The sequence below is a fragment of the Sarcophilus harrisii genome, chromosome 3, assembly GCF_902635505.1.
Source record: "Sarcophilus harrisii chromosome 3, mSarHar1.11, whole genome shotgun sequence".
Classification (NCBI taxonomy): Eukaryota; Metazoa; Chordata; class Mammalia; order Dasyuromorphia; family Dasyuridae; genus Sarcophilus; species Sarcophilus harrisii.
Genome location: NC_045428.1, coordinates 214,737,262 through 214,809,350, shown reverse-complemented (window position 1 = coordinate 214,809,350; position 72,089 = coordinate 214,737,262). Strand labels below are relative to the sequence as shown.

General features: G+C 33.5%; 1 protein-coding gene across 5 annotated transcripts; it reads left to right on the top strand.

The window, feature by feature from the left end:
* Nucleotides 1–22,154: 22,154 nt before the first annotated feature.
* Nucleotides 22,155–71,642, top strand: GYG2 (glycogenin 2). Of its 5 annotated transcripts, none has more exons than XM_023500358.2 (11): nucleotides 22,155–22,455; nucleotides 22,846–23,071; nucleotides 40,109–40,250; nucleotides 43,878–44,052; nucleotides 45,502–45,664; nucleotides 46,618–46,744; nucleotides 51,075–51,297; nucleotides 54,423–54,566; nucleotides 67,745–67,852; nucleotides 68,178–68,285; nucleotides 70,647–71,642. In XM_023500358.2, exons 2-11 carry the CDS (start codon nucleotides 23,062–23,064, stop codon nucleotides 70,806–70,808), a joined length of 1,362 nt encoding a protein of 453 aa, XP_023356126.1. In that variant the 5' UTR covers nucleotides 22,155–22,455; nucleotides 22,846–23,061; the 3' UTR covers nucleotides 70,809–71,642. The 5 variants fall into 5 exon arrangements, with proteins under 5 accessions (XP_023356126.1, XP_031814903.1, XP_023356128.1 ...); XM_031959043.1 differs by having other exon boundaries at nucleotides 22,155–22,559; nucleotides 68,181–68,285; XM_023500360.2 differs by having other exon boundaries at nucleotides 22,155–22,559.
* The last annotated feature ends 447 nt before the right edge of the window (nucleotides 71,643–72,089 follow it).

The following is a 72,089-nucleotide window of genomic DNA, read 5'->3' as shown; positions in this document are numbered from 1 at the left end:
GTGCTCCTTCCCATCCTTAGACGGCCACCAAGACTGCAACCTGGATCTGAGTATGGGCTATGCAATAGTCTTGCCCCCTGTGCTAGCAAAGGGATTTCAGTAATCTTCTGGTCAGTTATTGAAGCCCCTTACAATCTGTGGCAATGAGATCTCTGGAAGCAGCCATTGTTCCTGCTGATTTATAATTCCCAAGGTCCACTGCTGCTTTGCAGTTTCCTGGTCTGTACTGGCTTGGATGCACTGGATTTTACTCTACTCTCACCTTTCCTGCAGACCTTCTAGGTTGTCTTGGGCTAGAAAATTGTTTTATCCTGTGTTTTTGTGAGTTCTGGCATTTTTGTTTTGAGAAGACATTTGGGAGAGCTCAGGAGAATCCCTGTCTTTTCTCTGCCATGGAAACCTTCCTTGAGATGGAATCAAGTTGAGTTGTTATTGTTTCAGTCTGACTCTTTATGACCCCATTTAAGTTTTTCTTGGCAAAGTACTGGAGTGGTTTGCTATTTCCTTCCCTAGCTCATTTTATGGATAAAGAAACTGAAATAAGCAGGGTTATGTGACTTGCCTAGGATCACTAGGTAGCAAGCGTCTGAGACTAAATTTGAACTCAGGCTTGCCATGCTATCCATAGGGTCACCTAGCTGCCTCAGTAATTAAACTGAGACTCTTGTCTTTACTTATACAACCCCACAAGCCACATGCATTTCATCTCAATTTTTAAGTATTTGTTTTTTCTAAAACTCACAGCACACAGGTTTTATACATTTTCTACACACATCCTAATTGTTCTCCTGCTTCTCCCCTCTCCAATTCATTCTCCATGAAACTGAGGGTGAGTTTCCTTAAAGGCAAGTCTAACAATGTTGCTCCCCATCTCAATAAACTCTAGGAGTTTGTTATTGATCTAAGGAGCAAATATTATTTCATTTTATAGCATCATGTTAAAATTACATTTTCCCCTAAATTTTGTAATTTTAGTAAAATAATACATGTATGTAATTTATAAGTAGATACTTTGTTGTTGCTCAGTCATATCATATCATATTCAGCTTTTCATGACTCCATTTGAGGTTCTCTTGGTGAAGATAATGAAGTGGTTTGCCATTTCCTTTTTCAGCTCATTTTTCAGATGAGGAAATGGAGGCAAACAGAGTTTAATGCTTGGCAAAGGTTACACAGCTAGTAAGAATATGAACCTGGATTTGAAGTAAGGAAGATGAACCTTTCTGACTTTTTACAGGTTTCCTATTCATTACATTACTAGTTGCCCAATAAGTAAATATATACACATCCATTTTTTAAACTGATAAGAGTTGTACAATTTTTTAAAAATGCCCACTGTTATAGATAACATTTCCCTAGCATCATGTTAGTTCTTGACATGGTAATGAGGCACCCCATCAGCTCTATTCTTTTTCCACCAATGATCATTTTATTGCTGTCATTTCTTCTACTTAAGGTCCTTCAGCAGCCAGTTTTTTTTCCATAATTAAAGATACCATCTTCTCTCCTATCTTATTTCCCCTAAATACCCAAACAACCTTTTCTTGGTATTTTAAAATGTAACATATGTGGTTTTAGTATAACAAAGGTAGAAATCAAATCAAGCCATATGTTAAGTGTTTACTATGCATCCAGCAATAAGCCAAGAATTTGGAATACAAAGAAAAGTAAATGGAGTCTCTGTCCTTAAGACTCACATTGTAAAAAGAAGAAAATTAGACATTTTAACACTGAATTTTGCCCTTCCCCCAAGCATTCTCTTCTGACTGAATCTTTTTGTCTAGATTGTGAGACCCATTTGAAATCCTTTGAAATCTGAACATCTTGAAAAGATAATCTAAGAGGTTTTTCATGAATCTGTGAAAGTTTAACCAAGTCAGTCTCCTATTCAAATTCCAATGATTCCATGATCCTCCGACATTTTTTTTTTTTTTTTTTTTTTTTGCTGAGGCAATTGGGGTTAAGTGACTTGCCCAAGGTCACACAGCTAGGAAGTGTTAAATATCTGAGGCTACATTTGAACTCAGGTCCTCCTGACTTCCAGGCTGGTGCTCTATTCTCCAATTGACTTTTAAAAGCCATACAACCTGCCTCCAACCTATAGCCTTATTATGCATTCTAAATTGACTTACATCTCGCCATAGGACTTTGATGACTCTGGAAGAAAGAGTGAGGCTGATGAGTTTGAGAAGTTTGCCATCATTTATATCCAACTTATGTACAAATGAAGATATGAGAAGTTTGCCATCACTTATATCCAATTTATGTACAAATGAAGATATAACCCAAGTCATTGGTCTTCTTCAAGAACAAAGGACAAGGGATAGCTAGATGCCACAGTGGATAGAGCACTTGAACCTGGAGTCAGGAGGACCTAAGTTCAAATCCAGCCTCAGACACTTCACAATTGAACCTAAGCAAGTCACTTAACCCCAATTACTTCCCTCAACCCCATCCCCAAAATGACAAACAAATGTTGGAGAAAAAGTGAGAAAACTGGGACACTCGTGAATTGTTGGTGGAGTTGTGAGGTAATCTAACCATTCTGGAAAATAATTTGGAACTATGCCCAAAGGGCAATCAAATTGCATATCTTTCAAAAAGCTATAATAAAAAAAATCTGGCCCCAGACCCAACTCTTCCTAGATGTGTGAACCTGGGCAAGTCACTTTACCCCAATTGCTTCAGGGGGAAAAAAAGATTGAATATGGAAAGTGAGAAAGAGGCAAGTCAAAGATAACATTTAATTGTAAGATTAAGAGATGGAAAAATGATGTTATTGAGTTTTATTTTAATAGTGAAGGTCATATATGTACAAAAATATTTATAACAGCCTTTTTTGTAATGGCAAACAACTGGAAACTGAGTGGATAGCCATCAGTTGGGGAATGGCTGAATAAGCCATGGTATATGAATGTTATGGAATTTTACAGTCTTCCAGAGAGGACTGTTGGGACTGAATGTGGATCACAACATAGTATTTTCACTTTTTTTGTTTGTTTGCTTTGTTTTCTTTCTCATTGTTTTTCTTCCTTTTTGTTTTTTAACATTATAAATATGAAAATATATAGAGAAGAACAGTACATGTTTAACACATATAGGCTTACTTGCTGAGTAGGAGAAGGGATGAGAGTAAGGTAGGGAGAAAAATTTGGAACACAAGGTTTTGCAAGGATTAAAGTTGAAAATTATTTTTGTATGTGTTTTGAAATTAAAAGGCTATTATTTTTAAAATAGTGAAGATTGGACGCAAGGCAGAAGTTTCGGGGGAAAGATACTCCATTTTATTTTGGAAATGTTTTGTTAAATTTGTCCATGGGGACCTATTTTGATATGTTTTTGAGGCAATTAGAGATGCAAGATTGAAGGTCATCAAAGAGATCATGACAGAAAAGTTAGATTTGAGAATCATCAGTATGTGATGATTCTCATAAATTTTATTATTATCCATAACATAGTTACATCCATGACATCTGATGAGATCATCAAATGAAGTAGCAGGGAGGGAATATAAAAGAGAAAATTCAGGAGAGAATTCTAAGTTATTTCTTTTTAATTTCATAAACAATCTTCTTTTATCTTATTATTTGTATGTGGAAGTATTTGTGAGCTTTGGTGTTTGTTAAATTCATGATGAAAAAAGATTTAAAGTTATGGGTTGCTATGAAGGACATTAAATATTTCGATCTACTTTGATCTGTCTCCATATAAAAAGCTATAACTGCTTCAAATAATAGCAACTTTAGGAGACAATGAAAAATGCATCCGAGTAGTAAAAGTAAAATATTGCATCTGCTGTACTTGCTGATTATATGATCCCACTAAAAAAAACAAATAAAAGTTTTAACTTTTGCAACCAAAAAAAAAACAAAAAACTGCATACCTTCAAGCCAGCAATACTGCTACTAGATCTTCATCCCAAAGACATTATAAAAAAGGGGGAAAAACCTATATGTACAAAAACTTTTATAGCATTTTTTTTTTTGTGGTGACGAAGAATTGGAAATTGAAGGAATGGTCATCAACTGAGGGATGGCTGAATGAATGTAATGGAATAATATTGTGCAATAAGGAATGATGAAAAAGTGGATTTCAGAAAAATCTAAAAAAACTTATGTGAATTGATATGACAGCAATATTGTGTGGTGATTAATGATGATTAACTTAGGTCTTCTCAGCAATATAATAATCCAAGATAATTCCAAAAGATTCATGATATAAAATGTAACCCACATCCAGATAAAGAATTATAGAGTCTAAATGTAGATTGAACTATATCATTTTCATTTTGTATATGTATCTGTTTCCCTTTTGTTCTGATGCTTCTTTTACAACATGATTAATGTGGAAATATGTTTACATGATTGTATGTATATAAACTATTTTAGATTGCATGCAATCTTTGGAAAGGGAGATCAGAGGGAGGGGGGAAATTTGAAAGTTAAGACCTTATAAAAATGAATCTTGGAAACTATTTTTACTATAATTGGAAAAAAATTTAAATATTATTTACCAAAACCAAAACCAAAATGAAACAGAAAGCCCTAAGCTTCTCTATGTAGTTTTTCCTGAATATCTTGAGCTAATAGTGCTTCCACCTACCAAATTATTGTTTTTTATTTATTTGGTACATATATATGTCTTACCTAATAAAATGTAAACTACCTGTGGGAAGGGATTTTCCTATTTTTGTCTTTCTATAACCAGTATTTATTGTTTATAAAACACTGTTTTACATTGAGGAAGGTGCAGAATTTAAGTGAATCATGGCCCCTACTTTCATGAATCTTATAGTCTAATAAAAGGTAAGAAACAGATCATTCAAATACATAATATCATTATGTATAAAAACATTAAAGTCAACATAAAATGACTTGAGTCCTTGGAGAGAAGAGGAAGAGATCTAGGAAAATATCCTGTATTAGATAGCATTTGAAATGGGTTTGAAAGTGTCAGAATGGCTATAGATGGGAAAATAAAGTCAATAAAGGTAGGGATGATATCCAGAAGGAAGAGATAGTCAACACTGTCGAATGCTTGTGGTCAAAAGGCTTATGGATTTGGTGAGTTGGGATTCATTATTGACATCTGAGAAAGTTACATGTTTGATAGCATACTCTAGCTACAAAACTGGCATGTGATAAGGAAGGAGTGGCAGCAAAAGGGAATGAAATTTGGAATAAAAATTTGTCAGAGAAGATGGTGAAAGAAATGGTATGATAATTGGAGGTGGTACTAGAGCGAGGAAGGCAATAACATATAAATTATTATTATTCCAGAATATTTATTTAGTCCAAGATATATATTAATCTGCAAAGTTGATATTATCAAGCTGGAAGGGAAAATTAAAACCCTGTTTTCATATCCCATGATATATACAGATACATATATGTATATGTATACATATATAATTTTACACCCATAACAATCCTGGTAAGCAGGTACTATTATCCTCATGTTACAGATGAGTAAATTGAGGCATAGGTTAAAGTGACTTACATATATATATATAATACATGCATATATATTTATATCTCATGACATATATATATATTTAGACACATTGAAGTGGAAGAGATCTAGCCCATCCAAAAGATACTTTCATAAGGAAAGTGTCACAAACCAATGATACATTTCTTATGTATTTCAACCTTAATTCTTTGTGAGTCAGCTCAGGATTATTTAAGTCAACACTGACAGCCTGGAAACTCCATTAACCAACATTTCTTTGAATTTAAGTTATAAATTGAAGCTGCTCAAACAATTCACTGGGCAATGATTTTGTACTTGCCTTCTCTGGAATCCTATCACTTTACTGGTTTTCAGGACTCATTTTTATTATTTTTAATAAAAATCAGAAATTATGGCTGCTTTTGAGCCATCATAACATATTCTAACATTTAAGTTAATGTTGCCTTAAGTACCAGTATCATCACTAATACTTCACATTGTTTAATGTAATTTTTTTTTTTTTTTTAGTGTATCATCACAGAAGTTTCAATAATTCACTAAGATAAAGAACAATTTAACATCAGGAAATTAATTAGCATCATTAATCATATAAACAACAGAGATAACAGAAATCACATGATTCTTTTAATAAATACAAAAATACTTTTGTTCAAATTCAGTAATAATTTAATATTAAAAAAACAACTAATGAGCTTAGTCATGGAAAGGTCATCCTTTAATATGCCAAAATCATATATTAAAAACCAAGAATTAGCTTTGTTTACAATGGAGAGACAATAAAAGTTTTCACATTAAATACAGTAAATAAATAAAAATTCTCTTTAAAAGGCAGTGTATTATAGTGGAAAGAATACTGGCTTTAGAATCATAGCAGCTGGGTACATACTCTTCCTCTTATATTTAACTTAATTTTGGGTAACAATAATAGCATTTACATGGCATTTTAATATTTAAAAAGCACTTTATAAATATTATAAAAAAATTTTACCCTCCTAACAAACGACATAATGATGTTCTTAGATAGCCTCAGAAAATCAGAGGAGAAACTAATTGAAATAAGTTACAATAAGTTTTCATAATACAAAAAACAAGGAAAAATGATGATTTAAATTAATTACAAAATGTATAAAATGGCAGGGAATTAACCTGTATATGTATATGATTTATATAAATATGATTTTATAAAAGCTTTCCAGAATTAAGATATTAACAACTAAAGCACAGATTCATAATATAAAGCATATATATATATATATATATATATATATATATATATATATATCAGTTGTAATCATACATAGAAATTTTTAAAACACAAATAATTGGAAAGCTATTCTACTCCTTGTGTCAGATTATGCCAATATAAATTTAAAAAAAATATTTCTGAAGTTAATATATTCATTAGCAATATAGCAATAAAATTACTAAAAAGATACTTTTAAGAAGTAGATAAAAAAAAATCATTTGAAACAAATGTACTAGAATTTCAAGGAAAATAATTGGGAAAAGTACAAATGACAGATTTATAAAATCAGATCTCAAACAACATTATAAAGATGTAGTCATTGAAACTACATGTAAAACTAAGTTTCTCATTCTATCCATTGAGGCAACTAGTTGGATATACAAGCTGAATATAAAGGATCACAATGCACATATACATTCAAGCACACATGCACAGGTACACAAATGCACACATTACTAGGAGAAAACAAAATCATAGGTTATGGTTAAATGGCGATTTCTTAATTAAACAATGAATAGAGGAGATAATAAAGATAAAATGAACAATCTCAAATACATAAAATTAAAAATACTTTGTTCAAGCAAAATCAATTAAAATAATCAGAAGAATGTATTGCATGAATAATTTCAGAGAAGCCTGGAGAGACTAACATGAACTGATGTTGTGTGAAGTGAGCAGAATCAAGAGAATACTGTACACAACAACAAAATTATATGATGATCAATTGTGAAGGGCTTGGCTCTTTTCAGTGGTGAGGTGATTCAAGCCCATTACAGTGGACCTGTCATGGAAAGAGCCATCTGCACCCAGAGAGAGGATTGTGGGGATTGAATGTGGATCATAACATAGTATTTTCACTTTTGTTGTTGTTCGCTTGCTTGCTTTTTTTTGTTTGTTTGTTTGTTTTGTTTTTTGTTTTTTGGGGGGGCAGCATGATAAATGTGGAAATATGTTTGGAAGAATGGCACATGTTTAAACTTAAAAAAAGAGAAAAGTGCATTGCACTAAATGTTACTGATAAAAATTTGGTAAATAAAACATACAAAGATTTGACATATATACATATATAGGACCAAGAGCTACTTTGTAAATATCAGATAAGTGGTAAAAGAATGAGAATTTTCTTTCTGCATAAAAACATATGCCAGATCACTAATAATAAGAGAAATGCAAATTATAAAAACTCTAAACTTTCACTTACTCCTCTCAAATTGGTAAAATTTTAAAAGTTAAGAATGTCATATGGAAGGTTTGAGGGCAGTCTGGAATATTGATGCATTATTGATGGAGCTATGAAGCTAATCAACTTGATTCTTAATATTAAATTATGCAAAAATAAAAATTACCAAATGTTTATATTCTTTTTTAAATTTTTTATTATTTTTATTACAGTGTTTTATTTTTAAAACATATACATGGATAATTTTTAAACATTTACCCTTGCAAAATCTTGTGTTCCAAAATTTTCCCTTCCTTCCCTCTACCCTCTCCCCTAGATGGCAGGTAATTCAATATATGTTAAACATGTTAAAAAAATATATCCTAAATCCAATATTTGTATACATATTTATACAATTATTATGCTGCACAAGAAAAATCAGATCAAAAAGGGAAAAAAGAGAAAGAAAACAAAATGCAAGCAAACAACAAAAAGAGTGAAAATGCTGTGTTGTAATCCACACTCAGTTCCCATAGTTCTCTCTCTGGGTTTAGATGGCTCTCTTCATCACAATATCATTAGAACTGGTCTGAATCATCTCATTGTTGAGAAGAGACACTTTCATCAGAATTAATCAGCATATATTATTGTTGTTGCAGTGTACAATGATCTCCTGGTTCTGCTTATTTCACTTAGCATCAGTTTATGTCAATCTCTCCAGGCCTCTCTGAAATCATCCTGCTGATTTTTTCTTGTAGAACAATAATATTCTATAACATTCAAATACCATAACTTATCCAACTATTCTCTAACTGAAAGGCATCCACTCACTTTTAAGTTTATTGCCACTACAAAAAGGGCTGCCACAAACATTTTTGCACATGTGGGATCCTTTCTCTCCTTTATGATCTCTTTGGGATATAAACCCAATAGTAACACTGCTGAATCAAAGGGTATGACAATTTGATAGCCCTTTGGGCATAGTTCCATATTGTTCTCCAGAATGATTGGATCAGTTCACAGTTCCACCAACAATGTATTCATGTCCTAGTTTTCCCACCCATCCCCTCCAACATTCATCATTATCTTTTCAGGTCATCTAAGCCAATCTGAGAGATATGTAGTGGTACCTTAGAGTTGTCCTAATTTGCATTGTTCTGATCAGTAGTGATTTAGAGACCTTTTCATATGACTTGAAATAGTTTCAATTCTGAAAATTGTCGGTTCATATTCTTTGACTATTTATCATTTGGAGAATGGCTTGAATTCTTAAAAATTTGAGTCAATTCTCTCTATATTAGAAATGAGGCCTCTATCAGAACCTTTGAAAGTAAAATTTCTCCCCCTCCCCCCATTTATTGCTTCCCTTCTAATCTTGTCTGCATTAGTTTTGTTTGTATAAAAACTTATTAACTTAATATAATGAAAATTATCTATTTGGTATTCAATAATCAAACATTTATGCTTTTTACTCTGACAATCCCACTAATGTGCACTTGCCAAAGAAAGTTAAAGACAGAAACACAAGTTCAGTATAAACAAATTAGGTATAATAATGCTTTTCATGGAAAGTCACTCTCCAATGATAATTGAAATAAATACGATCTGTAAACATAATGGAATATTATTATTCAATTAGAAATGAAAAATATGAAGAGTTAAGAGAAATGGGGAAATTTTGTATAAACTGATGCAGAAAGCAGAATCAAAAGAATAATAATGCATACATGTAATGGGCTGAGGTTTGAGCTGATGCACTGAGGTCCCAAGTACATGAGGCTAGATAGTAATTGGGCTATACTCTATTAATATACATGATTGGATTAAGAATGGTCCCTGCCCACTCTCCTTGCAAGTCCTGATGTGTTGTATAGGAAATGACGATTTTGGTGGGTGGAGGCAGAGAGGGAAGAAGACAAGCTGGGAGAGATTGGGCTGAGTTCGAGACTCCGAGCTGCTGCTTGTGTGGCTGCTGGTCGAGCTAGCTTCTTGACTCAGCTGCACACATTGATATCGCCGATTCTCTTCCACCTCCGATCCTTCTTCACTGAGAATAAAGACTGACAATTTTCCCCTAACCTGAATTCCTGTCTCGTGCTGATCTTAAAATACACGATCATAACATTTGGCGCCCAACGGTGGGAACCAAGGACTGAAGAAGTCTCCGGTGACCAGGAACTTGGGTGAGTATTGTTAATAGACAAATAAGGAACTTATTTTCTTAAAACTAAACCAGTAATCTTTTTTTTTTTTTTTTTTGTCTAAAATGGGACAAAGGCTAGCTAAAGACTCTCCATCCCGCCCCAACCCCACCCAAGAGTGAGCTATGGAAAGCATGATTAAGCTGACAGAAATACATGGGTTACTTATAACTTGGGAACAGATAGCGAGATTTGTGGGTATATTAAACTGCATCTCCCTTGGATCGTAGAGGAGGAGCAGATCTCTCGAGATAACTGGTCCCGGTTGGACAAGAGATGTTCATACATTTCAGAGAATATGGTCCTCATTCAATTCCATGGAGGCATTTTATTTATACAATGTATTTCAGTTAGCACTAAGAATCCCTAGAAGAAAGAAAAAGCCCTTGACTCCTTCCACTCCTCAAATTAGCCATGATATTAAGGAGGAAGACAATGAAGAGATTAATGACCATATCCCCACAGGGCATGGAGACTTAAGTGAGCAAGGGTGATGACCTTTCCCTCAGGGAGGCGCTTCAGCCCCACCCCAGGAGCAAGTGATTGACTCTCCTCCACCAACTCCACCCTCGGGGATGGAGGAGGAGGGGCAGTGGGGGGCAGTGAGGGGACCAACCTTGAGCAGGCTTCAAGAGGGCTTAATGAAGGCCAAAGAAAGAGGTGTGGACATCTGGGAGCTACAACCACTTATGTTTCCTGTAATTTCCCAGTCTAATGCCTCAGGTCAACAAAGTCAAGATACGCTCCTTTTAATGTAGAAATCATTAAAGATCTTAAAAGGCCTGCACTAATTATGGGGCTACATCAGCTTATGTTAAGATGCTGTTACAGAATTTGGCTTTCAAGTCTTGACTCTGATGACTGAAATCTATAGCAAGGGTATGCCTAGAACCTGGACAAAATTACATGTGGCTTTCTGAATATAGTGAGCTCTGTAGGATACAAGCCCAACAAAATAGTCAAAATGTGTTCATGCTTGCGATCACCTATGACCTACTACAAGGTATAGGTCCATATGCAGACGTCACAGCACAGGTTAATTATTCAGTAGCAGCATATGAGCAAATTGTTCTAATGCTATCAAAGCGTGGGATTCGATTCACAATAAAAATGATAAAGGTGAGGCCTTCATTAAAAATAATGCAAGGGCCAGATGAGCCCTTTGGACTGACTTTGTGGGACGTTTGCAGACTGCTATCACAAGAACTAATGGGGAAAATCCAACAACAGATGTTTTAATAAGGCAACTTGCTAAGGAAAATGCTAATGAGGTGTGCAGAAGGATTATACTAGGACTGCCCAAGGATGCTCCTTTAGAGGAGTTCATAAGACGCTATGCCACAGTGGGCAAATGCCTTTTATAGCCAGACTATGATGCAGACTTCCCAAGATCCCAACATGGTAGACAGGGTCCCTTCCAGCAAAGGGACTTCTAGAGAGAAACGTCCAATGCTTTCAGTGTGGTAAAGTAGGGCATCTGAAAGCTCAATGTTGGTATAGAGGCAGAGGAGAAAGCAGGGTGGGAGAACAAGACCCAGTATCCCATGTCCAAAAATGCAACAGAGGCTTCCATTGGGCCTCAGAATGTAGAACAGGTTCAGGGAAATGGGATGAGGGGCCCAGCCCCAGGGCACCAGGAAAAACACTTGGGGCATGATGGCAGCCAATGGTGACCCAGAGAGTGCCTAGACGGCCAATACCCCAATAGACCAATCAGCCAAGAAGCCATATGATGGCAGAAAGGGATTACACAATCAACCAGCCAGGAAGCAACCTGATGGGAGAAAGGGATTACAATTAGGGAGAATAGAGTTGTATGCAGCTGAGACAACTGAGATACCCCTTGGAGAGGTGAAATCTGTTCCTCTCAGCCTATGGATCCCTTGCCTCCAGGCACAGTGAAGCTTGACCATTTTACCTCCTGAGAGTACGTACAAACATGTCCATCCACATACTGATGTGGGAAACTGGGGAATGTGTAGATAATATCCCAGTCCACCAATACAGGCAGACAATTGTACTTATCACCCAGGAGAAATAGTAGCATCAGGTTTACCTCATACAGAATCCTAATAAGCAGCCTGGTGATAGTCACCCAGATTCTGATTCCAGATCACAAAATCAGCAGTTTACTGGACAGCAGTGAAAAACTGACCGACCTATGCTCACAATCTATATAAATGGCCTTCCATTGGAAGGATTGGTAGACACTGGTGCAGATCGGACGGTCATTAGAGTGTGCCAGCTGGCCCAGTCACTGGCCAAAAGATTAAAAGCAGACACTTACATGTCGCATGGGAGGATCAATAGCAGCTGAAGTTAGTGCTGCCCCTATGAGATGGACTTTTGAAGGCAAAACAGGAGTTTTCTACCCTTTTATAGTTGAAAAATCCCCATCAATCTGTGGGGAAGAGACGTTTTACAGCAATTAGGATTAAAAATGAGTACTCTGGTTTTTTAAGCAGGGCTGCTGCTGAAGGCCTCCAACACTTTCACCTGTTCCTATCCAATGGAAAACTGATACACCAGTGTGGATAGAGCAGTGGCCCTTAAGTAAAGATAAAATTCAGGCCTTATTAGATATAGTACAGGAACAGCTTGACCAAAGACACTTAAAACCTTCTCTAAGTCCTTGGAATTCCCCAGTGTTTGTTGTGAAAAAGAAATCTGGAAAATGGAGGATGTTAACGGATTTAAGAAAAGTGAATGAACAGATGGAAACTATGGGAACTCTTCAGCCTGGACTTCCATCTCCTACTCAGTTGCCTAGAGAAACTCTCAGGAATCATTGGATTCTCTGAGACATAGGACTTGAAAACCCTCAGGAATCATTGGATTCTCTGAGACATAGGACTTGAAAACCCTCAGGAATCATTGGATTCTCTGAGACATAGATTTGAAAACTCTCAGGAATCATTGGATTCTCTGAGAAATGATAAGACTGTTACAACACTTCAAAATCTGCTGGAATCATTGGATTCCCTAACACATAAAAGACTTTTTCAGGACTTCAAAAACTCAGGGGATCATTGATTCCCTGACATGTGAAACAATGGACAATAGATTGGTTTTGGACTATCTCTTGGCTGCTGAAGAAGGTGTATGTGTGACTGTTGTTTACATACCCACCTTCTAGGACTTCTGGTGATCTTTTCCAACACCATGTTGATTTATATTGTTTGCTATTCTGCTACTTGTGTGTACAATTCATGTTTGTTACACCACATCGAGCCTGACACTGACTGAGGGGAGGGTCATCCCTAATAGCCTCATGCTATTGCTATGTGCTTGTGTAATACCTCCCATGCTGATGGGTTTGTGCATAATAAGACCCTTCAGCCCAGAAACCTGCTAGCAACCCCCATTTCCCTTTGGTGCTTTTCATCTCCCTTCCTGAGATGTCAGGTAGGGGCGTGATCATCTCCTTTTTAGTGCTTTCACTGCCTTTTCTGAGAAGTCAGGGAGGCTGTGATCACCTCCTTTCGGTGCTTTCACCTCCTTCCCTGAGAAGTTGGAGGCTGTGATCACCTCCCTTGGGGCTCTGACCTCCCTGAGGAGTCAGGGATGGCATGACCACCGTGTTCTAAAATTAAAAAAGCGGAAATGTAATGGGCTGAGGTTTGAGCTGATGCACTGAGGTCCCAAGTACATGAGGCTAGATAGTAATTGGGCTATACTCTATTAATATACATGATTGGATTAAGAATGGTCCCTGCCCACTCTCCTTCAAGTCCTGATGTGTTGTATAGGAAATGACGATTTTGGTGGGTGGAGGCAGAGAGGGAAGAAGACAAGCTGGGAGAGATTGGGCTGAGTTCGAGACTCCGAGTGCTGCTTGTGTGGCTGCTGGTCGAGCTAGCTTCTTGACTCAGCTGCACACATTGCTATCGCCGATTCTCTTCCACCTCCGATCCTTCTTCACTGAGAATAAAGACTGACAATTTTCCCCTAACCTGAATTCCTGTCTCGTGCTGATCTTAAAATACACGATCATAACATTTTGGCGCCCAACGGTGGGAACCAAGGACTGAAGAAGTCTCCGGTGACCAGGAACTTGGGTGAGTATTGTTAATAGACAAATAAGGAACTTATTTTCTTAAAAACTAAACCAGTAATTTTTTTTTTTTTTTTTGGCTAAAATGGGACCAAGGCTAGCTAAAACACAATTGTAACAATGTGTTAAAGGTGTTAAAAAGATGGATTTATTCTGCTTTCTATAGGAAGCCAAAAATAAGAAAAATCCTTCCTACAGTCACATTAAAATACTAAACTGTTCTGTCTAATGTGGAAGAGTTTTAGGATAATCATATTCCTGTTACTTTTTTGGTTTCAATCCAAGTCTCAACTACCTGACTGAAGCACAATTTTAGACTGATACTTTTGGAGCATCCAGTTCCACATCTAAGTTCGGAATACTCTCTTATTTCTAGCTGTTTTCACATCTGTCATTCTGTCTCATTTCCTAATCCTTACCTTCTGTTCTTTAGCTGGTTAAAGGAATACTAGTCAAAACATTAAGTTTTCTTCTATGAATAGAAAATGATGCATGGATGAAAAATAGTATGACAATTTCCCAAGTTTCTCTCAATCCTGAAATTGACATTGTTATTATATGTATTAGAGCACTTGTAGGACATTTGACTACAGCTAGGCTGATGTTGATGGAGACTAACTTATCCATGCTTGCCCAGTCCTCAATTGATACTCAGAAAGTTCTTTTCAGAGCTGGGACAATTGGATAGGACCCCTCCCACACACAGTCTTCAAAGAGTTGAAGAGAATTTCTTTGTTTTTTTGATGGCAAGTTTTTTCTATCAATAACAGGAATTAATGGAAGCTAACTAGCAGATGGCTAGGAAAATATTCGTACTACAAAGTTACAAGTTGAATTTTTGAATATGACATTGTTTTAAAATCTTAAAGAAGTTCTAATCAAACTTCACAAATCTTTACAGACTTCACAAACTTCTTACAGAGAATTAGTACAAGTCTGTGTTTAGAAATAATGAACCTAGAAATAATGAATAAGAACATACAAACTCTGGGGAAATATGTCTAAATTAACATATGCAACATCATTTTCAATTCATTTAAGCAAACATTTATTAAACACCTACTGTGTACAGAGCACTTGAGTAAATGTAGAAATTGTTATATATAATTTAGAAAAGATTTTTTCCTTTGAGAGAAATGACTATTAATAACCAATTATCTGGAAAGATCCAAAGTTCCCTTTTTTCTGTTATTCTCATTTCAAAACTTCAGTTTGTGAAGGTTAAGCTTCTTCTTCTAACTAATCCATCCAACCTTACAAAGAATCTCGAAGTCTAAAAAGAATTTTACTCATTCAAGCTTGGGTGAAGATAGATCCTTTTATCTAGACTGCCCAAGGCTGGGGATTTTCTGGGTTTCAGGGATTCTTACCTCTATTGTTATCTAGCCTTTATCACTGAATGGATGTTCTTCAGTCAAAATGAGATTTGCTAGAGATCTTAAGCTTAAAAAAGTCAAGGTTTTCCACAATATCCAGGGTAATAGTTGTACTGGCCACTGGACCCAGATGGATCTGGAGGAGAAAGTGAACCAAGTGATCTTACACAGTTCTTCCTCACTTAAATCCAATTCACTTGCATGTCATGGCATAACTTTCCTGATGTCATGATCCTCTTTAAGGACATCGGACAAAATAATAACAATAGGGTAGAAGGATAGGCTCTCTGTTCAAGACTGACATGATGTCACTCTTGGCCCCTCCTGGGAGTGAGCTCTCTTCTCTTTGTAAAGTGTACCTCTCATTAATTGTTAATCAGAGTTGATTGCCTTCTGCTAGATCACTTCCCATTCAAGGGCACATAAACCTTAGGAAGTGACCATGCTTTCTTTTTGACTATTGAGAAGATAAAGAAAGATCAGTTAATCATTTGCTGGCTATGACTGGTAAAACTGATTACAATTTGCCCCCAAATTTTATCTCTTGAAGTTATTTATTTGGTTATATCTCATAAAGCTTCTAGTATAATAGAGCTAGATCCTGATTAGCACAATGAATTCCATATAGTGGTGGAATTATTAACATTTTTAATTTGTACTATATATTTCCACTAGACTGAAACCAATGATCATATTTTACATCTAATTACAATTTTTAAAAGTGCAAATTTAGATAATATGGCCACTTAGCTGGATTCATTATTTGCTCTAATCTGGACATATCTCTATCCCAATATCTTTAGAACAGAAGTGTGAGAAAAGGCATAATGGAAGAATACGGGATAAGAAATCAAGACATCTGATTTTCTTGGTTTTGCTAGTCTTGCTTTAGATTCTATCTATGTGCTTGGACAAGTCCCTTAACTTCTCAAAATCTCATTTTCCTCTGTCTGTAAAACTAGGAGGATTTAAGATTCTCACTTAACTCCCTTTGAGTTCTTCAATTCTACAGTTCTATAAAATGATATCAATACCTATACATCATTTGTTAATGACTTCACTGAAATATGTGAGGGAGGCAGAACCTTAATACAATAGTTACTGATAAGTTTTAGTACTTGGTATAGTTCAATAAAATCCTAAGTTATTTTATATAGTCTTCTTGACATCTGTCTCTTCTCACTTGAGATGTAGTAGCTGTACTCAGTAATAAGTCTTGTTTTAAAATATTCAATTTTATTAGAATTTCATTTTTTTCTTAGAAGCCTGAAGAACAATTTAAATTTACAATAAAATGGCTTTCTGAAAGTGTCTTTATTGTTATAATTGTCATTAATCAGTTAGTTTTAGGGAAACTGGAGAAAGGGCCTGTCTAGAGCTTTTAGATTTCAAGTTATTCTTTTCATACCTAAATTTAATAGGGGACAATATGAAAGTGAGGGAATATAATAAGTACTTCATCCTTCAGCTTAATTAATCCTTTGTTGGGGAGCCTTCTGTCACATACTTTGTATTCTAAGAAGTGAAAGACAAGTAAGGAGTCTGGAATTTGATATGTTATTTGGCCTCTGTAAGAATGCCCATTTCAGAGTTGTATGTGGCAAGAAGCTCAGAAACTTTTGCCCTGCTTGCAAAAGGAAAATATAATAAATAGGGAAAAGAGAAGTCTGCCTTAAGTAAGGAAAACCTTTCTTTTTATCTCTCTTTTTAAAAAGCCCTTTAGGTCCCCTCTTTAAATGTTTTCAAAATATTCCACTATTATTAGGTTGTTTTTTTTTTTTTCTGTGTTAGTTTTCTGTCAATTATATTTAAGGATTCTGAGACAATTATGTAGAAACCTAGGAAGTATAAAAAGTGAAGGCCGATTTCTGTGCTAAGGGACCTGTAGAATTTTTTGTACTTAAGTTAAAGGTCCTTTTACATCTAGAAAACTTTCAATTACAGTGGAGCAATTTCTGAATCTCAAGGAAAGTTCAAAGCTAAAATAATCTTTCATCTCCAAAAGCCAGAGAAGTCATTAGCTGCCTGTTGTTTTAAATTATATTCTTCTTGTTGAAAAGGAATATAAATCAACATTTTTATTAGGAGCTTAAATTGAGAGCTGGAAAATACCTGAGAGATCATTTAGTCTAATTTTTCCATTTTACAAATGAAGAAAATGAGGCCCAGGATAGTTAAGTAACTTTTCTGAAGTCATTTAGATAATACCGGTAATATAAGACTATATCAGAGGGCTTTTAAAGTCAAAACTCTTTGATTTTATACATTGTTGGTATGGAAAGTCTCTACAGAGCTATAGTTGTTCTACATTTTCTATTACAATTTGACTATTTGACAAATTGTCAAATGACAATATATGACCCAAATTAAAGTCAAATTATTCTGACTCTGAGACTAGTCCTTTATCCACTATGGCTAATTGCTTCTCCTTTTCATTTATAATATACTATTAATAATTTTCTCTAAAAAGAAATGTTTCTTTCTCTAATACTTAATACTAAAGTAAAATAGTGATTCTACATTGGAGATATTGGAAGACAAGAGGAAGAAGAAAGGATGAGCTGAAGAATTAAAATTGATTGCCCCTGTAACACAATAGGTTGTTGAAATATTTGCTAAATGTTAGAGCAAACAGCAAAAAATACATCTCCCATTTCCCCCCAAGAAAATATGTATTCTCTAACATGGTAAGTGTACTGGAAAGTGCACTTGGATTACCAAAATGTAGTTTAAATAAAGCATTTAACTTACACATGAAAGATTTCAGTTAACCCTGACCATTTTGAGTGAGACCTAGTCCTGCATCTAAGCAATTAAATTATTTACCACATACTTCAAAATTTATCATCTCAGTTTAGGTGATAGAACAGATCAATCCATAGGCACAATAACGATAGTACCGTGAGGGAACTTTGAAAGATTCCATCCTGCAAGTGACATGCAAAGATTAAATCTTATACCTTTTGCATAATGATTTAGTCAGTCAAACTGGACAAAAAGAATTAAAGTCCGTCTGAGACTCTGAGGATTTCTAGGAGCTCATTATTGCTTGTATCAAATGGATCCTAGCTACCATGTATATTCATTTTTCTTTCCAGAGTCAAATATGGATTTTACATTTTTGTGGCAAACAATAGCAAAAAAAAAAAAAAAAAAAAAAAAAAGATGACTGGAGAACATAGCATATCCAACTTAAAAAGCTACATATTTCTTAGTTCCTGACACTTAATTCTTATATAAGGGCTTGGCAATGTTTGTAAATGCATTAAAATGTGCAACCAAATGATCCAAAGAAATGTCTTCACATCAGTTTGGCAACTAGCCCAAACTCCTACATTAAGGTGAGAGCCAAAACCAGCTTTTGCTTAAAGACCTCAAAAGAAAGAGGAATCATATTCCACTTCCTCCCTTCCACATGAGAATCTTTCAAATACTTAATGACAACGTTCATGACCCCACTGACTCAATTCTTACTCAATTATCAACCAATAGTGGTTGTCTTCCACTGGATTTTCCCAGCACATTTATGTCTTTAAATTATGGCAGCACAAATTCAATGTTCCAGATGAGGTCTGAAGTGGACAGATTACAATGGAACTATCACCTGTCTTATTCCTGAAAGCTATGTCTTAAGATATAGTTCCAAATTACCTTAGCTTTTTTTGACTGTCAAATCACACGTCAAGTTGTCAGCCCGCTAAAATTTCCAGATCATTTTAAAAACTGCTACAAATTATGTCTTTCCCATTTTGTACATCTATTCCTTTTGAATTTCTTGTTAATTAGACTCAACCCAAGGCTATATAGATTTTTGGATCCTATCTCTATTATCCAGTATATTATAAGTATGTTTCTTAGCCCTCAGCAACTGCAAATTGGATGAACATGTCCATCCATCAATCAATAAACATTTATTAAGTGCCTACTATGTACCAGGCATTGTACTAAGCGCTGGGGATACAAAAAGGGGCAAAAGGCAGTCGTGGTCCCCAAGAATTTCATAATCCTCTTCATCTATCCCTTTATTCAAGTAATTGATAAAAATGTCAAATAGCATAGACGCAAACACAAATCCTTTACCAGTCATGTCAACAATCTAACAGTAAGGCAGTTATTTAAAGACTACAACTTTTTAGTTTGTCTCTGATCTCACTTTTTCTTGCTCATGGTATCTGTTTAGCTATTCTAACTTTTTTTTATTAGTTATTTTATTTCTGACTTATGGTTCAAATGTTCACATGAACGCTAATAAATCTGTAATTGTCAACTTTCATATCTAATCAATCCATTTCAAGGGGTATCATTTGAAAAACCCCAAAAGGTATATGGATCCAAGAAACCAAAGTTTTCCTCTGCTCCCCAAATCTTAGGAGGCTTACCAAGCAAAGAATCTAAGAAACACAATTGGTGAGCCAAGAGAATGGTTTTCTACCTTTAGGAACATATTCCTGCCTTTATATATATATGAAGACCCAAGATAAAACTAGGCTTGGAGATGTCCTACAGATGAAAATATGTTTATCTATCCCACATTCTCTTACTGGCCATTAGAATATAAAGAATTTGAACATGGAGATTAGCATCTGTACTACAAAGTAGGTTCCAAACCATTTATACTTTATTAAACACATTTGACCATTATTTTGAATTATATTCTTTAAGTTTGGGTATATTCTTGATATTTCTTACAGGAAGTGGAAGATAGTTTCATCAAACATAAAATGTTCCACCTTCTTCCTGCAATATACGGACTAGTAAAGCTTTGTGTCCAAAATAACTTTTTCTATTCTTCCCCTTTTTGTCAAAGGCAGGAGAGAAAGGATCTAAACATATAAAAGCCCAATGAATAGTGAGAGGACAGAGAAATTAAGATTAGTCTATCAACATAAAGTTATCAAATTTGATTGGTTGACTTTGCACAATTTTGGCACATGGTTGGTGTTTAATAAATGTTTATTGATTTATTTAATGCCATCATGCCTCAGAGGCACCTATTTCCTAGTGAATAAGTTGCAGAACTTTAGAAGTCAATCCAGTAAAGTAAGTAAAATGTCCTCATTGATAATCTTTTCCTCATCCATCTCCCTCTCTGTAGACAGCTTTATCTGTGTGAATTGAGAACAGGAAGCAGACAATATACACTGATTCATGCTACTCAAAGACATCCGCAAACATGAGTACTCACATACACAGTCATATTAAGACTGATGCAGGATTATGTCAAGATAAGACATTTGTGAATATATGTACACATATATACCTACATACTACACAATGCATATACAAATATATGTGCATATGTGTGCGTATCTGCACCAACACACAGATAAATTATTTCGAAAGATTGGAATTGAAATGTCTAAAAATTTGTTCTTTTTCCTATGGTGGCAGTAGCAACTTAGGGGACAATGGAAATAAGTTTTGCCATTAGATGTCTAAAACTGACCTATGCAAGGGAGTGGGGAAAGGTGTTTTTCTTGCTCTTCTATTGCTATCTTCTGTGAGGAGCCACCTATTCTCCAGCTTTCCACAGCCTGAGGATAACCATATCTTCTCTCCTGCTTCTGGGACTTGATGTAAGGTCTTGATGATGCTGAGCAAGGCAGTCTTTATTCCCCTCACTGTTTTACAAACTACACACCAAGTCTTTCATGTTTATGTCTTTGGGGGAGTACTTGGGAGAGGGGTGGTATATAAGAGAAAGATTGAAAAAGAAAGGAAAAACAAACGCATGTTACCTCTGCAAATTGCCTGATGACCTGGCATCATGGGGATTTGCTCAATTTGTTTTGTGGAAGTAGTCCAGTTTTCCTCAGAGCAATTAGCTATATACCCTAAGTGCAGAGCAAACAAATTTATTAGAGGAGCAAAACATTTCTTTGCCAATAAATGTCTCTGGAGTGCCCACAAATCATAGGGGCAAATAAGATCAGTCTGTACTTGTCCTGGGTGGTAATTACTGAAGGATCTCTTTCTCCTCTATTAATTTAATTCTTACCTTTCTTGGAAAGCCAAGCTCAACTATCACTTACTTCTTGGAGTGTTCATTCCTAGATAAATCTTCTTTACTCAGATCTCTCCTTTATCTCATTGTCTCTAGCACTCTCGACTCTCCTGTGGCCAATCCCCTCATTTAGCACTTCATCACAGATTGTAGTATATTATAATTGTTTTTTGTATCTAGAGTGAGGGTAAGCTTGTGAAGGGCAGAGTATGTTTACTTTTTGACTAATCTAGTCCGTATTGGTCACTGGTGTCTCCTTTTTGCTTACTGTTACCCACAATAGGATAAAGTCAAGTCTTCATTGCTGACACCTGCCCTGACAACACAGTCCATTTCTCTTGGCCCTATTCCTCCTTGGATAGTCTTGGTTTTTTTCTGGGAAATCCACCAATCTTCATCTCCAACTCCTCATTTAGTCCACCTATGAACCTAGGTTCACTTGTCTTCCCAATCTACAAGTAGGAAGTTTGATTTTCAGTCAGTAAAGTTTTACAGGATTGTTCTCCATTTATTAGGATGGATGGATTTCTGCAAGAGACCAGGGTTCTGGCCTTTTGCCCATTCCCCCTGAGGCCACTGTAAACATTGACTTTGGGGCTGATGGGTTAAAGGTTAAATGTTCTAGCATAGAAGTCACTGGATATTTAGAGGACGGGAAAGGGGAGCGCTCCTCTCCTTCCCTTCATCTTCCTCTAATTAATAACGAGATGTACCTCTGTGTCCCTAAAGATCCTGGGGTTAGGGGCGATCGGTGGGACAGAGAGGACTGAAGGGGTTCTGGAGCTACAGTGCTTGCTTGGACTAGGGTGGGGGGCGGCTGCACAGAGGCAGGGGCGGAGCCGGCTTTCCAGCTAGCGACCAATCCCGGCGGGCAGAAGGCTCCAGGGACTCTCGGCTCTCCAGACCTGGACTACAGAGGCTGCCCAAGTTCTGTAGGGAAGAGGTAGCCCCCGATTCAGCTGGGGGGAAAGGGAGGAAGTCGAGCGGGGTGCAGGGTTACTCCGGGCCGGAGCGGGTTTGAGCGTATCCCTATTCAGCACCCACTAGGTTCGGGGCCGGGGATGGGGGCACAATTGGCGTTGGGGAAAGGGCACTGACCGAGTGTAAAAAAGGAGGGAGAGCCACTCGCAGGTGTGGAAGGGGAGGAAGGAGAGAGGCGTGGGCGAAAGCAGTTCAGTCCCAGGGATGTCATGCCCTTGGCAATCAGAGTATTTGCGGGTGAGCTTGGACGCTCGGCGGCGGGGGTATGCTTGACTGCTTCTGCTGACGGAGGGGGAGGGGACATTTGCAGCAGTGGGCAGATCGAGGGAAATTAATTTATTCTCTTTTGCAGGCAAGAGACCTGTAAAATCAGACAAGGTTTTCCATGCTTTTCTCCATTCCCCATCCCCCACACCCTCTTCCTCTGGAGAAATCTCATCTGTTCATCTTGGGCCCCTTCTGGGAGCTATTGAGGCTCTGTAGTTGCTGCTTTTTCACTGTGGGCTGGAGTGCAGACATTCACATATACACGCCCCCTGTTCTCATCCCCTTATCCTGTTGGCTTTAGATGATGTCTGGTAAGTAGATGTATTTTCTTCCCTTTTTCAACCCTGGGGGTGGTAAACAAGCCATTTATTTTGAGTGTCTTCTTCAGTGGTAAATTTGCAGTTCCTGTAATTGATTCTACTGTGGGTATATATTTCATGTTAACTTTTCCTCCTTGACTGCCCTTGTTGGGAAGCAAAGCAAGGAAAATCATTTTCAGTTATTTACTGCTATCGGGATGCTTTGTCATAAATAGACCAGACACACTAGAAATTTTACCATCTGGCTAGAGAGCTGATAGGAATTAGACTCCTCCTATCTTTGGGTTTCCTGTAGTAATGAGAATTTATCTTTCCAAGTGTTGGTTTCTTTTATAGTATATTTGTAGAATGCCGTGAAGCATGGCACAGTGGAAAGATCTCTGGACTTGGAGCCGGAAGATTTTGCACCTTCCCCGCCTTAATTTTATATATGTGGGTTTCCAGGCAAGGTCTATAATCAGTTTCTTCATGTTTAAAAGCTTCTTCATATGTAAAAACTAAAAGCCTGTTTATCTAGCTTCCAGTTTTATATATATATATATATATATATATATATATATATATATATATATATATATATGCATACACACACATATATATATATATACTTAATACACATTCATACATATACAGATATATACATACAAACATATAGCATATAAAGTATGTAATAAATACTATATTCATATATAAATATTTTGTCAATCATAAACATAGCCTCCATTTTTATTAGTAATACTGTTCTTAGTTCATTTTTTCTTTCAGCAAAATCATTTCAAAATTATAATCAGAATCTTTATATCCTTAATGAATATGCATTTGCTTCAGAAGTATTTTTAAAGCCATGTAGCTTTTAATCACCAAACACAAATATGTGTGTATGTGTGCTCTAATATATTTTTACACAAATATATAATCTAAGATAGTCAATGATGTTATCTCAATAAGATTTTCCAGAATTTAGGGAACAGTAAGTAAATTTATTCAAACAACTTGCTCTCAGTTTAAAAATACTCCAGAGTAGTTACTTTGCACATTTTCTGATTACTAAATCCAATTTGGGTCAAATCTAATCACCAGAAAGTGAGTTTACTCATTTCCTCATCTTTAAACATAATGAATATATAAAAATGAAAAGTTGATCTTAGAAACCCATAGTGATGACATTTAGATTCACCTTTATAAGAAATAAGATGTTGTATCTCTGTGTGACCATAAGTATATTGCTTATACTCTATACTTCTGTTCCACTAAGCTATAAGATAGATAATAATTAAATATTTCAATGATCCATTAATCTCATTGTTTCTAGATTCTATGTGTGTAGACTGATTCATCTATCTATGCATCCTAAGTGATTCTTGTCTTTATTCTTCTGCAAAATCTCTACCTGATGTAGTTGTGGCTTTCTTCTAGTTCTTTTTACATTTTGTAGATTCCATTGAATCACTCTTATCTTATTTATTTGCTTATTATTTGCTATTTATTTTATCTTATTATTTGCTCAAACCTCATTCCTGATTTACCTCCTTTTCACGTTAATTTTAAAAAAAAATTCTCATAATGGATATCTATTGATATCATTTTGTTATGCCTCTTCTAAAGCACAAATTATGATTAGTATTTTGCTGTTGTTTCTTTGGGACCACAATGAATCTCCTTGTCCATTGGATCACACATAGTTTACTAAAGATATCCAGCTCACTCTTTCTGGGCCCTACTTGTGATTTTTATGTTCTGATGTACTACCTCAATGGTCTTGCAATTCCAGTTGCTTACCATAATCTTGAGAATAGGTATTTTTCTTCTATTTAGTTTTTTTTTCTGGCATGCATTTTAAGTTCATTTCTTTTGAATAATTTAGACATCATTGAGAAGATGCTGAATATTTTGGTGCTTGATTAGTAAGCATAATATTATCTACATGAAGTGATGGACTATGGGTATGAGATAGCATATACTCTTAACAGTTATGTAAAAAGTGTTGGTTTTTCTGAACTGCTTTCCCTTAAAATATTTATTACAATGGATGGCTGAATGGGGGGGGAAGGGACATATTTGGAAAGGAATGTGATGTGAAAACAAAAAGTACAAATAAAAACAAGATATTCCACCTCATAGTATCCACAAGTAGAAGAATTTTAAGAGATTTTGCCATCTCTAGACTGATCATTTTTTTCCCTTTATGAAACATTATTCATGACAATTTGAACACTTTTGGCTAGTATATGTCTCCTTGATTTCTTCCTAGCTTGTTTTTTTTTTTTAATAATTAGAAGTTCACAAGCTAATTGTACAATATTTCAGAGTCTGATTCTTTTTGTACAGCAAAATAACGTTTTGGTCATGTATACTTTTTGTGTATCTAATTTATATTTTAATGTACTTAACATCTACTGGTCATCCTGCCATTTGGGGAAGAGGGTGGGAGGTAAGCGGTGAAAAATTGGAACAAGAGGTTTGGCAATTGTTAATGCTGTGAAGTTACCCATGCATATATCCTGTAAATAAAAGGCTATTAAATAAAAAAATTAAAAAAAATAATTAGAAGTTCCTTAAAAAATTATCTCTGAGATTTCATTTATCTGAGATCTTAACATTTGTATGAAAGACTCTTTACTGTAGAAGAACTGCATTGTGCCTTAAATCAAATGCTTCCTCCTCCCCCATCATCCCCAGGCAACAAGAAATAACCTCTGCATAAACTTTTGTTTTATGCATCTTTTGGTCATTATGCGGTTGTATGGTTGTGATGTGCTATGGGGAATCATAAAAAGAACTTCCTAATTATTTCTCACATTTTTATCCAAAGTATCCTCTGTGTACCTGTAGATCATTCTCATAAATATTTTGTAAGCATAAGAAAATAGGAATAGGTATTATTGCTTTGCTCTTTTTGATATTTTCTCATTCTTTTGGTTATCTTCAATTCCTTGAGATATTTTGTAAAATAATCTTGCGATGCTTTCAAGACTATGTCAGTTTCTTTAAAGTATTTTTTGTCTAGTCTAGGTTATTTCCCCAGTTTCTTCTTCCTAAATTAATTTCTGCTTATTTTTTTTTTAATCACACATTGAGGAGTAAAGCATTAGTCTCCAATGAAGTGCTTGTTTTGTGATATAATGATATAAATATCATTTATTGATATATGACTAATGATATAAATAGATTTTTATGGAGTGCTGACACATTACTACCAAGTTCCTTTTCTTATCCTCCTGTTTTATCTATCAATGATCTTAGCATAATGTGACTACTTTGAGTTTCATATCAAACATTCATAGAATTGTTTTTGATATGCTTGCATTTCACTTTAAAAAAGATAGTTCTACTTTTAAGCAATTGCTTTGGAAAAGGTGATACTACTGTCATTTCCATCATTTTCTTAATCTTTTTGGATGAAGGTGTTCATTGTATGCAGTACACTCAAACACACATACACACGTGCATGTACACACAGATGTGTACTCATACATATATAGTTTCTAAGTAATTTGGAAATATGCCCCAGGCTTAAGGAATTAAATTCTCCTGAGTCTTTAATTTTTAAAGGTTGTCATAATTACAACATATACTGTATACACAAATGTGTATAAAAATATAAGACCATATGTGTGACATGTATATACGCATTTATGTGTATGCACATATGTATATAGGAATATATGCATGTTACATTATCCCATTTATCAAAGTGACTAAATATCAAAATATATACTAAGTTGAATTGGAAGAGTTTATTTTCTTGCTGGAATTTCTTTTGCTTTTTATTCTCTGCAACAGATATTGGTGCATAAATTACAATTATCCTCACTATATTCTTTTTTTTTTCTTATGCTCATGATGAACACTACATGACAAGATGGTAGAGTTCCATCAAATGATGCTTTTTGTTGCCTTTATGTACATTCTGAAAGCAATTCCAGGAACTCCTTGCCTCTCTGAGGAAGGCCAGTGAGTCATCTTTTCATTTAGCTGCACATTTCCTTTTTGTTAATGTTTTTTAATTACATGTATATTGATGATGATATGCTTCTTCTCTGTTAACTTAGCATTTGTTTGGCCCTTGAACAAATCTCATGTTTACAATACCCATTAATTATATATAGATTGTCTAAAAATTGTTTGATTCTTAGCACATAGTATATTTCCTTTTCTGCTATTTTGATTGTCTGAAAATTGTTTGATTTTTAGCACATAGTATATTTCCTTTTCTGCTATTTCTTTATCATCTCTTCTGGAGAAAGAGGATACACAGAATTGAAGGCCAGTTAATGTTTTTTATTATATGTTGTTGCCAATATCAAACTCCAGTTGTTGCCATAATTTAACATAGTAGCTTACCTGCTGATGATATGCCTGCCATTCTTTGCTATGCTGTCCTCAAAAAGGTTGCTGTCATTTTGCTACTTGGAACTAAACTATTTTGGTGCAGTATCTTCCAGAGCTTATGTTCTAATGACAGAATCTTTGAGAAACCAGGGTCACATCCTTAGTACAATCATAAAAGATTTTTGAGGAGGTATAACAATAATTGCTGATGTTTATGTGGTGATTTGACATTTAAACACCTTTTATATACTTGATCTAATATATCCTCACAACAATCTTGTGAGTAATGAAGATCACACTAACGTACTTTTATACTGTCATATTTTATTATTTTTATTTTAAAGATCTACTTGTTTAAAATATTAGTAAAAATAAATATCTGACATCCTGGGATACTGTTTTAATAGGTTGTTTTGAGAAACTAGAAAATTATGTCTAATTATTGTGCTCTTGTTGCTTTTATTCCTCCTGTCTGAGAAAGGAGAGTAGTCAGTATATTTTTTAGATTGTAAACAGCATACTATTTTTAAGAGTGAGTATACCACAGAATGTCCCTCCTGTAAGGCAACAGAAAAATGTCTGTGTAGTTTGCTTGTTTGGATTTCTCCAATTTGAAAACCATTTAAAATAAGCATTTAAAATTGATTTTAATCAACATTGGAATTTGCAATGTAGACTTTATGTAAACACCAACTATTTACCAAAAAACCCCAAATCTTCAATGAATGAAAATAACAGAAGCTCTTTCTCTGGTAGATCTGAATTATTTTGAAGGATAGAACAGCTATAGATGGGTACTGTTCTTAGATTCCCATTTAATGTTTAAACCTGTACCATTGCTCAAATTTGATTGCATAAAGCATGTTCTTTTTCCTAAGACATGCTGTTATGTTACATAGAGCATACCTTCAATCCCCTCAGCTTCTTCACTCATTCATTCCAACCTACATCACTTTGGTCCTCTTGACAAAATTACCTTTCACCACAGCATTTTATTCCTTGGAATCTATCTCCTTTACAAAATGATGATGATGGCCTTTAGAAATTCGACCTCCAAATGTCATTTTTCATTTGCTAGTGAAAGACTTGGGTCCCAAGAGGCTAGAGTGCAGTAATTTTAAAAATGTCTTAGGAATATGAGCATATATTTGAATTTAATAAACATGTATCAAACTCCTGACTGAGGCACTGTTTCAGGTGCTGAAGAGACAGTGATGAAAATAATACAGATCAACAGTGTTCAAGTTCTCTTGTGACACATGACTGGGGTAGTCACTTTATTTTCTTGGTTTTGGTTTCTTCATCAACAAAATGGGGATAATATTGCTAATTACCACCCTATAGATCTGTTTTGAGGATCTAATGATATATATAAAATGCTTTGCAAATTTTAAAGCATCATATAAATGTATGTTATCATTAAGTAAATCTTTTGAAGAATTCTCCTTTTCTATTCTATACAGATAATTCTAATATTTAGAATCAAAATTCTGTTCATATACTTTCCTCTTTATCAGCAAATTTTGGTATTCATTAAGTTTTCTTATTACAATGTAAAGGTTATTTTAAAAATTTGAACTAGATGCATATATACCTTTTTCCTATCCTCTTTTTTTTTCTTTTTTTCACAATACTATTTTTCCAATTACTTGTAAAGATAATTTTCAACATTCATTTTTGTAAGATTTTGAGTTCCATATTTTTCTCTCTTCCTTCCCCTTTCCCCAAGATAGCAAGTAGCCTGATATAGGTTATATATTTACAGTCATTTTATACATCTTTCCATATTAGTCATGTTGTGAAAGAAAAATCTGAACAAAAGGGCCTATCCTCTATTCTTTTATAAAAGGTAAACTTTGAATATTTGGGGAAAAAACTAATGTTGATCCAATATCACACAGAGCTCCAGGTATCTGGCAGATGGCCATAAGTCCAGAAGCAGCATGGGTTTGAAGGAGAGGAAGGAAAGAAAACACTGAGGAGAATTAATGTTCTTGCTTTAAATGCATGTAATCTCCAGTTTGACAGTACAAAGAATAAAAACACCTATGTTTCTAAATCAGAGGGAGCCAGATTCATTCCAAAGGCTCAGTAAGGAGGTCATCTTCCTCATGTTCTAAGGAATTCAGATAGCTAAGTGAATAGAACTGTTATGTTTTTAAGTTGTGAAATTTAAATTCAAAAAAATTTTTTGTTTCATAACCTTGGAATATCTTATAATATGATCATATTTCTATAAAATCTTCATGAATCCATTAAAACATACAGACTATACCATTGATTTTTACCGAATTAATTAGTTTACTTTAATTAACCTTATAGTAAATTAACAATAAGATCATGTTAGTACTGAAACTTCTCTCTCAAAAGTTAGTTTTCCTCATCACTATGTCTAATAGACTTTTCTCAGAACTTATATTCCTGTCATATTGATCTTTATTTATTGTTTAATGCTTTTGAATATCCCGAATTTGTTCTTCATTTTTCTTTTATCTGCCCCTTTCTTTTCTATCTTCTTCCCTAGTTTCTCTTCATTGAGTTACAGAGATTTGAGTTTAAATTCTGCTTCCAATATTTACTAACTGTGTCACCACATTCAAGCCTCTTAAACTTTCTGAGTTTTAGCTTCTTCATCTGTAAAATAAGGATAATTATATCTGTAGTCCTCCCTCATGGAGTAATTATTAGTTTCCTTCAAATTGTAGTTTAAGTTCTATCTTCTACATGATGTCTTTTCCTTCCAAAATTATCATGTATTTATTTGCACACTCCCTCTTCTTTGTTTCTATAGCTCAGTATCACTTGTTTAGACTATTACAATAACTATTTAATAGACCTTGATAATTTGATTTCCTTCTTTTCCAATCCATCTTTCACAAATGTCTCAATATAGCATTTATAATAGTCATGGATTTATAAAAGTTATGTCAGCAAATCTCAAGTTCAGATAAGTCTCACAAGGTTGTAACAGTTTTAAGCAGTGTGTTATAATGGAAAGAACATTGATTAAGAGATAAATTGAGCAACTATAATATTAAGTTATTGCTGTGTGCCAAGTATTTCAGTAGATATTGGGTATAGAACAACAAATGTGAAACATTTTCCTGTCCTTAGGGAGCTGGAAAGTTTATTGGAAAGAACATGTATGTGTATATATGTATACACATATGTATACATGTGTACAAGGTATTTATATCTATATACACATATACATGCATACATACATAATCTGACTTCGAGTCTGACTTTTGATGCTATTTTTGTGACCTTGTACAAATTATTCTCTAGACCTTAGATTCTCAACTGAAATGAGGAGATTGTATGTGATGATCTTAAGGTCCCTTAAGGTTATAAATCTAGCTATAAGAGTGGCCAAACAATGGATTTTATGACTCTTGTCCTGTTTAGTAAGCTAAATTGGAGGAAGCTCATAATCAGAAGGTTGGCCTTCAGGTAATTAAATTATTTTAGTCATAGCAACTCAAAACAAATGCTGAAGACTAAGAAAAACTACTGTTATGGAGTATTGAATGGAGTATTTATAGTGGCAAAAATCAGTGCATATTGAACTGTTGAAACAATCATCATATATATTTCAGCAAATATTTAAAGTCAGGGTTCAAAAAACCAAAAGAAACAAAAATTTCAAAGATGATGGAAATGATGGATTGGTTTCATATACTTTATACACTGTCTAAACTGGATTACCTGTTACTTAACATAATGGCCCTTGCCTATATCACATTGTTGCCTTTACTTGTGCTTTATCCCGTGTTCCTTTACTAGCCACCCTCACCCCTACCCAACTTGTTGAAATCTTGTCCATTCTTTACATTTTTATTCAAATGTCCCTTCATTCATAAAGTCTTTCCTGCTTTCCCCCTTCATATTTTCTTCCAAAGGGCAATTATTGTTCTTCTTAGAACTCCACATAGCACTTTGGTAAAAACTTGATTACACATCTATATATTATTTTGCATCACAGTTCATTTTTATGTGTAATTTCTCCCTTTTAGACTATAGCTGGGACCCAAATAGTATGAATGATAAGTTTTCTGAAGTGTTGCATTATTAAAAATTGTATTTCCATTGGACTGGAATTAATTACCATTCTTCACATAATTACAGTTTTAAATAATGTGAATTCAAATCCATGTAACTATTTTGGAGAATTGACTATTGGATTAAATGGGACCTAAGCTTTGTGAGCTCAGGGGACATGGCTATTTTTAAACTTTAAAGATTTTCCCTACTACCTAGGATACTTCACACATAGTGAGCCCTTACTCAATGTTATCCTATGTGAATCTTTTACTAAACAAGCGGTTATAACACAAAATAGAATGATGTAAATGATTACTTTTATAGAAATAAAAGCAAAATGCTACAAACATTCAAAAAACTAAGGAATCCCCCATTTGGGAAGATGGGGAAAGACGTTATGGATGAGATTATGGTAGACTTGTATAAGGGAATGAGAAGAACTGGAGATGATGGAGAAGGTGGAAATTTGTCTCAGGGAAAGGAAATATCAAAAGTATGGAGGTAAGAAAATTAGAGTTAGCAATGTATAAGGTAATTTTCCAGAGATATCTCTCTCTCTACATATTTAGCTATCTAAATATCTGTCCCATGGCCCTGGAAAACTGGAGTATTCATTAGACTATATATATGCATATGTTTATAATTCATTTATATATGATACATTTATATATGCAATATATGAAGCCATATGTATTTGTCAGAAATGGAGTAATAGGAGATTCATTTGGTAGGAAAAGTTAGGGGCATATGTGATGGAGGACCTTGATTTACAGGACTTCAAATTATACATAAGTTTGTAGGATTGGGCACGTCATTAATGTTTTTGAACTCTAGAGTAATACTTTTATATAAACTGGAAATGTAGGAAGGATTGGAATGGAGATTGAAATCAGCTTGATTCTTTGATATTCTTTAATGATGTTTAGTGGTCCTGGAGTCACAGTAGTTATAGGATACTGGGAGTTAACCAGAGGTGAGGACCCATACCTGTTGATGATGACCCACAAGTCTAGAATATTAGAAGATCAGATGTGCAAGGTATTTTAAGATTATAGTTTATAAAACTTTAGTCAATCATGTGATCAAAGCTGAAATAAAGGAAGCCAGAATGAGGGAGATAATTTGAAAACAAGAATGAATTAGGAGTTCAGATGTCATCATAAAAATATGGCCATATGGAACAGGTGGATTTCTAGAAAGTTTATTGACAATTTATTGAGTTGAAATCAATTATCTTAATTAGATTAAAAACCTATTTGGTTCATTCAAGACCTTTTTGGAATCATTCGTATGCTAGGCCGCCCGTGAGTAGAATGATGAAGGAGTATGCTAGGGCAAGTATAGTATTGGTAGTTGATAGTTGGATGGCTCAGAGTAGTTAGAAGAATTTCAAAGTTCTATATCTTAGAGATGGTGAAATTCTAAGAGTTGGTAAATTTCATGGTATTCTCCTTTTACTATATAGCTGAAATGGGGAGAAGGTTTTGGAGGTGAAGAATTTCAGTAAAGCTTGCAATCAAATTGATAGGGGGGAAAATCATCATGAATGCTTAAATCTCCTAAGATAATGGCAAGAATTGGGTAGGAGAAGAGTATCATGAGTCAAGTAATGTGGTCACTGAGTAATTGGGAATAGTGTAAATATATAATGTAAATGAGGATGATATATGGTCATCAGAGCTTAATGTATTTCTGGCCCTTAAAAAAAAAAGTTCATGAAGGATGATGATAGAAGAATGAGATATGGAGATGACAAGGAGAGAAAAGAGTATGCAAAACTTTTTTATACTCTTATAAATCAGGGAAATTGGAAGAACTACTCTCTATTAAAGTATGTATGATTTTCCCTTTAGTATCTACTATCTTATCTGATATCTTATCAGTCCTGATAATTCCAAATTCTTGGGTTCATTCTCTTTTAAATTTAGTAACTCAAATGATATTATATATTTATTTTTGAAACTAAGGTTGGAGGAAAGATAAATTCTTACTGAGTAGAAAAGAGGGATTGGATAGTCTGTTTGTAAAATGCTTATCCCAAATTTTTCAACTTCAATTAATATAGTTAACAAGATATTCTATGCCTTGGTACCTTTCTCAATGGAAAACATTTTTGTGTTATAGAATGTATAACATAATATAGGCATAAATTCTGTGTGAACAGGTTTAGATATTTCCATTGAACTAATCAGTCAGTTTAAACTAGGAGGGGAAACGTGTCTGACTCTCTCGACAAAATGAAATGATAGTGAAAGGAATGTACTGGGTTAGACACATGTCTAGGCCTAAGTATATCAGAGAAAGGGGTACTACTAACTATTTTAGTAACTGCTTTGGCAGTTTCCTTCCTTTCAGGCAGGAAAAATAGTTAAACACTCTCTTGGGCCTGTAGTGCACATTGGGGTTGGTAAAATATGTATTAGAGAGGAAATTATGTAAAAGACAAAAACCTTGTTGATGAAGGAAAAAAATTCAAAATTGCATCCTGCTTCCACATTTGTAAAGCTTTCTCTGTTTAGTTTCCTTTTTTCCTAACGTACTTTTAAAAAAATTCAACCTCATTTAATTTGTCATGCCATATGCTGTAAGTTTTAAAAATAATATGTCCTACTAAATAAAAGGTCTGGTAAGAGGAAATGTTAAGAAGGCTGCTGATCATAACACTTCAGGCATTTAAAGTATAAAACACATAAATATGTTTCAGATGTTTATATCAAAATGCCAAAATTCCCACTTGTCTGATATTTCCTCCACAATAACAGAATTCAAACTAGACATCTAGAGAAATTTTGAAGAATCTACAGTGTGGAATGGCTATAATGATCCACAACTTCAAAACACTAGAAAATTAACCCTCTGGATAATCTGAATTATGTTGCTTATGTGAGTTCTACCATGGATCTATTTTGTCACTACCTATTCTTAGGACTATCTTTGGCTTCAACCTACTTTGGCCACTCATCTCTCCTCATAACCAAGAAAATAAAACTAAATATGAAATCTTCTTCTGTATGATGGCAATCTGATAAAGAAAGCCAACTTTGCTCATTAAAGGGATCAATAGTGACTTGTTAGTATCCACATCAATAATGAAATTCAGCACATTTAATCATATGAGAACTTAATAGACTACACTTCTGTTTTGTACTCGGTTGCTTTCCAAAATAAGTTTATTACAGTAGTCACTTCAGTACACAATTTAGATTATAGTGAGGAAAGAATCAGGATTTGGAGTAAAGGGTGTAAAACTTAATTTGGGAAAACTGGTTTTGAATCAAAGCTAAGACATTTCTTAGGCATATGTACATGGATAAATCATTACTTCAATTCTCCCATTGGCAAAATGGGACTAATAACACTTGTATCTTCCTTAGAAGATTGTTGTAAGGAAAGTACTTTATAAATCTTAGGCACTAGATAAATGTAATTTTTTTTCTCTTGAGAATATCACCTGAAAGTTAACATACTTTCTTAGAATCCAGAGTGATCATCACTATGAAAGAACCTGGAATTTTCTTTCTTAGCCCAACAGTACTCAATGTAAATTGAAGGAGAATATAAAGAATGTCTAGAAAGACTCATTTATATAGTTTTTCCTTTTGAAATATTAGTAACAAAGAATCTACTATGTGAAATTTAATTCATTTTATGATTTCATTTAGTACTTATATGATTTTTAGTACTATTGGAGTCTTACAAAACTCAGGAATTACTGTAGTCTATTTTTTGGAAAGCTAAGATACTGTGTGGTCTGGGCACTAGGCTTCATGCTAGGAATTCAAATTTCTCAAGACAATGCAGTGGCCTTGGGCAAGGCTCAGTATTTCTCAGTGTGTCTCTTTTCCTCATAGAACCTATTGTCTTTATCTTGGCAACGAGCTCTCAGGGGCCTGAGAGACAAACTTGTTTGAAAGTTGCTATAGAAGTGGAAAGTAGTGGTATGTATGTGAACTTTGTTGTTGTACTGTAAACTGGGTCAGATAACACTATTTTTTGTATCCCTAGTGAGAAGTTATGGAGAGAGAGAATCTTTTCTCTTAATGAAATACTATCACCTCCCTCTCCACCTTCACTCTCAGAATTGAAGTGTTCTTTTAATCTGATTTTTGAAACAGGTAGAGATTTTGATTATGAGTCGACTGTGCCTAAACACAATTATCTTGGCAAGAAATTCATGTCTTTCTGCTTAAAAACATCAAAATATTTACTAAAGTGGTTATACAAAAACATTGCTAGTGATAAAATATTACAAATTATTGAAAAAGATATTTGGCATGTATATTCTTTAATAAAACAAATACTTGAAATGATAAAGTCTAGATTACCATATGATACTCAGTATTTCTTTCTACTGACATTTGTGATTTCTGCCACAACTTGGCAAATCACCTAAATTTGTGGTATTCACAATACATTCATCAGGAATGGTCTCTGATTGTTACATAGCCATAGGCTCTAGACTTATAATTAAATTTGTATTTAAAAACTCTCCCAGATGAGAAATCTTAGTCTACCAATGCACGTCAGTCATTTCTCTGCAACTTATACTCAGAGAATTGCTTGCAGCACTAAAACACTTCAGTGTCTTGCCTAGTGTCATGTAGCTGATATATTTCAATGATGGGACTTGTACTCTGGCTTCTCTTCCATGGTTGCCTCTAGTCACTAAGGAATATAGTCTTTGGCTCTTAAATGAAGAGAATAAAGCTAGCTAAAAACTGTATTGTTAAATGACTAAGTCAGAAATCATCATCATTGAGAAAAATTTCATGACAAAGCATTTTGCTTTGCCTCACATGGAGGTATTTGGGTTTCACCCAAATAGTCTTACTTTTGCTTAATATGCCAAAATAATTGTCCTAACTCTCAGTTTAGTTTAGACTTGACTCATCTTTTTTGTTTTTTCAACAGTCTTCTGAATGATTAATTAGAAATCACTACTTAATTGAAAAAGATACATTAGGAAATTTATGAAATAAAATAAAAATCCTCTTTCCCTCATTCAAACTGAGCTTCTAAAACTAAAACGCATATCCACTATGTGATTCTCTTTGAGAGTCAGCTAGTAGACACAATTAGTTTAAAGAAGCATTTACTAAGATGACACAGTAAGAGCAGTGTTTACTAAACATTCCCACCACAAAATTGGGTAACAGTCACCTAAAAACCTGCAAAGCATCCATAGGAAGAGTGAGCACAAACTTTGAGTATAATGGTAGTGAGGATGGCTAAGGAAACTCATGCTTTGGGCTACAGAGCCTCAAGGTACTTCATTATTTCCTGATGGAGTCCTTATGATAATGTACTGTTGGCACAGCGTCTCTATTTGACTAATTTCTGAGCTGGGTTCTCAGAGTTTACTCCTCTCTACAATTGTATTCTTGATTGTAGGAGTTAATTCTCAACTGAATCAAAAATCAGCTCTTTTTTCTGCTGTCAGAGGTCGTATTTAAAAAAAAAAAAGCCTGTTGCTTCAAGTCATTTTTTTCCCCTAAATCCTTGTCTTTCTGAAAAGTATGTCTATTCCAGAAATTATGCTTTCAGCTCTCTTGACCTCATGAATATGGTATCTTCTATTGCTAGTAGCTCTGCCTCTAGTCTTTGTGCTCAATGAGGGGGCAATTTTTACTCCTTATACCCTCTGTTATAGCTATAGGTATCTCTTTCATATGCTCAGTGGTCCTCAAACTTTTGTTCTTAATATCTTTGTCCTGTTAAAAATGATTGAGGATCTGTCCAAAGAGTTTTTATGTGGGTTATAGTTGTAGATATTGATCACATTAAAAATAAAAATCAATTATGAATTTGTAGACTCTATGAAAGGATTTCAGAGATTCCGAGGATACTCTGGACCAGACTTTGAGAACCACTGATATAGCTGCTCTTGTAATAGATTAGCAGGAGTCTATTCATTTTTGACTTAACTGTTATATAAATTTATTCAGAGGCATGTCATTCATTTTTAAGACAGTGGCCAGTGCTTCCTTTCTAATTGAATAATAATAACTTGTTTTTACACCACAAAGTGATCACTTGGTCTAGGCATATCTTATAATTAGTTTAAAACCTTGTGATTATATATATATTTTTTTTTTTTTTTGGGGGATTTTTCAAGGACCAATTTTCCTATATATATCCATGTGCTCATGCATATCCATCCATCCATTTTGTCATCACTGTGTGTGTCGGGGGGGGGTGAGTGTATGTGTGTGTGTGTGTGTGTGTGTGTGTGTGTGTGTGTGTGTGTGTGTGTGTAGCAGGAGAAGGGAAAAAGAAGGGAATCAGCAACTCTAAATAAATTTCTGAGTTGGAAATAGATAGAAATTATGGTTTGCATTTGTATAACGAGGGAAGGAAGGGAAAGAAGAAATAAGTATTTTTTAATTAAAGCTTTTTATTTTCAAAACATATACATGGATAATTCTTCAACATTAACCCTTGTAAAAACTTGTATTCCAATTTTCCCTCCCTCCCCCCACCTCTTCCCCATGTGGCAAGTAGTCCAATATATGTTAAACATGGTAGAAATATATGTTAAATCCAATCTATACACACGTATTTATACAATTATCTTGCTGCACAAGAAAAATCAAATTAAACTGGAAAAAAATAATGAGAAAGAAAATACAATGGAAGCAAAAAACCAACAAAAACAGTGAAAATGCTGTGTTGTAAAGCACACTCTGTTCCCAGAGTCTTCTTTCTGGGTGTAGATGGCTCACTTTATCACAAGATCATTGGAGCTGGTCTGAATCATCTCATTGTTGAAGAGAGCCATGTCCATCAGAATTGATTATCATATAATCTTGTTGTTGCCATGTATAATGATCTCCTGGTTCTGCTCAGTTCACTTAGCATCAGTTCATGTAAGTCTCTTCACCCTCTCTGAAATCATCCTGCTGGTGGTTTCTTACAGAACAATAATATTCCATAACATTCATATACCATAATTTGTTCAGCCATTCTCCAACTGACTGGGATCTACTCAGTTTTCAGTTTTTGGCCACTACGAAAAGGGCTGCTACAAACATTTTTGCACATGCGGGTCCTTTTCCCTCCTTTAAGATCTCTTTGGATTATAAACCCAGTGGAAACACTGCTGGATCAAAGGGTATGCACAGTTTGAGAACTTTTTGAGCATAGTTCCAAATTGTTCTCCAGAATGGTTGTGTTCTTTCACAATTCAACCAACAATATACCAGTGTCTTAGTTTTCCCACATCCCCTCTAACATTCGTTATTATCTTTTCCTGTCATTTTAGCCAATCTGAGAGGTGTGTAGTGGTATCTCAGAGTTGTCTTAATTTACATTTCTCTGATCATGTAACTTGAAATGGTTTCAATTTCTTCATCTGAAAATTGTCTGCTCATATCCTTTAATCACTTATCAATTGGAGAATGGATTGAATTCTTATAAATTTGAGTCAGTTCTCTATATATTTTAGAAGTGAGGCCTTTATCAGAACCTTTGAATGTAAAAATATTTTCCCAGTTTATCGCTTCCCTTCTAATCTTGTCTGCATCAGTTTTGTTTGTACAAAAACTTTTTAACTTATTATAATCAAAATTATCTATCGTGTGATCAATAATGATCTCCAGTTCTTCGTTGGTCACAAATTTCTTCCTCCTCCACAAATCTGAGAGATAAACTATCCTATATTCTTCTAATTTGCTTATAATAACATTCTTTACATCTAGATCATGAACCCATTTTGACCTTATCTTGGTATATGGTATTAGGTGGGGGGGTCTATGCCTAGTTTCTGCCATACTAATTTCCAATTTTCCCAGCAGTTTTTGTCAAATAGTGAGTTCTTATTCCAAAAGCTTGGGTCTTTGGTTTGTCAAATACTATATTGCTATAGTTATTGACTATTTTGTTCTGTGAACCTAACCTATTCCCCTGATTGACCACTCTATTTCTTAGCCAATACCAAATGGTTTTGATGACTGCTGCTTTATAATATAGTTTTAGGTCTGGCACAACTAGGCTATCTTCATTGGCATTCTTGCCCTTTTGTTCTTCCAGATGAACTTTATTATTATTTTTTGTTGATCTGTAAAATAATTTTTTGGGAGTTTGATTGGTATGGCACTAAATAGATTAGTTTAGGTAGTATTGTCATTTTTATTATGTTCGCTCAGCCTACCCAAGAGCATTTGATATTTTTTCAATTGTTTAGATCTGACTTTATTTGTGTAGAAAATTTTTGTAGTTTTGCTTATATAGTTCCTGACTTTGCCTTGACAGGTGAAATAAGCATTTATATATGGCTATTATATGCCAGGCACTGTGCTAAGTGCTTTTAATAAATATTATCTCATTAGATATTCACAATAACTTTGGGAGGTAGGTGCTCTTATGACTCCCACTTTTAATAAGTTGAATAAACAGACAAACAAGTTAAATGACTTTCCCAGAGTCACACAGCTAGTAAATTTTCGAGCCCAGATTTGAATTCAAAGTCCAGTGGCACCTTATCCATTGTGACACCTATTGCTTCATGAATGAATATATCTCGTCCTGCATGAAGTCATACCTTTATGTTATGACCTATGTGCCAAGCATGAACGTTTGGGAGACAGATGATTGCAATAAGTCTGCTACTCTGCCAGTCCAAAAAGTAGAATTAATTTTCTTCTAAATCTTTAGTTACAGATCAGGCATTTGTGACACTTGCTACCAATGATGTTTACTGCCAGGGAGCTCTTGTTCTTGGACAATCCTTGAAAAATCACAGGTTAACAAGAAAATTGGTGATACTAATTACATCTCAGGTGTCCAGGATATTGAGGTAAGTTGCATAAAAGCCAATTTGTGTATATATGAACACTTTTGATTAATTTAGAACTGATATTCTATTTTTATACTATAGATCTAAGCATAAATACTCCTAATTTGCTTACTATCTCTAGATAAATATTATCTTTTGAAAAAAATATAAAGCATTTGTAGACTATCTAGAAAAAATTAGAATTCATAAAAATTCACATGTTTACAATGAACTATTAGTAATCTGTAATGTGACAAATATATGTATGCATATATTATATATATTATACATATCTCTGTGTAAATAAGTGTGTTGCTAGTAACTAGCTAGTCTCAATATTTGATTTAATTATTTAATTAGTTTGAGGAACTCCAGGGTATAAACTTCCTTCACTTAAGCAACTCATCTGTGACTTAAAATTTTACAGAGTTGCTGACCTTGAGTGTTTATGTAACTTGACCATGGTCACAAAGTTAGTTATATGGAAGAGGTAAAACTGTACCTCCATCTACTAGTCAGTCCAGTATCTATTTCCGTTTTTATTTCTATGTCTATGTGATAGTGTGTGTATGTATGTATGAATGTATGTATTCCACCCCTTCCTTGTGATTTGAACAATTAGACTTCAGCTCTAAATATGACAGATATAGTATATTGACAGAGAGCTAAATATTCTTTACCATGAAGTTCTTCTCTAAAAATGGTTTTTCATTTTTAGTTTTTCATTACAGTGATTTTGCAGTTTAGCTACTCTTTCTTTCAACTTCACTTATAACTAAGAAAAAATTGTTGATTAGTTAATGCATGAAAAACAAAACATTTATCAAGTGCTTACTGTGTGCAGAGTACTGTGCTGAACTCTGGGGATTTAAAAAATAAAACTAAATCTCTAAGGTTTTCTTCTGAGCGAGGCTTATGACTTTTATATATACTCCTATCTGCTCTCCTGCCCCTATGTTAGAAGGAACTCTTTAAAGAGATTCATAGAGCAAGAGTATTGAGTAGGAGAGATGAAGATGAAATAGAGAGATAGATTAAGAATCAGTCTTTCTTTTCAGGTGTCAATATCTTGGATCAACTTCTAGCATTTTTCTTTTTAAAATAACATAGAAACAAAATTTTGTTGTTGCAGTTATGTCTGACTATCTGTGACATCTTATGGGATTTTCTTCGCAAAGATATTGTAATGGTTTGATACTACCTTCTTCAAATAATTTTATAGATAAGGAAACTGAAATAGACAGTGTTAACTGACCTAAGGAAAGCGAGGCAGACAGAGTTAACTAACCTGCCCAGCATCCTCACAGTTCATGGCCATTTCAAGAAGTTATCAAAGAGAAGGAGGAGGAATATATTAATAGATAAAAGTAAAATAAAAATAGAGATATTGATTTTGAGGAGAGAGGGAAAAGTGAACCATTGAGCTGGAAAGAACCTTGGAGATTATCTTGATGTATAGTATCTGGCACCATGTACTTAGCATCACAAAGATTTCATTTATAATCTATCTTCAGACATTTACTAGTAGTGTGATTCTGTCCAAGACTCTGAAATGTCATTCACATTCATTTTTTTCATGGGTAAAATGAACATTATTATAGCTTCATAGGATTATTGTGAGGATGAAATGAGAAATATAATGTTCTTTGCCAATCCTAAACTTTGTTGCTGATAGCACATATATCTAATAAAGGTATGATTATGAACTCCATGACTTCACATCTGTCTTTTATATCCCTAGTTTAATTTTCAAAAAAATACCTTGGGAACAAAGTATATGGTACTTTCAAATTATTATTAATTTTGTTTGTTCTGGGAACTTCAGAGCTTGTTGGTAAAACTCTGGTAGCTCATTTTAGTTACTGTAATTGGTTCTTCACCTCTGGTCATGTCCCAGCCATTTGCAAATAGGCTTGTGTATCTATGAATCAATAATTTAATACTGATTTGAGGACATCCTATGTACAAAACATTATTTTAGAGCAAGGAGTGGGTAAAGGTGTATGAAATTCAGTATCTGTCCTCAAGGAACCTGTTTTAATGTATAAAGTCCATTACTTGAAACAAAACTTGTCTAATGATAAGGCAATTACGCAACCTCTCCTTGTCTCAGTTTCTTTTTCTGAAAATGAGGAGAGTAATTACCTTACTTCACAGTGTTGAAGATTGAATGAGATAATTTATTAAACACATTGCTAATGCTGAAGAGATCCTAAATAAAGAACATGAAGCTGTATATGATGTGTGCTAAATCAGTGGTACAAAAGGGGAGAGTTATGTCCATATCAAATTGTTAAAGTAGATTTCACTTAGGGAGGGTTCCATTTGATCTAAATTTTGAATTATTAGTAGGATCTTCATAGTTGTAGTATTGATGAGGAGTCTGGCAGAAGCAGGACATTTTACTTGAGAAGGAATAGTATAAACAAAGGAATAGACACAATGTAGGAAAGACATGTTTGGATGCAGTTAGTAAAATTATTTGGATAGAACAGCATATTTATGTAAGGGAATTTTTCTCTAGTCTAGACCTGAGATTTCATTTTGTGGTTAACGTACTCTAACATTGCAAACTGATACTTATTTTGCATCATATATCCTTGGAGAGTTGGTGGGGGAGAGAGGGAAGACAAGAAGTTAAATGATTCACATAGGGTATACATAGCCAGAGTGTATTACAGGTAGGACTTTAATAAGGTTTTTACTTTTAGGATTGTTTTTCTTTCCATTATACCATATGTTTCTCTTCTTTTGTTAAGGGATAATAAAAAGCAAATAGTTGGAGAAAATTATTGAGATCAGAATATAATTTTAAATGTAGTTTAAATTTAAAAGTTTTAAATGCCCAGCTAAGGTGTTTAATTATTTTCTTTAACATAGGAGAAATAATTGAGAGTTTATAAACAAGGGTATTAAATGATAAAAGAATGTTTTAAAAAAGTTAATTGAATGGAGCCATACACCATAGATTGAAAAGATGAATGGTCAAAGGCATTTCTAAATAAAATCATGATATATAATGAAATTTCATAAGAAAATGATATTATTTAATGAATTAAAAGTAATCTGGATCTAAATAACATTGGATTGATTACTAACAAGTGTATGAAGTAGCAAGTGGTAACATTAATATCATTGATTGCTTGAGAAACTATTCTTTAAACTGAATGGAAAACAAAATGGAATGTAGTTATTAAATTTATTTACTTTCACAGGAATAAAAAAAGATTATTTAATATACCTAGCCCACCCATCCCTTCATGAAAATAAACTATATTCTACTGCATAAATATGTGTGACACAGAAATCTGATTTTTTTTCTTTGTGTGAATTTCAGTACATCAATCTCTTCCTGTGTGTCCAGCAAAATAAATATTTCAATCTTTTTAAAGATATCTCTAGGAAAAAAGTACCTGGAGGTTCTAACTGATTTAGAAAGCAGCCTGTAATATAATATACTATATAACAGTATGCTTATTTTGCTTGCTACCCTTTGGCTTCTAAACAAAAATCTATTTAGTGATCTATGGTTTTATAGTACAAGAAGCCATTTGCTTAAAGAAAAATATTCTACTGTATTAAAATGTTTACTCTTTGCTCTGATATTATATATGTGTATATACATTTTCATTTTTCTTCTTCCTTCAGGGATGTTCTCTACAAAGTTTTTGATGAAGTAATTGAAGTGGATTTGGAAGATAGTGCCGACTATGTCCACTTGGCTTTGCTGAAGAGACCAGAACTTGGTGTAACATTCACTAAACTTCACTGTTGGACTCTTACACATTATAGTAAATGTGTCTTTATGGATGCTGATACATTGGTGAGTACAATAAGAAATTATGAAGATCATTTACTATGTTATAAAGCTAAAAACAATCTCAGTAATTTTAGGGAGATTATGAAAAGATGAAAGTATGCAGAGGATCACACAGAGGTAATGAATGGAGGTAATGAACCTCTACCTAAACCAGAAATATACACAGTAACCTCAAGAATCTTTCAGAGATTCTGGCATGGAGAATCTGGGTTAGATCAAGGAAGAGACATAGTATAGGTGGTATTCCAGTAATCCCTGTAATAGTTCTTAACTATTTTGTGTGTCACAAATACGCTTGACAGCCTTGTGAAGCCTATGAGTCCCTTCTCAGAATATTTTTTTTAAATTCTAAAATAATACATAGGATTATAATGGAATCAATTATATTAAAATATAGGTATAAATTTTTAAAAATAAATTTCATGGAATCTACATTAAGAACCCCTGGGTTATTAGACAAAATCAAATCATATGCCAAATTGTGTGTGCCCAACAAGAAGTACTGCAGGAGAAATATTTACACAGTCAAATATATTACACTTTGGATGGGACTCACATTTGAATTTTGAAGTTGATACTTATCAGTCTTGTGACCATGAGCAAGCTACTGATCATTATGAGACCTGAGTTTTCTCTGTAAAATTAGAATATTTCTGCTTCTTTTTTCACCCTCACAGGTTGTTAGACTCAAATAAAATAAAGTATATAAAGCACTCATTAAGTACTGAAGGGTTACTGTGAATAGGATTGCTGTGCCTAACTAGTTATTACCCATCTGATTTTTTGGGGTAGCAGGCAACAGACTTGGAAAACACATGTTCAACTTCTACAATAAAGGGAGTTGATTTAAAAAGAATATAAAACTTCAAATTCATGATCAAATTTCAACAGAAGCTTGAGTTTGGAATGAATGCTGGTAGTTTACTTGCTTCTAGTTTATTCTGTAATGTATCTTTGAAAAGGTATCTGAATGAAATGGCGTATTAGCAAGGAAACAGGAACAAAAGGCTATTCAATACTTTTTTCCCCCTCTCTTTCTTTTTCTTTTTTTTCAAGTGAAACACCATTTAGAAAAGTCACCGAGGAAACTATGCTGTCATTAGAAGCAGAGATAGCATATTAAACATATTCTTTGATCTTATGTATATTTGTAAGTTTCCTTAGTTTCATTTGTCACCCATATTAGAGTACATCAGGTGAAATTTTAAAAGTAGTATCTTAAGAACATCAAAAGAATTACTTTAATTTCAAAGTCAGAGTTATAGGAACATTTCTCTTTAGAAATATAGAAAATTTCATTTATGATTCAGACAAATTTAAAATGGCACAATAACAAAACAAAACAAAAAAAAGTGTCTGTCTTTTTTCAATCCTAACATCAATTTCATTTGTTGGTTGTTACCAATATGAAAAATATTGATGCAGTTTTTCGGCTCATTTCTGTTTCTCTAGGTGCTGTGTAATATTGATGAGCTTTTTGACCGTGAAGAGCTCTCTGCAGCCCCGGACTCTGGATGGCCAGATTGTTTTAACAGTGGAGTATTTGTTTTCCAACCGTCTCTAGAAACCCATAACCTCCTGATGCAGCATGCAGTGGAATGTGGAAGTTTTGATGGTAAGTTTTGGAGAGGAAAGAATTATTTGTTTAGAAATTATGCCCACTCCTACTTGGATTTTAACTGTTTTTTTTCTTTTTTTCATCTTCTGTTTTTAATCAACTCAGTAAACAAGGTTATGTAGCTTTAAAGGACAAAATTGACATAACTATAAAGAGCCATTGAAGTGATATTCAACAAAGGTAGAATAGAAGATAAGATTGTTGAAAACTAGAACAGATTTTAGAGGTCATCTTGTTCAATCCCTTTCTTTTACAGATGAGGAAATGCAGTTTCAGACATTAAATAACTTGTCACTCACTGATAGAATTAAAACTCTTAATCCACTATTCTATTTCTATGAAGAATCAGAAAATGGAATTAAAGTGAAAAGAGAGTTTAATAATAATTTAGGCAGCACATAGTAATATAGTTGTTTGAAATCCTAATAATGAAGGATAAATCTGGCCAGAAAATAGAAATTATCTTAAGGTAGAGGGAAGTATATTAGAAACTGAAGGTGACAGCATGTAAGTAAAGCTTAGAAAATGTCAACTTGCTCTCCTCTGAAGATATGCTTATGATAATGTTAGAAAGAATGAATGTACTTAACATTTTAGTTTGAATTAGCAAGACTTCTCGGAAAAGAAATTTAAGTACAAGGTTTTAGTTGACAGGAGTTATGTGAATTAATTTTATTTTTTTCTTGAACCATTTATACCCCATTTCTTTTGATCTACTTTTTTAATGGGTCATGTTGTTCTGATTTTCTGATTCTGTCTGTGAGAGCTTTTCAGGAAGTAATTGCAAATTCTTCAGAGGGAACAGCTTGAAACAATATTATCCAGAAAGCAGAGAAGTTAGTAATTCCTAGTATCCTTCATCATGAATATTCATTTGTATACATTTTCTTAGTCTCTACATGTTATGTTTATACATTTCTCTTTTGTGTTTTTCATTTTTAATTATTTAGGGGCTGACCAAGGATTACTGAATAGTTTCTTCAGTAACTGGGCAACTTCAGATATTCACAAACATTTGCCATTTCTCTATAACTTGAGCAGTAGCACCATCTATACATATAGTCCTGCTTTCAACAAGTAAGTTTGATTCCTATTGAGTTGGTTATTTTTTTCCCATTCTTTAATCTAGTAACTTTTTCTCTTTCCATGGCAATCAGTCTGATTCTGACATTTAAATACAAACTATATTCATACTAGCTTAAAACTCGTAGATTTTAGGTGTTTGATTGCTTTATTCACAAACCAGAATTTCTGATTTACAAGTAATAGTCATAGGCAGAGCTGGTAGTAGCATAGGAGTGATTGGTACTATGGTAAAGAGGCTACATCTCAGAAAGTATGAACTTTCCTCCATGGTTAGGTTTTATTTCCAGTTTCCTGGATAACTACCCATTCCTCCCAGCACCAACTATCAGCCCAAATGATTCACTTTTTTGAAGGTCCTAGTTTGCCACTCCATCAGGGTCTCTCGAATGTATCATTCCCTTTTTCTGCATTGTCTTACCTCCTAGACAGGAGAGATTGCAATTATTCCATATAAACTACCTCATGTGGGAGCCATGCCATACTGGATTCCTTGTATTAGTTTGGGATCATAAGTGCCATAAGTAATAAAGGGTGTTCACATCTAGTTAGTCTGGCCATCATTATCATCTTCCCTACCTATCCTCTTCCACAGTAAACTCAACCATAACTCTGTTCCAATTACTAGCTTCCACTTTATTACCCTTTATATTGTACTGGGGGTTTTTAGTCCTTTCTTTTTTTCCTTCCATTCTTCCTCTACCTTCCTCTTTCCCTTCCTCCTTTCCTTCCTTTCTTCTTCCTTCCTTCCTTTTTTTCTTCCTCCCTCCCTCCTTTCCTCCTTTCCTTCTTCCCTTCCTTCTTTCTTTCTTCCTTCCTTCCTCCTCCCTCCCATTTTCCTTTCCTCCCTCCTTCCTTCCTTCCTTCTTTTCTTCCTTACTTTTTTCCTTCCTTCCTTCCTTCCTTCTTTCCTTCCTTCCTTTTTTCTTCCTCCCTCTCTTTCTTTCTTCTTCCCTCCCTCCCTCCGTTTCTTTCTTTTTCTTCTCTTTCTTCTCTTTTTCTTTTTTCTCTCTTTCTCTCTTTCTCCCTCTACCTTCCTTACTCCCTCCCTTTTTCCTTTTTTCCTTTTTTCCTTCCTTCCTTCCTTCCTTTTTTAAAAAATGGAATCCTTTGGCAGTTTCCTGAAGCTTGAAGAATAAAATTCTGAAAACTATATTGAAATATAGTTATCCAAATGTATTTTAAAATAAGTTCATGGAATCCATTTTTAGAACTCCCTCACATCACTGTGCAAGTGCTTTACTCTGTTAAGGTACAGTGGAAAGATCCCAGGATTTAATGTTAATTCTTTGTGATCTTGAACAAGTAATCTCATATCTCTGAACAACTAGAAAAAAACAAAGATAGGCATAAGATGAAGGTCCCCTTCAGTTCTAAATCCATGATCCTTTAGTTCTCCTTTGAGATTTATTCCATAGTCTGGTGTTTACTAAAATTCAGTACCACATCTATCTTTTGGCACCTCACCATCTTTGGCTGCTCTTTCTCTTGCACATCTTAACATACAGGGCCAGAAAGTGAAGCCGACATATATTTCTTGTTTCCAATGCTACTTTCATATCTTCCCTTCTCTATTGTCACTCACCAATACTTTTCCACTTTAAATTCCAATCCATCTTGAATGGATCTTTGTTGCTGACACTTATGGACCTCTAGATCAGTCAGTCAGCTAGATTTATTAAGTGCCTACTATGTGTCAGGTATTGTGCTAATGTTAGTTCAATATTTAGCTCACAATCTTCTTCTCTACTTCAACATATATCTACTTGGAACATTCTGTTCTCTCCTTAATCTCTCGGACCTCTTTCTTCAGTGTACTTTAACTTCCTTTTCAACCTGTACTCTCTCGACCCCAATCATTCATGCTACTACCCCACAAATCTAGCTTAGTTGAATTTGCCCTAAGTGCTGAAATTTCTAGTTAACAGTATTATCCATTATTGGTAATAAGATATAGAAATGGAAGAGAATTTTAAAGTCCTTTAGTTCAATCTCTTCATTTTACAGAGCTGTAAACTGAGGTGTAGAGAGAAAACTTTTTAGTTAAGATTACAGAAGTAGAAAGTAGCAAAGCCAGTACTTGAAGTCATGTCCCTGACTCTAAATCCAGAATTCTTTCTATTATATTATGCTTTTCGTTGTTTGCTCCAGGAACTTGGGGGATAATTATGTGATAAAGATTTAGTGCAGTACATACTAAAGTGAGCAGTCAAGGGAATGAAATGGTTCCAGATGAAGTAAAACTAAAATAAAACAAAAACCTTTAGAATTAGTTAATGAAATGGATCAACCTGCTAAGCCAATTAGATTTATTAGCAGCTCTCAGTCATCCTTTGTGTTCATATCAGTTTGCCAAACATATGTACTGGTATAATCAAGTTATAATATTTTGTAACATTAAAAATTTTAATTTCTGGAAAGATTGTATCTTCAAAAACATATCGATAATATATTTATAAATATTCACATTTACCCAGAACTTTAGAGTGAAACAAAATTCTTAAAAACAACTTTCTGAGTGATAATTGCAAGTATTATTCCTGTACTGAGGAAACTGAGGTTCAGAGGTCTCATCTAGTAGATGGAGCTGACAATTGAATCAACTAATTAAGAAATAATCTAAGTGCCTACTGTGTGTCTGGCCATGTGCTAGGCCTGGGGTTACAAAGAGCTTGTATTCTAATGGAGTGTTATGATAGTACAGGATACATAAAAGATAAATACATACGAACTTGGAGGCAGGAACCCTGATCACTGAGAGAATCAGAAAAGACTCTTTGAAAGAAGTAGTACTGAAGTGAACTGTAAGGGGGAGCTTAAGGTTCCAAAGTGAAGTGAGGGAAGGAGGATAAGCTAGGTACTGTGGAGGTAGAAAGGGAAGAAATGGGATGTTCTTTATCAGGAACAGCAAGGGGGCCAATTTTGCTGGAACAAAGACCACATGAGGAAGTATAATAGTTAATTACTTTAGAAAGACAGTCTATAGCCACATTGTGAATGATTTTAAATGTCAAACAAAACACTGGAGATTGTGAAGCAGGAGAGCCATTTGGTTAGGTTTGCATTTTAGTAATATTAATTTAGAAACAGAATTAATTAATGGTAGTCTGGAGAGAGAAGTGTACACAGAGAACTCAGTTAGGAGGCTATCATCTTGGTCCAGGTGAGAAATGATGAAGTGAGTAGAAAGAAAGAGAACAATGTGAAAGATGTAGGGCAGGTGGAATTGGTAATAGTTGGCAAATTATTTGACATCATACAATAAGTGTGGGTTGGGCTGAAGAGTTAAGGATGACTCCTTACTGGTGAAATTAGGTGTTTATAAGATTGGTGATATCTTCAACAAAAAGTAGCAGCGTGGACAAGTCATTTAACTTCTTTCTATAAAATGAGAATTATGGTTGTTGTAAGGAACCATTGAAATAATATTTGTAAAGCTCTTAGCACAATGTCTGGCACATAGTAGGCATTTAAAATATGTTTGTTTCTTTCCTTTTTTCAGCATAAACAGGGTAATGAATACGAGATAAAAGTTTAAAGGGAAAGAATGAGTTCTGGTTTGGACTTGAAACTAAATATTATGTGACTATAAGTAACTGGATCATAGAATCACAGATGTAAGGCTGAAATCTCAAAAATCATCTAATCCAATCTGCTTGTTAGGTTGATAAGAATATTTGAAATCCAGGAAAGTTACATGATTTCTTTGAGGTCACATGCATGATAAGCATGGCCCAAGCTTTTATAGTTATCTAGTAGTTTAACTAAGATTAAAACTTAGATTCTCTGACTCCAAGGCTAGTAGTTCTACCAGTAATCCCCATATGGATATTTGAAACATAATTGCCTTTTTATTTATATAAAATATATTCATGATATATTAAACATCAGGACTTTTATTTTAACTGAAAATGAAAGGGAATATGACACTGAGGATAAAATGCTGACCTTGAAAGAATGGGAAATATGCTCAATCTCTGACAGTAAAATATATAAACTATATAATCATGGTTAATTTATTTAACCTTCCTGCTTCTATGAAAACTCTCTAAGTCTCTATGTTTTAAATGCTTGGTGATTTATCCCAGTGAAGGGAGATTTTAAGGTCTGAAGTTCTCACATATATGAATTAGAGTTCCTTGACAAGAAATCTAAGTTGCTGGTGAATTGATTTTTAATAAAAGGGAAAGTGATTTTCAATGGAAAAAAAAGGCAGAGTATCTTCAAGTTCCCTTTAATTTTTAAGAAGCTTGCAATTGTTGAATAAATTACTTGGATATGTCATCACTCAAGTAAAAAAAATAGATTATTGTTGTTTTCCAAGATTTGGCTCGGATGTAAAAGTGGTCCATTTTTTGGGGCCATCAAAGCCTTGGCATTACAAATATAATCGTCAGACTGGCTCAGTGATTTCGGAGAGTTTAACTTCAGATTCTCAGCATCATGTCTCCTTTCTTGATCTCTGGTGGAAAATATACGATGAGAGCATTGTGCCTTTTTTCGATAAAGTCCAGCATGTAGCAGAGCATGAATCTCAAGAACAAACAGTAAGTAAACTGGTGATTCTACCTACTATCAATCTCATTTAAAAAAATAAAGTTGTTGATCACATTGAATTTTAATCATTCTGACACTGGTCTGGTACTTTGACATTTGTAATTTGATTTTAATCCTTATAATAGTGCTATAAAATAGATAGAGGGGAAAATATCTTTATTCACATTTTATAGCTGAGGAAATATAAGGGCGGAGGCATTTACTGACTTGCTGAGGTTCCCATAGCTGAGATTAAAACTCAAGTATTCTGACTTTAAGGTCATTCACCTTTCCATTGTATAGCCAGCCATTCTTTTCTGGAAATAGGATTCCTTTTTGAAAACCAAATTCATTTTGTGTAATATGCATTATGGTATGAAGTCTGGTTTTGAGTAGTAGAATGCTATTGATGCAAATTATTATTTTTGAGAAAAAATTATTGGTTGCATAGAATTCAGTGACAAGGAAAATGTGAGATGTTGGAATAATTTCTAATGCTGAAGAATAGGCCATTTAAATTAGCAGTTAATATTTTATTATATGGGTTTTTATCACAGAAAGAGTCACTGACATGTAAGTGGTTAGAATGGAGTGTTGATTACAATTTTGTTTGAATAGATTTTTTTTTCTCATTTCAAAGTAAATCTGAAATAGCAACCAGAAGTACTTCAGAAGAATCCTTTATTTTCTTGATTGAAATGTAGGATAGATTTGATTTTACTTTTCAGTATAAAGACTAGAATTTAAATGTACTTCAAAAGAAATCCATTCTTCACAATCTCTTTAGATAAATCTGAATTGCAGAAAGCTATATAGAATAATAGAAAGAACACTGGTCCTAGAATCTGGAGACCTGGGTTCAAATTTCTATTTTCTACTTGTTGGGCAAATCATTCAACTCTGTGGATCTCAATTTTTATCAAATACAAAATGCACATAATAAATTCTTAGTCTACCTAGCATACAGGGTGGTTGAGAAGAAAATGCTTTTGTAAACAACAAGGTATCATATAAACCTAAGCTGTCATTATGAAAAGGAATTACACTTATATATATTTTTAATGATTTCTTTATCACATGTAAGAAAATCCTAGAATCACGTATCCCCAGGCTTCCTTCCATTTGCAATAGGGAAATTTGCTTTGGAAAATATTGCATATATAAGGAATATGTGTATACTTTTTACAGCTTAAATGGATTTCACCAATCTTTTAAGGTTAGCAGTATCATAACATGATAATATATTAATTAATCTATGGCTCAAGGCAGTGTAGCTATCCAACATTTTAAAAAGATATTACTTTAAGTTGCCTACAAAAGTCAGCCAAAAGCCCTAATTGAATTTATCTTTAGCTTCTAGGACTAAGAAGTCAGTGTTCATTTTCATGGTTGACTTAAATCTTTCCAGTTCTTAGTCTGAAATCTGATATAGACTGACTGGGGTTGTTGTAACAGAACATTTCATAGTTACTGCTCTGAAGGAAGAAAGATTCTTAAGACAACATGAAATTCTATGACTGTGAAGATGCCAAAATGCTATAATCTTTTTTTAAAAACTACATCTAGATGTAGTTAACTCTGTTTGTGTTTGTATGTATAAACTATTATATATAAATATGTAAAAGAATATTTATATACACACATAAAGGAAAGATGTTTTACATAATATATTTACACATATTTGTGTGTGTGGATACACACACACACACACACACATAGAAAGTGTTGAGAGAAGCTGATAATTTATGTGATTGTAATGATATCATTGCATATACACATATATATATGTGTTTATAATGATATCATTGTACATATATGCATATATAAGCATACACATGTATATATCTATAGAGTGAATATATGTGTGTGTGTTTATGCATATATGTGCATACACACATACATATTATATAAAATATTATATAAAGCAAGCTTTCCCTCAGAAAACGTGTTTTTGTGTGTGTATCTATGTGTATGTGTATATACTTTCTATTTTTCTGGGAACTGGTATGGTCAATTTAGAACTGGAAAGAGTATCCATTCTTTTATTTTAGGATCACCTACCTAGTAAATGTCTGAGAAAGAATTCAAACTCATATCTTCTTACTTCCAAGTCTAAAAATCTATCCACTTTATTGCCTAGCAAATAGTTCTAACATACACATTTCAAAAAAAAATGTAAATTTGGATTACTAGTGTTTTGGATAACTTTTATTCATTCCAGAGAATTTATAGATTCTTCTCAAAAGGGAAAGACTTTTATAGTTGCTTCCTTAGTTTAATCTGGTAGCACTGCTAAAGATGTTATAATGATATTTTGTATCAGATTTCCCATTTACACAATTGCTGAATAGGAACTATGAATTTGTAACGAAAACACTAAGCACTTGCTATTATTGTGTAGAGTAATTTTGTTAAATCTTTTGATCAAGGCAGAAGTTAGATGGAATTGTAAACTGAACATTGGGACTAAAATTTGCAAGTATCATTAGCTATCTGTCATGATGGATTCCATGACCCCATTTGGGTTTTTTTCAGCAAGAATACAAGCACAGTTTGCCATTTCCTTCTCTAACTCATTTTACAGATGAGGAACTGAGGCAAACGGGGTCACAGAGAGCTAGTGAAGTGTCAGAGGCTGGATTTGAACTTAGGAAGATGAATCTTCCTGATTCCAGGTCTGCTATTCCATACACTATCACCTAGTTGCCCACAAGGTCAGAAGCCTGAAACACCAGCTCTGTGACCTTGAACAAGTCACTTAATCTGTTTGCTTCAAGCCTTAACTGCAAAATGAAAATAACAATAACATCTACCTCTCAGGCTTGTTTTGAGGATTAAATGAGATAATATTTGTAAAGCATTTAGCCAGTTCTCAGTATATAACAGGTGCTTAATTAATGCTAGTTCCCTTCTAATAAGGGGACTATCATATTTCTAAAATATGATCTTTCAAGAATTTATGGTTAATACATGCATAATTGTGTAAATAAAATATAAATTATAAAACTTACTGCATTAGTAAATATAAATAGGAAGTAATGTAGGAAATTAAATGGTTATGGCATAAAAGTATACGATTAAGCTATAAAATTAAGACATTTTATTGTCTAATTTCTCTTGATTTATTTCATTTTAGATTTCTCTTTGTGGTGCTGCTAAATCATGGAAAAGTCCAAATTCAAGCCAAGAGCATAAACAATATTTACCTGTTCAGGAGTTTTCAGAACAGACACTGGAAATAACTCTTCCTATTCTGATACCTGAAGTGACTGAGAAAGATGTAAGTACATGATTATATTTACATGTATTTACATGTATAAGTACATGAACAGCTGGGTTTATGTAATAGAGTGGAAGTAGAACCGAGAAAAGCTTCTACCCAGATATATGTGAAGAATGCCTTGGGAAGAACTAATGTTTGCTGCCCAGAATACTTTCTCTGACCTGACACATTGCTGCATATGAAGCCCATGTCCTTATACTGCTTATTCTCAAAAAGTATCAAAGCATCCCACTCTGATATGACCTGTTTGATAGCAGTTTGTGAGGTGAGTGGTTCAGCCCCATCTTGGCTTTCTTTGTACTCTTAGTAGCTTATATTCTGACTTAATTGCCCAGGAATGGAGACTTTGTTAGACTCAAAATGTTATAGCTCCCTATTACTGAACTATTCTTTGCATTTTGAAAAACTACCATAATAAGTTTCTTTTTAAACTTTATAGTCTTTTAGGGTAAAAAAAAATCAACTGAGATCTTTACTCCAGGTCCAGCCTTCTCTTTTTTTAAAGCTATGGGACCACTACTTTGCACTGTATACCTGCAGGCTTCTATTCATTGATTTATTTATCTACTCACCCAATCCTTCATTATTTATTCATTGATTCATTGATTTATTTATTTACCTATTTATCTATTTTTCTTCTTATTCATTCATTTATTATACTTATTCCTATGATTTTATCTGAAATTCCTGTTAAGACATTCTTCTTTCAGTGTAAGTCAGCATCTTCTCTGAAATCTACAGCTTTGGAATGTTTCCTGCAGCACTGAAAGGTTAAGTGACTTGCCTGGAGTCACACAATCAGTATGTGTCACAGCTGGCAAAAGAACCCAGATCTTCCTGTCTCAAAAACCAGCTCCTTATTCATTATATGATGCTATTACAATGCCTTTAATTAGAGATAGCTGAGTATCACATTGGACAGAACACTGGGTCTGGAATTTGAAAGATTTAAATTACAATCCTGCCTGAGAAACTTACAAGTTTTGTGACCCTGAACAAGTCACTTAATTGCCTCAGTTTTCTCAACTATAAAATGGGAATTATAGTAGCACCTACCTTCAGGATTATTATTATTAGAATCAAATGAAATATTATTTATAAAAGGCTTAGCATAGTGACTAGCATTTAGTATGTACTTTAATAGATCTTTCCCCTTTTTTTTTTTTTTTTACAATGAGAATAATAATAGCATCTACCTTCCATGGTAATTGTGAGGATAGATGAGGCATTTGTAAAGCACTTGGTAAATCACAAAGAATTATTTAAATGCTATTTTTATTAATATTATTATTTGCTAACTTTAACATTCATAAGAGATTTCTAAACAACATTTTAAATGATTGTCAGACATCTAAAGTCATGTATATCATTGTTGTGTCTAATATATTATATCTATCAACAAAAATAAAAGTAAGGCATCAGGTTTCTAGGGTAAAATATTTGAAAAAAAAAATTTAAAGGTGATTCATTCATTTTGTCTCTCCAGCTGGAATAGTTTTCTGTGCTGTTAGAACAGATTTCTGATTTTAAATGACCATGTTCAGAAGAATTGCTTCTTCTTATCTTAATGATCTTCTTATCTTTCTTATCTTAATGAAAGAGTTTTTAGTTTTACAAATGAGGATGAATTTGGACATGGGAATGCCAAAGTAGTAGTAAGTAATGCTTTTGTTTAAATCTGACATGGCTCTTGATATCACCCTGAAGATGTCTGGTTTAAGGCTTTAAGCTGATTGCTATTACTATCCATTGAAGTATCTAAATAGTCATATGTAAAACATCACTTATGTCAATATTGCAATAGTTCATGGTGTCATCAATGTAATTAGTTGAGAAACGGTACAAATTGTGACCTGTCCTCTCCAAAGCTATTTTGTTGTTTTTGGCCATGCCCTTGACCATGTCATTGCTCTTGTTTATGCACAATTGTATAGAAATTATCATAGAACTTTCATTTTTCTGTTATCCTTTGGATAATAATTTTTAGTCTTCTGAAAACGTCACACTTCACAATGACGTATGAAATGAAGATATTAATTTCATGAGTAAATTCCTGAATTCCTGAGTTCACATCAGCATATGTCAAGTAAATAAGGTTACCTCTGGCTTTGAAGGTCAAGGCTGAGGTGTTAAAATGAAATGAAGCACTTCCTTACTTTAACCCATTTAATCTCACCCATAGAAGATAGAAAGCTAACTTTGGAGGCAGAAATATGTAGATTTAAGTTCCACTCAGACATATACTGGCTATGTAACCCTCAGCTAATCATAGCCTCTCAGTTCTATAAGCAAGTATAGAAGTTGGTAGCACCCTACCCAGAACTCTTCATACCAATGATATCACAGTTCTAGGTTGAGTCCCAGATTCTGTTTATCATTAACATTCTAAAAGGATAACATTCTGAAGCTGGCCAATGGAATATTACTGATGAGAATGAAATAGTGTCTGATTTTTTTCAAGTCAGACTGTAAATAACTTACTTGTCAGTTTGCTATTGAATTATGTATAAAACCATACCTTATTCCACAGTTGGAGACTAGACTTACTGATGCTGTTTTTGAAAAAATCAATACTGACTGCCAATGTTTAGCTCACAAATAACTATCTCAAGCATTTCCCCCCAGATCATTACCAGTCCAGCAGTTTTAATCCATTCTCTAGCATATGACCATCCTGACCATCTACATAATAAAATAAAGTGGATAGACAATACTTACTGGCCAGACTGTCATGTACATTAAGATGATATATTGATTGTGATATTCATCAGTACATCAGCATCACTTGAGGAGACAATGAGCGGAGCCTAGAATTGAATAGGGGGATAAAGTGCTAGATTCCACTGAGGAAACTGCAGAGAACTTTAACTGATCCCATACTACCACTGCCACAAAACACCATGTTTGTAAAGTGAAAATTCTCCTATTAATCTTATATAGATGTGAATCACAAGTCATTATAAAGTCAGATGAATCACAATTTCAGGTAACTCAGTGACCAAAAGAGAATTGAATGTGTAGATTTTAGCATATTTTTAACAATGATGAATTATATGTGAGACATAATATAACCTATATCATCACAGACTAATAACCCCCCCCCCCCCAAAAGGTTGACTAGTCATGTATCACAAGGAAAATGTTACTGATGGTTAGCCTGAGTGCCTTCCCAATATCCATCATGTATTAAAAAAATTATATGGGTTGGAAAAGTATGGAATGATTATACAATGGACAAAATATAGATCCAGTGCAATATAATCTTTGGTTTTAAAATGTATTTGATATTTTTATTTTCTGTGTATGCTATATCATTTTTTCATGTTGCTTGACTGCCACCTGCTGATCACCCCCAGAATCATAAAGTTTCTGAGCTGTAAAAAGATCTCAGAGAGCATCTGATTCAGCTCTTTTATAGATTTGGAATTAAGGCTCAGAGATATTTGGTGAGTTAGCTAAGCTCATATAATATAAAGACGAGAATTAAATTCACCTTTCTTTATTTTCAATCTTTTCCATTTATTTTTATTTTTATTTATCTTTTTATTTATTTTATTTATATTTATTTTTATTTATCTTTTCCATTATTTTTCTTTTGACAATTGTATAAGTGGAATTTCCTGTTATTTTTTTTTCAAAACTGATTTACAAACATTTTTAATTTCTTGCTCAAAGTCCAGTAGTCTGTCTCAGAAAATACTACAGTGGGACATTTATGGGAAGGTATATTTATCCCCCTATATGCCAGCCTTAAAAAGTTGGGAATGCATCCTGCTTTCTAAAAATAACACATTTTGAATCTGAAATTAATATTTAAAAATTAACTTTTATATGACCTATTAAGCTTATGCCATTTCTTCAGAAGCAGAAAGAAATAATAATAGAAAGATTCATGTCCTGTGTCTGGCCTATATTTGTTTTGTGATAACTGACCAGACAGCTTAGTTAACCTTTCAGTGCCCAGGAGACGCTCTAAGATTCTGTTACAAAGCAGGTACCATTATAGACAGAGTGAATTCCATATATCAGTATTTTTTTTAAATACCTATTAGACCATCACCTTGATTGACGAATTCCTTGAGCTTATTATCCACCATAAAAAGTAGTATTTCAGTGTGACATAGACACATCAATGGGTCTTTGATTTGGTCATGATGGGTTATACTTTTAGTGCCCAGACCTCATTTTTTGGCCTTTATAAGCATTTCCAAAAATCTTCCATAGTTTCTCTACTAAATATAGTTACTGGGGGCCTTTAGATATTTTAGTTATTGTCCTTTGTGTTCTAAGAGGATCAAAATGACATTACTAAGTTGGGGTCAAGATACAGTCTGTCTGATCAGTGTGAGCTCAGAAGGATCTAGGTTGATCAAACCAATATGAGCTCATAAGTCTCTGCCACAGGTTAGGCACAAATAGTCCATATGAACATTTGGAATGGGAATTTCTCTAGATTTGCACATTTCATATTTCTTTTGAGCTACTGCAAGTCTGCTTTGCTCATATAATATAGAGCCTTCTTTGATGCATACATGTCATGGTGGTCCTGTGTTTGATTCTCTCACGTCTCACAACTGATTCCAAAGTTCTTCAAAGAAATCTTGAGATTGTTCTTGTATAATTTCTGCTTATCTATGTGTGAGTGCTTGACATTTATGAATTCTTGGTAAGATAGTTGTCTAGATAAATCTATGTTTGGTATTTGTATAGCATAGCTAGCCCATTGTAGTTGCATTCTTTGCAATAAGAATTTGAATGCTTGGCAATTTAACTAGAGAAAGGACTTCAGAGTCCAATATCTTATTTTGCTAGATGATCTTCAGAATTTTCCCAAGTCAATCCAAATGGAAGCAATTCAATTTCCTGGTCTTAATTTTACAGGTCTCACAGCAATACAACAATGAGGTCAGTACAGCCTAATGCCTCTTCTCTCTCACACTTTAATTTAAAGCTTTTAGGATTTAGGGATTACTTGGGCAATATTATCTGTTAGTCTCATTCTAGGCCCATAATCAGATCACATTTTGCTATGATAGCTTTACCTCTTATAGTGTGTGAGTAATCATTAATATTAAACTACAGCCTACAGATATCCTTATATACATTTGTATATCTTTTTTTTTTGATCACTGCAATTATAATTCTTTTGATCCATAGCCATATAATATCATTAGGAAAATATTGATGTTTAAAAGATATGTTTATGAATCAGCTCAAGATCATTGTAATCATACACAATTGTAGGGTCATTTGTTCCCTCCTATTCAATTCTGGGACCAAATTTCTGTCCACCAGTAGCACCAGTCAAAGACTTGTAATTCTCTATTATCTGTCTTAAATTTACATCCTTTAGACTTTAAACAGGGTTATTCTTCCAGTTCCAGAATACTATGAAAAAGGCTCTCATCATTTTATCCATCTCTTACATAAAATCATATACCTTCATAGTTTTTATTTGTGTAAAAAGAAAATTTCTTTTTTTTTTAAGTTGTTTTTTTTTTTGCATAACACAAGCTCTTCTTTGATCCTTTTCCAACTTCACTATAAATTTAGGCAGTAGTTCAAGTGTTGATGTACCATAATTTTATATTAGGCTAAAAAAGCTTCAGTTAACATCATTTGTTTAAACATGCATGTAAATAATATCTGAATACTTTGAAATTATAGAATTGTATTATTTCTCATTCTAGACTTAATATTATCTCTGTATTACATAAATTACCTAAAGACAAAAGTTCTATCTGTTGCGGAAAAGATAATTTTAAAAATTAGTGGCTCACCTTCTTATAATCATGAATATGATTTTTATTAAACAATGATTTAGATGAGTACGCCTAGTTATCTATTTGAATATGTTGTCCAGATTTATCTGGGTTTTGTTGAACTTAAGACATGGAAAATCAAAAACCATTTTATGTATTAATTACCAGTAATTGCAATCTGAATAAAATCACTTAACAAAATATATTTTTAACAAAATTAAGAAGTAATTTAAATGTGTTGATTTTTTTGTTGTCTTCATAACAAGTCTGTAAGATGTATTATTATCATCCCTATTTTAAAATGAAGAAACTAAGGCTAAGTGATGTATTAAAAGTAACAAAGCTAGTAAGTGACTGAGGCCAGATTGATTCACGATCCAGCACTTTGTCCATTGAGCAACCTACAGAATTGATCTTGAATGCCAGAAAACTTGGATTTTATTCCCATCTCTGGCACATGAAATCACTTGTGTGATTTTGTTCATGTCATTTAACCTATTAGGACTTTTGGCAATACATTTGGTGGCCAAAAAAAATTATGACTTGCCTCAGTGGAAGGAAGTTCTTCATGGAGATTTTATTATAATAATGAAATTTCAGGTCTAGTCTTTAATCCCAGAGTTGGATGCCATGTGATGGTAACAAACACATAGATTATTTATAGTATTCCCACATATATCATGAGATCTTTGACAGCAAGAATCTTGTCTTTATAATTTTATGTTTTCCTTCAGCATTTTATGGCAGCTTGGTGGCATATGTCCTCAGATACTAACTAGCCGTGGACAAGTCACACAACTCTATTTGCCTTAGTTTCCTTATCTGTAAAATGAACTGGAGAGGGAAATGGCAAACCATTCCAATATCTTTGCTAAGAAAACCCCACATGGGATCATGAGGAGTCAGGCCTAATTGAAATAGCTGAACCAATAGCAAATCTGCATACTTTAGGGCTCTTATGAATAAAGTAAATATAAATAATGAATTTTTTATTTTGGAGTTTTCTATGTCATAAATCTTGAATGTCAATTATAAATAGAACCACTCATCTTTTTTCAAGTAATCATTTCAGATTTTCTAGATATTCAAAGGTAGATCTCAAAGACCTCAAATTTATTATTATTAGATACCAAATTGCTTATCCTTATAATTTTCACTTTGAATGAATAGCAATGGAATCAATATTTTGAAGCATTATTTGAAAATATTAATTGTAAGTTTAAACTTAGGGAGAAAAAAGTGAAGTTAAAGGGAACAAATTTATGAATACAATGAGCATTTTACCTTGTAAACACTAGCAATACTTGGTACTCTAGCAATAATAAGACAAGGGAGCAAATTAGGCTGTCTCTATTTTCATGAAGAGACATGAAGAGATCTGGAAAAGGAGCAGGGGGAAGAAATATATGATGGCATGGAATATCCAATTTTTACAATTTTTCATTGTAGTTTTGTATTTTTTACATTGAACTTTTGACATAAGCAACATTTATTAATTCACTTCTTAATTTTGTTTTAAGTTTTTGTTTTTATGAAAATCCATCCTGACAAGATACTTTACTCCTGCTATGTTACTTTAAAGATACTTTACTCCTGTTGTTAGATTGAAATCGTGTCATTTATACAATTGAGCTATTTAAACTATACTTATGTCATAACATGTTTGAATCATATAAATATTATCTTAGTGTTTAAGTATGAAAAAAGTAGAATATGTGTAAATAATCAAAACAAGGGGAAATATGGATTGGATTTTGAATCTTTTTGCTGTTTGTAAAAAATCAAGCTTTCAAAAAGAATCAGAAAATGAAGAGGATAAATTAGGTCATTGTCAGGTCTGTGTAGTATAAAATCAAATTAGAAAGTATTGATCTGCTAATATTTAAGTTAATGTGATATAAGGGGTAAATAAGTCCATATCTATAACTTTTAAACAGGGAATTAATGAAAAATGGAACCTAACATACTCTCCTTAATAAATATGTATAAAAACTATTTGTCTTTGTGAGTAACCACTGTTTCTCAGAGTGGGAACAATATGTGACTTTGGGCCAGAAAGACTGGTCAAAAAAAAATATTTCTTAATGAAATTTTGGCATCAGTATAAGAATATAATTAAGAAAAATTTGTGATCTTATGGAAACCAAGATTTTTAGAAAATTATTAATTTTGATAAAAACAAAAATGGGATTTTATACCAAATTTTTGTCTACTATTCATTTCTTTTATAATAATTTGAAAATCACAAATAAAAGTCTGAATGATTTATGAAGTCTTTTGAAATGAGTTGAAAAATTTAGGAATTTATTTTTAAAACACTCACATGTAAAAATGTGGAAACAAGCTAGTAAGATCATAGGAGATAGACTTTCTGACTAATACAATTTTTTTTTGTTATATAAATTTTAAAACTGTTGAAATAGGTAAAAATTATCAGTTTTTTAAAATATGCCATGTATTAAAAAGTGTTGTGGTTCTTTCCTTAAACTAGTTTCTTGGTTTTACTCAATTTTCAAATTATTTTGTATGTTTTTTTTTAAACTTTCCTTCTATTTTCCCTCCCTTTTCTTTGTTTCTGCCTCTCCCCCATCATCCTAAGAACCTTTTGGGAAAGTGAAAAATAAAATATGGGAGAATGCTATTAATAATTAAGTTGCTTTCAGTCTTACATATAATTTCTAAAAATTACAAAGTCTATTGAAATGTAGTTTGGTTTGCCAAGTTTGTATTGATCCCATTGACATTTACAAATGTTTTTTCGTTCTTCCTTAATCATTTCCTAAATAGTATGTGTTTTTTTTTTTTTAATTCACTTGAACTGGTGAATGCCAACAATAAGCACTGCTATATTTTCCTGATTGCTAGGCCAGTGGTTCTTATTATTTCATTCTGAGTACCCTACTGAATTGTTCCTATGTTACCCTCTACCCTGTGCATCTTGGTCCAAAAAAGAAAGAAAAAAAAAGAATTTGAATGTTTTTGCAAAGAGAAACTTTGTCAATAAGCATTTAAGTGCTTGCTATATTAGGGAACCCTTCTTAGTGCTAAGGATACAAAAAAAGGTTAAAAAGTAGCCCCTGCCTTAAAAGCTCTTACATTCAATAGAGAAGATAACTTGTAAATAATGAGGTACATACAAAATAAGAAGAAGATCTGAGATTAGGAAGACATTAGCAACAAGAGGAAAGAGAAGGAACTCCAGGAAAAAGTAGAATTTGAACTAGTCAATTAATTTTTTGCCTCTGAGGGGGGACTTCAGGTTTCGACTTGAAGTTAGAAGTGATCTGAATTTGAATTCTGTTGCTTATACCAGTTGTATCACATTATCTCCTTGAGCTTCAAGTTCCTTATTTGTAATACTTTTAGTAGCTAGTAGTTATTGGAAGGATAAAATATAAAGTATTCTATAACTCCTGTTGCCTGTATAATTAGTGAATATTATTATTAATGACCATGGAAATTTAGGATGTAGTAATCAGAACCTAAGGCTACTGCCTACTAGTTTTTTTTAACTTAAACAGAGATTAAGTTCACTTTCCTCCTCCATGAAGTGAGAATTTGAACTAAATATCTCTTTGGTCTTTTAACTCTGAAGCAGGAAGGAAGTAAGGACCAAAGAATAGTTGTAGTGGAATATGTATGTTTATAGCTGCTTTTGTCCTTTTTGAAAAGTCTTCTATAACCCATTTCTCTAACATCTTTATTTTTTTTCCTAGACTGCTCATCACTTTGACAATCAGGTTTAAACTGAAATCATAAAAACACTAATCTGTCTTTTATAAAGTGCCCTCATAAAATTTCTCCACAAACACTAATATATATGAAAAACAAAATGAATAGAAAGGAAGCAAAGTACATTAACTCTTTTTAGATTCTGTGCTTAATTTTTTCATTTTAACCATGAATGGATCCTATTGATAGTCAAAGGCACATTAAGGATTGTCTCTTTTTCACCTGCTTATGTACAATTGATAGAATATATAGAAGTGATTTAAAGGGATAGATTATTTCCTTTTTTTGTATTTGTATTATCTCCAGTGCCAAGTGCATTTGGGTTTTCTTAATAAATAAAGTGATTTGCCAGCTCCTTTTCCAACTCCTTTTTAAGTAAGAAAACAAGCAAAAAATTTACTCAGGATCAGGAAAGTATCTGAATAAGTAAGTGTCTGAGGACAAAATTTAAATTCAGGTCCTCCTGACTCTTGGGCCAGTGCTCTATCCTCTGCACCAAACAGCTGCCCCAACTTGTTATATAGAGCCAGATAGAGTACTGGTGCCAATATTAGGAAGACCTGAGTTCAGATATAGCCTCAGACCCTTACTGGCTCTGTGACCTTAAGCAAGTCACATGCTCTCTGCCTCGGTTTTTGTAAAATGGGAATTATAACCCTTATATTCCAGGAATGGTGGAAAGACCAAGTGACATAATAAGTATAATATGCAGGAGATGCTTAATGAATGCTTATTCTTTTTCCTTCCTCTAACAAAACAGTGCCTATGAGTCATTACTGTGAACTGTCAGAAAAATAAAAACAAAATCCAAAACCTTTTCCTATGTGGTATTTACCTGTGAACTTCTTTTTGTTTTGTTTTAATTGGTAATTATAAATAAGTATCTTAAGCTTTATATTATTTACATTAGAGTGTGAGTAGTGATTGTGGAAATCTTTGTACTTTCATCAGTGCTAGGTACAGAGTAGTTGCCTGATAAATGATTAACTGATCATTAATTTACATATTGGTAATCTTGGATATTTTTAATGAATTATGTACAAATTATAAAATAGTTAATTCTAGATTATTCAAGACTGATAGTCTATTTTGCTATTTAACAATAAAAACAAAAAAATTGGTTTCCTCACTTCTTTTCTCTGCCTAATGCCATAGAATATAAGATTCTTTTTTTTTTTTTACATGACCAAACCGTTATTTTGCTGTACAAAAAGAATCAGACTCTGAAATATTGTACAGTTAGCTTGTGAAGGAAATCAAAAATGCAGGTGGGCATAAATATAGGGATTGGGAGTTCAATGTAATGGTTTTTAGTCATCACCCAGAGTTCTTTCTCTGGGCGTAGCTGGTTCAGTTCATTACTGCTCCATTGGAAATGATTTGGTTGATCTCGTTGCTGAGGATGGCCAGGTCCATCAGAACTGGTCATCATATAGTATTGTTGTTGAATTATATAATGATCTCCTGGTCCTGCTCATTTTACTCAGCATCAGTTCGTGTAAGTCTCTCTAGGCCTCTCTGAAATCATCCTGTTGGTCATTTCTCACAGAACAATAATATTCCATAATATTCATATACCACAATTTAGAATATAAGATTCTTGAGATCAGTAACTTTACAGTTTTCTTTTTAACCCCAGTTCCTGTCACAGTGCTTTTTCATGGCAGGTAATTAAGGCTTGTGGACTTGGATTTGTTTGTTTGTTTGTTTTGTTTTATTTTTTTAATTTCTTATGTCTTAATTAGAAGTTAGACAAGAAGGAACCATGGTCAGTGGTGGAATGCTAGATTTAAATTTGGAAGAAGTGAAAGTGCTATGCCTGCCTTTTAGTACCTTTGTGACCTATCTTCTTACTTTCTTCATCTGTGAAATATAAGATCTTAGCTAGATAATCCTCACAAAATCCCTCCAAGTCTTAATCTATGATCAATTCTAGACGGAGATCCAACTATAATTCTCCCTGCATTATCTTATTCAAATTCTCATAATTTAAAAAATAATGTGGGGATTTGGGGATTAGGTTGATTTTAATGAAGAAAATGAGAGTTTGGTGATAGAGAACTTTATTTTTGCATTTGAATCTTGTTTATCCACTACTACAAACTGTGAGTGAATTTGTTTTACTAAAAATTCTTGTTTATGATAAGAGTTTTATGATAATATAGTGAAAAATAAAGTCTGATAGAAACATAAAGACAAATCCTATTGGCACATTAAATAAACAAATAATTTAAGATCAAGATCTTTAGACCAAATGTTGAGATTTTGGAAAATACATGTAGCAAGATAGAGATTTTTTTTTGGGGGGGGGGGGGACCAGCTTGGACAGGTTTTTTAAGTTGTTTTTCTTAATACAAAAATCAATTATAAGAGACATCCATCTTGATTCTTTTAGAGTGATAAGCTTTACAATTTTGGATAATATTAAGTCTTCTAAGAACAATTTTTTTCTTTATTAAAACTTTTTATTTTTCAAAACCTATGCGTGGACAATTCTTTAATTTTATCCCTTGTAAAACCTTGTGTTCCAATTTTTCTCCCTCTTACCCTCCCCTCTCCCCCCATGCCCTCCCCTAGATGACAAGTAGTCCAATATATGTTAATCATGGTAGAAATATATGTTAAATCAATATATGCATACATATTTAAATCAATATATGCATGCATATTTATACAATTAAAAATTAACATAATCAAAATGATCTATTTTGTGATCAATAATGATCTCTAGTTCTTCTTTGGTCACAAATTCTTTCCTCCTCCACAAATCTGAGAGGTAAACTATCCTATGTTCTTCTAATTTATTTATAGTATCATTCTTTATATCTAGATCATGAACCTATTTCACCTTATCTTGGTATATGGTGTTAGGTGTGGGTCAATGCCTAGTTTCTGCCATACTAGTTTCCAGTTTTCCCAACAGTTTTTGTCAAATAGTGAATTCTTATCCCAAAAGCTGGGGTCTCTAGGTTTGTCAAACACTAGATTACTATAGTCATTGACTGTTTTGTCCTATGTACTTAACCTATTCCACTGCTCTACTTCTCTGTTTCTTAGCCAGTACCAAATGGTTTTGATGACTGCTGCTTTATAATATAGTTTTAGATCTGGTACAACTAAGCCACCTTCATTTGCATTTTTTCCCATTAATTTTCTTGAAATTCTTGACCTTTAAGAACAATTTTTTTTTAACTTTTTTTGGAGGCAATCAGGATTAAGTGATTTGCCCAGGGTTACACAGCTAGTTTATGCTTAAGAGTAGATTTGAACTGGATTTGAACTGACTCCAGGGCCAATGCATAAATTGTTAACTAATGGAAAAATGGTTATTTTTCAGCTGCTGGTCAGAAAGAACCCAGTTCTCCTGAGTCTTTTCTGGAACCAAATAATGAACTACCTGCCTATTTTACCAGTAACCCCATTACTTTATACACTTTGGAAATTATATATACAATCTTTATGCCTATCTACCTTTTAATCTATTTTTAATAGCAATTTTAAGAGTTTTGGGGGAATGGGGTAGGGTAGAGATGATGGGGCTGCTTTAGTGTTTTCTCAGACGAAAATAATCAAAACAACTCCAACTTGATTCCTATAGGCCGATAAATTTTACAGTATTTGTTAGTGCCTAGTAATCCAAGAGCAAATTGTTAACTAATGGAAAAATGATTATATTCTTAGCAGCCAGTCCAGAAAGATGAACATAATTCTCCTGAGTGTTTCCTGGAACCAAATAATGAGCCACTTGTAGAGTTCACCAGTGAACCTGTTCCTCTACACAGTTTGGAGGTGATATTTTCAGCCTTTGTGTCCTATCTTGCTTAATACACTTGATGAATCAGCTCTATATCCTAATGTTTGTTCAATTAATTTATATAAATTTTAAATCTGATATTATTAAAACTAAAGCATGCCAGTCTACCTTTAAATGGTTTTGTTTTTATTTTTGCAGGGGGAGGATGAATCTGGTTTGTTTAGTCTTTTCCAGGACAAAATAAAAATTAAAACAGACCTCTACTTAATTGTTGTAGGCTGATAAGGTTTGCAATTTTGCATAATGTCTAGTCACTCAAGAGCAAATTATTAACTAATGAAAAAATGGTTATATTCTTAGCAGCCAGTCCATAAAGAGGAACCCAATTCTCCTGAATGTTTCCTGGAACAAAACAATGAACCATCTGCACAGTTTACCAGTGACCCTGTTTCTCTACACAATTTGGAGGTGATATATGCAACCTTTATGTCCCATATTGTCTAATACACCTGATGAATCAGTTCTACTGATATTATTTTTTATTCTTACATCACTAAAATGAGAGCATGCCAATCTCTCTTTTAATAACACATTCCTGTCCCCATGTAAAGATTTTCCTTAAGGTAGCTGATTTTTTGCATGATTTAATTGTTGAATATATAAATAATGTGATAATTATGTTCACTTTAAAAATTAACATGGTGAAAGCATATTAAATGAAGAAAACTTAGGGGTTGGGTTTGTTACTGTTTGGAGGGGATAGTAATAGTAAATAGGGAAGTTAATTCATTTTCAAATAAGGAGTGTTTGATTACAAATTAGTTAAACGTTTTTCAGACTTGGAGAGATATATACTGGAAAAGAGAAAGAATGCTACTTTTTAAAGAATCAAAAGAAGTGGGTTATCTTATATCTTTCTTGAGGAAGAATTCTTGAGAATTATATTCTTACTCTTGAGAACAGGGACCATGTTTTTTAGCATTCTCTTTGTTAAGTTCTAATACACCCAAGTTCTTGATTAAATAATAAAGAACAGATAAAGTGTAGACTGGGAGTTAAGGTCATATTTGAAAATAAAGTAAATTTGGAGTAGAATTTCTCATCAACAATCTTTGTGATTAAATATAAAATCATTTTAGTTTCAAAAATATTTCTTAGATATAGCAATTTTTTGGCAAGGGAAATCTTAATTTTTCTTCTCTTCTTTACTGAAATTCCTGACTCAAATTTCCTAAACCTCTTTAGAACAGAATTTTATGAGTTCTATTAACATATTTTAAGCCATTATGTTAATTTTGGAAAGTGAGAGATTATTATCTACTTTGCCAGTATATTAAAAGACACTTTAATTACTGGTGCATCTTTTTCTGCCCCCTGAAGAAACCTACTTTTTGGACATAAAAATTTTGCTTAATTATTGAAAAGGCAATGTGGCAAAGTGAAAATATTTTATATTCAAAGTCCAAAAGTTCAAATTCTGGTCTTGCTACTTTTAAAATACTTAAACTCTTGGGGCTTCCTCATTTTCCTAATGCATTCAGGTCTTTTCTAGATCTAAACTTATTATTTTATGAGTACATGGTCTATGAATATATTTATCAGTAGCCATTACTAGCAGCATAATTTTCATCATTTGATTTAAAGTTATAGGCTTGATGACTAAGAGTTATTGCTTTTCTCCTCTTAAGAGAATTTATTACTGACTTGATAAATGATCTGTGAGTGTATTTCTCTCTCTCTCTTTCTCTGTCTCTGTCTCTGTCTCTCTGTATATGTGTAGTATTTTGTAGCAAATTAATAGCCAAGTCATAGTAATAGGCAGATCATAAGTTCCTTACGGACAGGAACCAGGTTTTTTTTTTTGTCTTTGTACTTACAGTATCTTGTTGCTAATCTCATAGTAAATATTTAATAAATGCTTATTCATTGGATTGAATTACTGTACTTTAATTTTGTTGAATGACAATTGGTATTGACTTACTGTGTGATCTGGTACTATCAGGGAACATGAAAATAAATTTAAAGTCCATTTATACTAATTGTGTGTGGGTGGATTTTCAGCAGAGAAGACTGTTTGCACTCTCAAAACCAGCAAATTATATTTTGCATTTTCCAACAGTTGACAAGCCATGAAGATGCTGGACCTTCAGAACTTGAACAACTCCATTATAACAAGAATTTTCAATTATAGAGGCAGAGCCACTAATAGTACCAAGATTTTTAAACAATAGTCACAGATAGTAAGCAGAAATGAAACTGGTTATATTTTCAATTTCAGAAGAACTCAAGTTATACATTATGTATTTATACTCAAGTTATTAGATAATAATACTGTCAATAGCAGGATCTTTGAAAGGCATAGATATGGGTTTCTTCTTTCTTTTTTTACATTTTTTCTTGTATACCTAGATGAGGAAGTGACAGTATTATTAGAGAGAACCAGTATAATTCAATTTTCTTATCAAGCAATCTGAAATTATATTATAGGATTTTACATTTATGTGGACAATTAAAAAAAAATTTTCAGCAAAGTCTAAGGTTATATCCTCTAAGTTCAATACATATATATGCATCTCTGTGTGTGTGTGTGTCTCTCTCTCTATAATTCTGTGGAAGAGTAAGTCAAATGTTATTCTAGAAAAAAAAAGATTTGCTTTGTAAATCACTAAAGTGCTTAGAAGTTGGCAAATGTATAATTTTGTGGTCTTTAAAAAGTCCAGCCAATTAATATGATCCTGTAAGAAGACTTTCTCCATAATTATGTTTGAGTACAATTCTGTTGTAAGCAACAGAAGAAAATGTTGATTTTTGTTATCTTTTTTCTTCTAGGTTGAATTGGCCTTTTCTGTAACAGAGCTTTCCATTCAACAGAAAGTAAAGGAACCCAGTGCTGAAGAAGAAAGAAGGAAATGGGAAGAAGGCCGTGTGGACTACATGGGAAAAGATGCATTTGCACGTATTCAGGAAAAATTGGATAGATTTTTACAGTAATTTTGTCAGCTGTGTCTGTATTCTCGTGAAAATGTTGCCATTATGCTCATGCTTCTGTGAAATGACAAAAACTCTCTTTTAGCTCTTAGTAATAGCAAAGGCCTTTTAAATAATGTGCCTCTATTTATTTTCAGCCAACTTGAGTGCCTCAATATAAGTAGCGCAGAATCAAGTCTAGCTTGAAATGCCTAGCTGACCCAAGATAAATAACTTCTAGTATTCCCTATTAGCTCTGTACCTTACTTAATCTTGCCAGCAAAATGATTTGGAATAAATATAGACTTTTTGATAAATGTATGCATTATAGTGGGAAGAATACCTAAAATGTAGACTAATTCAGGTGCAAAAATATTGCTGCTTAGTGTAGTTAAAAATTACAGATCAGCCTTGCAATTTTCTTTTCTTTAAAAATGCTGTTGATGTTCTGGGAAAGATTGATGATAAATGCATATCTATTCCTATGTGAGTTGAGTTAAAAGATGCAGTTGATGTGCTGGGAAAGATTGATGATAAATGTATATCTATTCCTGTGTAATTTGAGTTAAATTTCAGTAACTCACCTTTTTAAATTCACTTTCAGTTTTAAGATCTCATGGAGTTTTTTTTGATGTCTCTGCCAGAAACACTGATTTTGAACATAATACATAGATGTTCACCTGATTGATAAAATAATTTCTTTAGTTTTATGTAAAGGATTTGACCATAAGGTTTCCAAAGAATTCATAGTTTATTTTAGTTTTTCATAGATCAACTCATTGCAGCAATACTTAAAATATTTTTTTGCTTGAAAAAAAAGAAAATTTGTAGTCTCTGTTAAATTCTTTCTTCCCTCCTCTCCTTATCAATATATACATATACATATATGTATATATGTATATATATATATCTAATACTCACTACCTCAATTTTAACTAACTTATTTAATCATGGTGCTCTACAAACTCTTTCAATAGATTCAAAGGAATTCTCAGTTTTATGAGACTGGTTGCTTAATCTCATGAGAAGTTCTCAAAAGAATCTGTATTCCATGAACCTTCAATGGATATTGTTACATTTCTTATGACCACTGTTACTGACCAGGCACATTTATCATAATAACCAGGCAACTCATCCTATTGAAACAAGAGGAAAAATTAATTTTTACATTTTTAGTGATATATTTATTAGAAACCTATTGAAAAATGAATGACTAATTTGCAGTATATTTTGGAGGGGCTGGGAAGTTCACCTATATCCTATGGTGTTTTCATTGAATGAATATATGTGAAAACATTTAAAATC

Bases quoted from the DNA above. Each gene is read 5' to 3' on its own strand.
- GYG2 (XM_023500358.2), top strand. The intron at 40,251-43,877 runs GTAAGTTGCATA...TTCTTCCTTCAG, and splicing joins CAGGTGTCCAGGATATTGAG to GGATGTTCTCTACAAAGTTT. The intron at 44,053-45,501 runs GTGAGTACAATA...CTGTTTCTCTAG, and splicing joins TTATGGATGCTGATACATTG to GTGCTGTGTAATATTGATGA.